The following is a 53662-nucleotide window of genomic DNA, read 5'->3' as shown; positions in this document are numbered from 1 at the left end:
GGATGGATGGATGGATGGATGGATGGATGGATGGATGGATGGATGGATGGATGGATGGATGGATGGATGGATGGATGGGCGGGCCCAGGTAGACTTCTGATTTGAATTTGATGGAGACTGGGAGGAGGGAGCTCAAGGAGCTGCTGGTCATAATCAAAGTTAAATTGACGCAATACGGATGGAAGCATATAAAATGTGGCTCAGCAAGGGTTTATTCTGGGATAGTAATAAAGATTTCTCCAAGGATTCTTGTTAAGGGTATATTCATTATATCCTAATAATAAAAAAGTAAAAGTAAAAATGGATAAACTCTTTTTTTCTCATGAAGATTCACTTTACACTTCTTTACTATATAGTATACATGTTTAAGTAAATTTGCACCTTAACTCTCCTTTCTTGTTCTTATCTATGATTTTACCATTATTTTTTCACCTTATCATTGTAATTATTCTTTTTTTTCTCTTTAATTACTTGTGGTCATTAATTATTTAATGAATTAAACTTTTTGCCACTGTAATGTACTTTTCCTTTGAATTGTCTTGCTACTGAAATGGGCCATATAAATAAACTGCCTTACCTTGTCTTTCTCATTTCTTGGCTGAACGAAAATAAAATTTAAATCTCACTTCTTTTTTTTTTTTTTAGCAATGAACCTTCTATTGATAAACCACATGGTTTATAATCACTATGCTCTACAGTCTAAAAAGCTTTGTCCAGGTCAAATTAATCTCGAGAACATTTCAATGATTTGCTTGTCTCCGTGCGCACATCCCATAAACCGGTCTATACTTTTCAAAAACACTTACCACCAGACTGTACTGATATCTATTTTCAAAGGGCCAGCTGAGCAGTAATGTGTGTTTCTTTGAACAGCTGGCGACCATCTTATCTTTCAGAGTTCTCCACTAACATTTCTTCTCTTTTTTGCTGCATTTTGGGTGCACTGAATATCTTTGGAACAAATAGTACTTAAAATCGTGTTCAATATTGGTTTGGAGCTACTTTAACAGGAAATTCTTGTGTTCCAGTTCTCAAAATGAAAATATCACAGAAAATATGCAACCAGGCTGTAATCCAAATTCTTCGTACTGACTTGAAATATCAAAAAATCTTTTCTCACTCCATACCCCAGTTAACCAATCTCTCCTAATCTGAAGGAAAGAACAACTGTTGTCTGATGGTGGGCCAGATGAGCAGCACATCTGAAATATTCTGATAAAGCCCTTTTTGAAATGTTGCACCTAGTTTTGCTTTTTATCTGCTTTAGCTTTAGATTAAATAATCTAAATGTCAACATTCATCAAAAGGTAGATTTGCATTTGAAGAACACATGATCTTGAATATATTCAACAATTCAGTTTGGTTTAATATAAACACATAGAGGTACTGTATTCATGAACCAGTGTTTCAACCTGAGCCGTCTTTGCAATTATTATTCATCTAGAAGTGTGCTGTGTGGCTTTGTTTAGAAGCACTGACATTTGTTTTGTTGTTTTCTTATCATCCGGTAGAAATGATAAATCCTGTTTGTGATGTGTGTCTAACTTCAGTTTGCAGCGCTGCTCATAAATGACGATCAGGGATCAGAAGGAGGCTGAGGTATTAAAGATTCAAGCAGGCACACTGAGATAAAATTGACAACACAACAGAGGGAGGATCAAACATACTTTAAAAAAGATGTTCTTTATAATACTCTAACACCTTCATTTCTGGTTGTAGAAAAGTAAACTGATATTTTATTGAATCAGTAAGTCCTGGTGTTGCATTGAAATCGCTCCAGTGGAAACAAGAGTTTAGTTGTGTTTGAATTACATCCATTAATTACTTTTCTTTTACATTTAATTTTAGTTTAGAATAATTGAGTTTATTCCTAAATTAGCATTGGTCACATGTTAATTAGCCTTAATAATAGAAAAAATCTTTATGCAATCATAAAATATAGCTATACAGTACCAACTGATGAAGGATGATAATATTAGTTTGACCATAATATGATGCCCAAGAAAAAGCACAGTTTGCTATAGAGGGGTTAAACTGATGCATGGTGAACAGCAGGAATGGACTAAGTTATTGTTTTTTTCTGTTAATGCATAAACTCTAATCACCATAGTAAGAGAGCATTACTGGATCTCAATTTACTTAAAAATATAATTAGATGTGGTGTTTATCTCTACAATGTCATAATCGTAATTAACTAAAGCACTGTATCTGATTATAAATAGTTTTTACTTTTAACAGAACTGTGTTGCTGGGACTACATAATGAATGGTATATTGTCAACTGTTTGATTTTTTTAAGGAATGTTATTGTCCTTTTGATGATGCTAATAAATATATTAAATCTCTTTACTTTTTCCTTTTTCATTTGAATTGCTTGATTTTTTATGGTAATAAGCAGATATGGTGCTGCAGAAATGGTAAAAACAGAGCAATAAATGTGGTTTAATGCGTTTCCTCAGTCAGGGCAGCATGATAAGGTAAATCAAATACATCTAAGCAGTAAAAATTTGGTTTGGTTAGGCTCTTGTTCCCAAAAAGTCACATTCCCACAGCTGCGGTTAATGTGGAAGGACCAGTGAAGAAAATGAGCCAGCCAAAAGCCGTCAAAATAAAAGAAGATATTTGTATCATGGAAGAGTGGTAACACAAGTCCGCTCTCTGCTGTTTAGTCACGGGGCTTAATGATCGGCCTCTCGGTTTCCCTCGTGTCTGGCTGTGGGGTGAAACGGCGTAACCCTCTTCTCATCTCTCGGATTGAGTTGTCAGCTGTTTGGATGTTATGGTGTTAAAGAGAGCCTCTATGCGGGCCAGCACATGTTTCCCTGGTGGCATCATCAAATCCCCATGGCTGGACTCCCCACTTTGCTTAATATCCCTTGTCAACAACTGCTTTGGGTTCACTTCTCGCCACTGGTATTCTAATCAGTCACTATTATGAGCTAAACAGTTACACCGGCCCTGAGGCCAGCTGCTGGGCATGTTTATATGTGTTTGGATGGACGCCTGCATGGAAGGGACCAGCCAGCGTGGGGGCAGGGCAGTTTGTCAGAGCTTTTCAATGGACACAGATACCCATACAAACATGTGTAAATGTCTTTGAGTTAAGGGCCAGAAGTATAAATTTGACAATTTGGGTTTTATTATTCAGACTTTTATGCTTTCAAAATCAATCTGAATTTAATATTATTATCATTATTATTCATTCCTCATTGATATTGTGTTTGATATTTAGGATAATCTGTTGACAGAAATCAATTCTGATATTTGTTGCTGTATTTGCATCATCAGATGAGAGTGAAATAAGATTTAAAGTGCATTATTTAGCAGGAAAGGGCCATTGCTACACTGCTGGTGATGTTCTGAGAAGAAGAAAATACCATAAAGGTTCAAGTCTTGGTAGGATTAAAAAATGCAATCTGGAAACTATTTCTACACCCATATTTTTCTTTATGCTACTTTCTTATTCTGGTGGTGAGTTTTTTTTTTTTTTTTACTTTTTTTTTTTAATTTCAATTTATCTTTAGACATTTTTTTTCTGGTTTAATTCTTTGTTCTCACAACAGTCATATAATTAATGAAAAAAAAAAGCCTAAAACTTAAACTTAGTTAATGTTTTATAACAGAAGGATAAAAACCAAACAAAACATAACAACCCACTTTACCACCAAGGCAGGCCAAATATAACCATTGATAAACATATAATATAATGTAATGTAATAGAATTGAATAGCATAGAATAGAACTTTATTGCTCTCACAATGGAGAAATTCACTTGTGACACTGGCTCTTATAAAGTTTATGTTTATTAATAAAGATAATTAATAATAGACCTATAGCATGTCATTATCTTAAATATGCAATTAGAAAAACAAATATATGTCAAGGTTAATAATGTAATATTGGTTTCCCTTTAACTTATGAGACATTCCCAGTGAGCCGGGTAAAGGAGGACAGTTTGAAAACCTCAAAGTAAAAAACAGATTATCAACATGTTGATAATTAGCTACTTTGGCTACATGTTAGTAAATCACAAAATGCTCCTTATTTAGTTGAAACGAAGCTTCCCTGTTGCCTTAAATGTTCATTTTGCTGACGCCCCTCCCAATATGGCGGACATACTGATGCGTCGCTGCGGGGAGATTGCACAGGCGGGATCAACTTTTCATGTGTTTCATTGCACTTTGCATGAAAGCAAATGAAAAGTATTCTGTTGTTTTAATTAAATTGAAAAGCAGAGTACAGTGCATATTTATTTTATTGTAACAATTAAACATTTTTACAATACCTTTCGGGTTATCTTTGTCTAATAATTTAACTCTGTTTGTCAATCTGAGAAAATAGTGTGTTTAAAAAAAAGCAAACAGAAAAGAAAAATCCCTTTTCATGCCCCAGCAAAAAGATACTAAAATTTCCTGCATGCTAGTCTTTTCAGTCACTGTCATCCCTTCACAGTCGCATAAAAAAGTTAAATTGATCCATCAAAGCTATAAGATGTGCACGCATAGTTTTTTGCCACATTGAGAATCTGCACACTTGAGCTGTTTCTTCTCGCTGAATGAAAGACGGCGTGAAAGACAGAAAGTGATGGGCAGCAGGCAGTTTGCCAGCCTCAGTGATAAGTGGTCCACTGCAGGGCTATGAGTGTGGAGAAAGCAGATAGTGGGGCCGGCAGCACTCAGCATGTTAGAGGTGAGAGACTAAGGAAGCAAGGGCAAAACACTGACAACAGTATTACTTCTAAGTGGACAGCTTGAAGATATTAACACGAGACAGTGTTTGGCCGTGTGTGTAGCGTTAATGATACATGAAGCAGAAGTGGTGCTGAGAGAAAATTTAACCAGACGAGTAAGTCAAGGTGAAACTTCAGCACCGGGTCCCAGACTTCCGTTTGTTCTTTGGCCTCCTTTGTTTCTAACTGTCTCAGAGAACACAAACCATGTTTCCGACTATGGCAGCGTTTTTATCTCACTGCAAGTTTCTGTTACAAGTTTCAACTCATGCAACATCTTTGAAACCACACTCTGCTTTTATTGGTCGCCTTTAGAAACATCCTGTGGTGTTGCGTTAAGCTTTGTCTCTCGTTCTGAATGAACCCCACCAGAAATCTTCAAGATTTTCCAAACTCTCACAGATTTAACTAATTTCCACTGATTTGGCTTGAATTGTGAATATTTTCTCTAAATCTTCCAAAATGCATAACAATGTCTAAGAGGTTGCAGCAGGGATCAGTTATTGCTGACTGGATGTATCGAATTCTTGACTAACATGACCAATCAGTGAGTATTAGGAGTTCGTGTTTAAAGCTTAGTGCAAATCACTGCAATGAGGAAGTGATTTGATTGCATTCCAGATCCTTGAAGACTGCGATGTCCTGAATTTATTGCAGTGGGTGGAGTGAGGTAATTAGAGCTATCGATCTGGTTAAATGATAGCCTTCTTAGCGCTGAAGGGCATGGACTCAGCAAGCCTCGGTGTTATCTGATGACCCATAAAATCAATGGCGTGGCTACAGTCCCCCAGGTGATTTACCTCATTCCATTTAGCTCAGAACAGAGCGGGTTCACATGGACGAAAACAGCTCACAATGCCATGCACGGTGTTTTGCACAAACAATGAGAGCATGCACAACCTCTGCATGGTTCCTTCTGAGGTATACATGAGCAGAAAAGCCTCATCTTGTCCTCGGTCCTGCATGTAGGTGCTTGTTCCCTTGGAAACCACATTTTGCTCCGGTCCATAATGAACTCGGCTCTTTAGTTTCCTGCTGAGCAACTGATGAAAATAAGATCATTACATGGAGGAGACATTTAAAATGTCACTAAGATGTCAGGCTGCTCTCACCTACTTTGTAGATCCTTCTTTTCCTCTTTTTAATGGACAGTTTACATTGTAATAACAAGGCAGTAGTTCTGCACAAACCACAGATACTTAAAAACCTGCAATTTGCAAGATTGCACGCTAACCTTTGTTTTATGATTTTAAGAAGGCAGCTGGTTCCCTTGGTAAAGATGTGAAGTGGACTTAATATGAAAACACCTTTTATTGCAGTAATATAATCTCATACTGAGAAATTAAGAAAAACACTCTCTTTATGAAAACAAAATATATAATACTGACAAAATCACGCTTAAGAATCTCTTTAAAGAATAATTTTCTTTAAATTTTAATTTACTTGTTTTAAATCAAACCTCTTACTATAATTAAACCCTTTTTTTTATACCCTGGAGTATAAATAAAACATGACACCGAGAGCCATTTCTTTAAGCCACAGAGTTCTAAACTGATTCATGTGCTTTGAGCAGCCCACCTGAAGCGTGGCTACCGTCCCACTCGAAGATGGATTGAACGTTGTAATTTTATTGCCTGTAGTCTGCCAACAAGGTTTATGTACCCTATCCTCTTTTGGGGGTTAACTTTTGCCTTTTCATGCAGTGTGGTTAATCAGTCCGACATGTAGCGAGAAAAGATGAACAAAATTCATCTTGGATCATCAGAATTTAAAAATCGCAATCAAGAAACTTTCCAAAGAGCCTGTTGCAAATGCTAGTGATCAGGTGATGGTCTTGTTTGACTTCACAGCTTCAGTGGTTTGGAGCTAACCGTCTGTGATTACCTACAATAGACTAAATGGTCTTTATTACTTTATTACTGTACAGATGCATGGGACTTGTTCACAAAAGGACTCAAGGACTACAGAACGAGCTTCCCTATGTGATGCGGTTTGTTGTTCTGTGTCTTAAATTAGCCTAAGCAAGCAAAAAAAAAAAAAAAGATCTGTCAAACAAAAATAAGAAAGTGTTGTAGGAGAGATTTACATGAAGGCAATGGTTGTTTCTTTTAACTTACAGAGGGAGAAGAGTTAGTTTGCCTTTTTATGCTCAGTAGGTACGATCAGCCTTTGGCTGAACAAACCCAATTCTGCTTCAGAAATAAACAGCAGTGGAAATGTTTGAAGATTAGTGGGGTGGAGTTAAGCCAAACGGTTGGAGCTGGTGAAAAATAGGTAGTTTTTATCCCCTGTATTTTCCTATTTGCTCATTTTCTAGCAATAAAAGATTAGCACACCTCTGTTTATTTATCAAGAATAAATTTAAGTATCTCATCAGTTAAATATTTGAGCAATTAAAGAAATAAGTATTGATTAAAATGTGGAAATGTGTTGGTTAGTGGGATTTGAGCTGCATATTATTTTCTGAAGACTTTATATAACACTGTGGTTCTTTTCCCCAGTCGACTTTCATTTAGTTGAAATAGCTCAGCCACCCAACGACCCCTTTCTGTGGTAGACGTGATTTGTTGGACCTTCACTTTAAACCATCAGTTGACAAGGTGTTTGCAAAATGTCTCAAACAGGAATATGAACTGAAGTATGATTATGGGGGAAAGGGCCCAACAATAACAGGCTCATAAATTCAGAGGGGTATTTGCTACGTGCTGACTCACTTTTTTCCTATCATGAATGGTTATGTGGAACCTACAGCTTAAATACTGATCAGTACTGCTTATGGTTCCAACCATTCTAAGTCACAGTGATAACGCAAATGACTGTAGGTCACAGATTGGATAGAAGTTGACAACGCCCACAGCAGATTTAACATCTACCCTCAACTGTTATATTGTTTTACTTTCCAGTGTAGTCCTGTTTCTCTGACTGTGACTGACTGGATGTGCTCTCTTCATCCTCTGACATGGGAGCTGGCTCAGAGCTCGTCTGCCTGGCTGTGTGTCTCCTGGACAGGGCCGCCTTTCACAGTTGCCTTTTGTATCTGTGCTTCTTTTGTTTTAAGTCTCCTTTGGTCTCCTTTAACCCCAGTCGGCCTCGGCAGATGGCCGCTCACACTGAGTCTGGTTCTGGTGGAGGTTTCTTCCTGTTAAAAGGGAGTTTTTCTTTTCCACTGTCGCTACAAGCATCCTTAGTGTGAGGGATTGCATTCGACTCAATGTGTTGATGCAATCAACTGATTTTCCTTAGATAGAAACTTTGAATCAATTTGACTTTATGATCTGGTGAACTGTAAGGTGCCTTGAGATGACGTGTTGTGAATTGGCGCTATAGAAATAAACTGAATTTAATTTAATTTTACGTTGAGCTTACTGAGGATTACAATAGGAGGCCAACATTAGGCAGCTACACTAATCCTAAAGCAAATTCACCGGACATGTCCTCCTGCTCATATGGCTTCTCTTGCATTTTTGTCACTGGAAAAAAAAAAAAAAAAAACAAGGACTGTAAGGCTTTTCTGCTATTAAGAAACCCCCTATTGTGAAAGTAATCTAATTTAATGGAAAATGAATCATACCATGTTCTACTGACCCGACCCGCCTCAAACTGATTAGATTAGGCCCTAGTGGAAAAGGGAAAAAACTACAAGAGCACGAGGAAGGAAGAGGATCAACATCACTTATTGTTTCAACAGCAAAGCACAGTTACAGAACAACAGTAAGAACACCACCAAAAAACCAGAGGCAATTACCGGATTGTTCCACTTACTCCTGAGACCACCGCCAAATGGCAGATACATGCGATTCCATGTATGATTGCGTTTGCAGAGCACCACCACAAAACATGTTTAAGCTTGAGTTATTCCCCATGAAACCACCTTCAACCCTGGATGTAAGCAGCTCATTTCTCTGGGTATTGAAAAAGCTGGTGTGGCGCTGAGCCAGGGTTGCTCTGGTCAAAACAGAAAGATCTGATTCTCAGTTACACACTGGCTCTAAACCAGTGCCTGAACCACAGCTGTGGAAAAGGCTCCTGTGTTAGACGTATGTGTGTGTTAAACACTCATTCACTTGTTAAAAGCAGAGAAGGTCTCTCCGTCGTCATGAGCTCCTATTTCACCCTCTGATGGACAGGATGAGGTCACTTTGTTGACCTTCTTTTCCAACAGCAGCCACTTTGATGGTAATCACAAAAAATAACACCAGCCCCCTAAAGAGCGTTAGACTGAGCCGGCCTGTAGACCTGGTCACGAGTGCTCACTAAATGAGCTTATTAATCACAAACAGGACACGAAGCATCGCTGTTCTGAATTCATTATGGCTCTGCAGAGCGTACTTGATCATTAGGTATCAACAGGGGTGGACACAGTGCAGCAAACATGGATGCCTGATGAGCTCCCATAGTCACATCCCAGCGCCATGAAGCACCTTAACACGTTATCCATGCATCATTTTTTTTTTTTTTTTTATCTCTGCTGGTTATGTTGTGAAAACAGCAAATCATCTGCTTGCATTTAAGAATGACATGATTACTGGAATGAATCATGAAACCTGTTACTAAAATCCTTCATAGCAAATGAGATGCCTCGAAGCTTAAAAAAATTTCCACATAGCTATTTAGCACATTGTGTTCCAACCATGTGGTTAAATTAGAGAGTGAAAGATCACTTTAAACTGAATAGAAAAGAAAGTGAATTAGCATTCAGCTGTCTTCCTATTGGCCAGTCTAAACCAAACTGACTGGCTGAGTGGTGATATTAGGTGCGTTCCAGTCGAACAGCGACTCGCCTGGAACGTGGATGAGTTCTTACGTCTGTGTTGATGGGCGAGGTTAAAAGTCTGTTGTGAAGCTGGACAGAGCTGTCTGCAACTGAGCCAGATGGCTGGCATCACATTTGTGTTTTGCAACTTACTGGTGGAAAATACACATTAAAACACTAATAAACACGAGAAGCTGTAAACTCTGGTCCACATTCCAGGTCAACTCGAACGCACCTGCTGGTGGAGTAAGGCAGTGTGGGCAAACAAGTGTTGCCTCATCAAAATAAACGAGGCGGGTGTAACCACCTTTGCACCGAATATCACCCATCAGGTCTGTGTAGACTGGCCAATCGGACACAGGCTAGTCCGTGACAGGTTTTTGACATCGAGAGAAAGAAAAAAAAAGTTTTGAGAGAGAAATTTATTTTTGAGAGAAAAGGTTTCACTCTGACTGCAAAAAAAGAACAATATTTGAGAGTAATATATTTTGAAAAGAGATTTTTTTTTTACCTCAGAAATCATTTTCCAAATGTCAGCTTATCTTTTATTTCTTCTATGTAATTTCTCCCAAAACTTTTTTTCTGCCAAACAAAACATCAGTTTTTACTATCAGTATCATATCAATATATTTAACTTTCAAAATCATTTTCCCATTTTAGATTGTGTTTTTCTTGAATTTAATAAAAGTAACTCCATACTTTATATTTAGACTTAGACACAACTGTATTGTGATTACTCCTTCAGTTTCCAGTAGCTTAAAAGAGTACAGAGTTAAAGCAAGATGCCATTATAGATAAAATACGACATAAAAAGGGTGAATATAGTACATAAAAGTATAAAAAAAGAATAAAGTTTTATTATCCTGGTGTATATTTCCGTTAGATATAAAAATACCTGCACTGTAGAGAGCTAATAGAAGACTACATAGTAGTCATATGAGTTTCTGCTTGAATTATGCCAGTACCTACAGACCAGTCAACAGCACATGCTAACGCAGAGATTACACAAAAAAAGGCCTTCACCTTTTTTGATCAGGCGCTGCTCATGTCTGTGTTTGTCTCTTTTGATAAGCCCCTTTCATCTTGTTTGCATTGATTAGAGGCTGACGAGTCACTGTGATACTTAAGGGCTCTATTCATGTCTGCTGCCCCCGCGACACACACTGGGTCCATTGTGGCGAGGAATGTCTCTTTTCAAGGCCTGAACTCGCCTGTGAAAGCATGTCAATAATCCTGTGTCAGTGGGCGCTTTAGAATGCTGCAGCGACCATCCCACTGAACACTCTGTGGTGGAAAACAGCCCCCAGTGCTGCACTCTAATTCAAAGCGACTGGGATGGCTGGAAATGGCGGCAGTTGAATGGATGAAGTAATTAATCTCATGGATACTGGAATTCAAACAGCTCTACAATGGTGATGTCACCTTTGAAGGAAGCGAATCAAGTATTAATCAGTTCCACTGGATTATAACTCATAATGTCAAGAAATCTTAAAAGCAGACTTTTGCTGTGTAGACAGAGACCCCTCATTTTCACACTTCAGTCCCCCATCGGGATTGGTTTTCTCAAAGGGTTCGTACAGAATAGAATCCATCCATCCATCCATCCATCCATCCATCCATCCATCCATCCATGAAATATTGGATCCTTATTTGTTATACAAGAGGAGCAGAAGAAAGTAATAACAATTAGAACTGTGGTTTGGAGAATTTGTTTAAGTAGAGAACTTGATATGGCAAATTAATAAATATGATTTTCTCTTTAGAAGCCACTAATAATAAAAATATACATCAGTCGTATGTATTTAATAGCTCGCTGCTTCAGGTTGGCATTAGGGTGTGGGGGGGTTAAAGCAAAGAGGACTGAAGGAATCCACTGACAAAGCTTCTGCAGGGATGAGAGTGCAAAGGGCCAATCATTGCTCTGTAAAGAATTAAAACCACCTCTGCAAATAGCCTCAATATTTGTGCAGTGCCTCAGAGTGGGAGTTTCACAGCGTCTGGGTTTCCAGTGCAAATAAACAGTGCAGAGGTCTAGAAGGGCGGGCCAGTCCCACTTCTCCCACCGGTGAAACCCACTTCTTTGTTGTTGCTTAATCTAGGCCACTCTCAATTGAGTGGGATGAAAAGTGAATCTTTGTGTGCGAATGTGTGTGTGTGTGTGTGTGTGTCTGTGGAGGGGGGGGGGCGTGTTTGATGCATCCAGGACCGACTACGTGTCAGATGAAGCCATACGAAAATGCCTGTTTGTATTCAGTTATTCAATCAGAGGCTAGGCCCTGTGGAGACCACCGCTGTGTTTGCCAGTTCCCAGATAACCCACATCCTTACACTGGGCCTACACATACCAATCCCAGGAAGCTCAGCGCAGAGCAAACTGTCAAATATCTGCACCACTGACCAACAGCTCCACTTAAATCAACACTACATACCCACTTGACTACAGATATGATGAATGGATGATGGTGGAAATATCACAGCTCTCCTTCCTCTGCCCACCGAGGCCCCAGTCCTTTAAATATTTGTCAGATATTTGTATGTTAATGCTCTTTTCGAGCTCCCAATGTCATAAAGTATTTCAGATTGATTTTGTTGGATTAAACCATGGGGTGGTTAAAAGAGAAACGATAAACTCCACACTGAATCCTGGATTCTATCCCTACGAACTTCTGTTTGGACTTAATTTGACTCCTTTTGGGTTCTTTTGCATGGTTTATCTTATATAAACATACTTGTGAAGATTTATGTGCATACCTCCACTGAACATCCCTTTTGGACCTAGCTGCATGAACTTAAAAGAATGATAACAGATTTATTTTACTCTAACGCTGAATTAAAAGCATTCTTCTGCACCAAAGTAATACATTATTGAAGTTAAACACTCAACTTAAACGTGCAGCATATGGTTTATGACACAAACGGTTAATGTGAGAAGTGGTTTCTATACAGACTTCCTCAAAACATCTTACCGTCATTTTGCAAGAGAAGTGAACACTGAAAAGTTTAAACTGTGCAAAGTTTTGGGAAAATGTGCTGCAATTTGCTTTTATTTAATTTGTAGCATTGCTTCTCTTACTTTTCAGGAAATGTACCGTAAACAAAAAGCTGCGGTCTAACACTATTAATTCATTTAACAGTCCCACTTCTGTGATAATACACTTTAAGGCCTGAGGTGGCAGGTGGAGATATTTGTATCTATAAAGAATGTGAAGCAACTTTAAGTGCTAAATCATTTTAGAAAATGTAGTAATCTGGTTAACAAACAGGAAGCTGAATCTCAAAGTAGTGCCTGCAGTAACAATGGTTGTAGGTTGATGCATGAATGGTCTTACCTTTAGCTCTGTTTGATCTGCTGCATGTGTTTGACTGGTTATGTTATACATATGTTATAGCATATGTTTTACCTCAAAATATTTTTTTTTCTGTCTGTCATTTTGCAAACTGCCTGAATAAAAAGTTGAGGATGAAGACGTGTTATCTGGCGTTAATGTTTGCAATCTGGAATTTTAGGACTGATGACAGTAAGTGTCATAATAAAGAGAAAGCTGAACAAAAAATTAAAATATAGTCTCTGGAAAAACTTGGATTTTAAAAAGCAGATGGCGTTTATACCGTTTTATGTCTGCTGCTTCTGAGATTCTGTAATTACGATCGCTACTGGAACAATTAATCATTTGCAGAAGTTTTATGTGAAACCCTTCTTTAAAGTCTCCCAGCCAGTGTGTCACTCTGCGACATGCCCTCAGTACATGAGTTATTATCCCAACTGATGTCGCCACATCTGCAGGAGGGATCCATTTGTTGCTAAGCAGCAGCTGAAGCATGCAGCGTGCTAGCTTCAGCTCAAATTTAGTACTCTGAGCACTTCATTGTGCTTCAGAAAATGAAATGATGAAATATTACAAAGCAGTGTTTCGGTCTGAGGGGAACAAAATGTTCCCCCAAATGGAACCATTTACATTTATATATTAGCATATCGATCTAAACGACTAAGTAATAATTTCCATTGTATGATATGGGATTCATTTAGCATGACTCTCTTAGCTGTAGTTTAAGTCTGCATGTGCTGATTACATTGCTTTCAGTTATCTTCATATGAGGTGTACTTTTTCTATGAAATTATAAAAAGAATATTCATTACATTACACCTGATTAAAATAGCTGAAAAACCACACGTCATGAAGGCTAACCAAACAAAACTGGTGCTTATAGATCAAAACATGATGGGCCTAAATGGACTCCTATATAAACAAATAAATGAAGTTTTAAATGAAATTGAGGACAGAAACAGATGAGTGAAAGGAGCCAATGTTTGAGTGAGGTAAAAGCTTTGTTTTCCAGCAAATGTTTTCATGGGGAGGGGGGGATCAAACTGATATTTAAGCCCCTACTAGCTTTTTTTTTTCTCCTGCTTTTGTTTTATGCAGGGTTCTTTTTACCACATGGTAGTGACAGATTGTTTGAGCTGAAAGGAAAAGCCATTCGAAGCTAATTAAGCAGCCATTCCAGGCACTGTTCGCAGGCAGGAGGGAGAGTAGCACAGGCATTTGTCAGCGCGGTACCCAACGTGGGTTTAATTGACAAGCAGGACTCCTGACTGACAGCTCTGCCAGCCAACAACCAATTGTGAGCGGCGCAGCAAGAGAGCCGCGACATCATTGGACAGAGAGCAGTGAGGCGGAGGGAGGAGGGGAGGCCCCACGTGGGGTGTGCAGCGTGAGCAACACATGATAGGCGGAGGCACAGAGGTGTTGTAGTCTTCCTATTGATGCTGATAGGGAAGCTTGTACACGCTTTTAGGGTCTTGTTAGAAATAGGTCGATCAATTCAAGTCACTAAAAGGACGCTCTACTGTAGATAAAATATATTCTGTGCGCTATGAGGCGTTAATGAATTTCTGTTTATTCATGTTCCTTGTTTGATATCCAGATTAGACTATTTTGCTTAGAATATCTGCATCTTATGAATTGAAAGTATGGCCTCCATGCTCTGCTATCTACACATATTTCAAGGAAACGCTGCCTTTATTGTATGTTTCTATATAGATTCGTATTTTAAATAAAATGTTTCCATCGGGTGACGTTCATACCACAGACACGTGCTTGGGCAAGCAAAGTTTAACAGATGTCGATGGCATTTGCTTTGCCTGGCTGAAATGGACGGACACATAAATTATTACCTTTGTTTTGAACAAGTTGTTTGGACGTTCAGAATGTCACTTCGCATCCAAAATGGCGTCCGTGTGAGGTCACATTGTTTGTCCAATCATAACCACTGTTTTGCTGAAACCCCACGTGGGGGTTAGCGCTCGGTGATTGGTCACCCGTTCTACGCTCCGCCGAAGACTCTGATTGGTTGGTCGTCGGCCCTCTCTCAGCAGTGAGGTCCTCGTGTCAGTGCACAGTCTGTGTGTGGTACAGCGCGCGGCGGAGGAACTGGGTACCCAACGGCAGGCTGGCGGTGAATTTCACAGCGCTCGATATTTTAACACAAAAATAACTGCTCCAGCCGACAGTCCATTCTACCCGGAGTTACTGGAGAACTGGCGCACCGCTGCAGGATCTAACTGCCTGGTTTTTGAAGTTGTCTGCGGTCGAGGACACGTCCTAACCGAGGGGTTTCCAGCGTCCGAACGGACGGACGGAGCGACGCTCTCCGCCTCTGAATCGCGGGCTTTAAAGGACCCTGAAGGGTGGGCGAACAAAAAGAAAAAAAAAAAAACAAGAAACGAGGAAAGACTATTTTTCTACTTTTCAGTGACGGAGGGAGGTCGATAACATTCCGTTGTGTGTGGATTTTATTTCTTACCTGTGCAGAGGAGGGAGGAATCATTCGAGACAAAGGTAAAAAAAAAACGGCTACATGAAGGGAGCCGCTAACAAGGCGAGATGTGGCTTTTATGGGAGCAGACTTCTTGCTTTCTTTCACAACGCACTAGATATATACATATTTTCCTCATTATGGAGCCTTTTCAGTACATTTACAGGAAAAGCGAAGTGAGTATATTCAAAACTAATACTTAAGGATTCATCTGTTGTTCTTTGAAAATGTAACGCATTGTTTTTTTCCCCCCGTTTTACCTCCTGTGATTATACTAAGATGATTAGTAAAGGGAATATCACGATTTAGAGTAAATATTTTCAATAATCCCGAGAAGAAGAAATAAACACTTTATTTGGATGTTTTTTTACGTAACAGTGTGCTCAGTTAGGTCAGTCAGGTTAAATTCTTGTGGCTTTGTTTATTTGATCCTCAGCTGTGCTTCGTTTTCTGTTTGTTTAGGTACAAAGCAAGGCCGGGAAGGTGACACATCCACAGACTGGAGTCTGAAAGTGCGCCTCTTAGCTGAGAAAGGCTTTGTCCACCGCCATCCTGCATATACAGGGGAGGGGGTGGCGGTGATTTTTCTATTTTACTGCACCTTCTCTGAGACTTACGGCAAAAAAAGAGAATAAAAAACATCGATTTGTGTAAAAAAAACTCGACATGTATCCACAAGGCCGGCATCCGGTAAGTAGCTTCTCTTTGCCACTGCTTGTACATTGATGCAAATCAATCACCTCTTTAAGAAAATATATCTAAATTACCTGGGAATTGAGCTGTAGATCCACACCTTCCTATTCAGGGCCTTGTTTGAGCAGAGATGCTCATCAGCATCATTTAAAATGTTCAATTTGGAGGCTATTTGTGACTACTGTAATCATGTAATACCACTGTGGATGGGTTTAAGTGGCTTACCTGAGTAAAAGCAGCCCTTTCTTCTGCTTATTGAGGCACAGGCATGAGGACAAAACAGGAAAAAGTGGGTTTGCCATCATCAGAGATCCACTGATGATGTTTATACCTTCCATTCTTCACTTTTTTTCAGGCACCTCACCAACCAGGGCAGCCTGGCTTCAAGTTCACCGTAGCAGAGTCCTGCGATAGGATCAAAGACGAATTTCAATTCCTGCAGGCGCAGTACCACAGGTAATGGCTAACTGACTGTAAACAGCTCTGGCTTCCTGGAAACAATAGGAAGAGGAAGCTGCTACTGGTTGCTCCATTATTGTAGCCCCATGCAGCAAAACTGACACTTATGGCAAAATAACATTGACACTGCTTTCTCACATTTGCTGTAGTTCTGTTTGATGATTGTGATGGTTGTCTTTCAGAGCCCTTGTCACTTAGTTGCATATAGTTGAAATGTTTTTTTTTTTTTTTTTGTGTTCTTTAGTCTTAAAGTTGAGTACGACAAACTGGCCAATGAAAAGACAGAAATGCAGCGCCACTATGTCATGGTAAGTGTACTAATTGTATGCTCTGATTCAGATTTAATACCGTACCCTCCCATTTGCCTCAGGTGAAAAGTCACAGGTGGTGCAGCCTAGTTGTTTTTCCCGAGATCTCCTTTGGTTGTTGACTCACAGTTGTTTTCATTGGACGAGGAGGTGTGGGGTGGGGGTTAACAGAGGGGCAGCTGAAATTCTAGACGGGGTCAAATGTCCAGCTATTGATTGTAGGGTGTGACGACCCCCTCCCTTCCCATCTGTGTCCCTGTGGGCTCCCCGCTTTGTGCCCATCCAAAACCACCATCCACTCTAAAACACCTAACATGATCCAAAGGAAGTGAAGGGCTCCTCTGCTGGCTTGGGGCATGAATCAGTGGGTTTCCTGTGTGTGTTCGTCTTATAGTTTTATTATAGTAACCTCTTCAAAGTGAAACAAGTGTCACAACCACAGCTTTCTCACACTGGGGAAGAGTCTGAAGCTGTTCAGACTCGCTGGTAACATGTTTTCCATTTGATCTGATGTCAAGTGGACAGCTCTAAGTACATATGTTACAACCACATGTGTCCCTGTGGACCACTTTGGACTTGTTTTCATTATTTCCCCTATGGTTTAAACTTCTAACCCAAGATTTACAATTTTTTCTTTGTCAGCCAAAACCTGAACCTATCATTTGGTTTAATCCGTCTATAATTACAGCATAATTTTAATCAGAGATGATCGCCCTGCTAAATAGGTGAAAATGAATTTAAAAGAAAATAGAAATATATATTTGATGCATTCTCTTTTTGGTATTTTATAGTGCATTTTACATTTTTATCTTATCTTATGGTAAATGCTAAACTTTGCTAATTTCAATAGGTCATTTGTCCCAGAAGTTCAGAATTTGCAAAAGGGGGACAAAAACAGAGTTTTGTAAACATGACTCGACTCAAATGTTCTGCCAACACAAGCATCTGTCTCCCTACAGATAGATTTTCACCTTTTTTTTTAATGAATAACTGTAAAGGTTTCACTTTGAGTTATTCATAGACCCGTGTCTTTGATAAATAAGACTGACATGATTATGCTATAGCTTGGATATGGTTAGTTTGGTGATTTGCAGTCGCATCATTTTTTATTTTTTTGGGCCTTTGAAGTCATAGGTGGTGGTTGTGTGTCAAGACAGCTCACTCAAATGAAACCAGCCCACTGCTGCTGTGGCAGTGAAAAATACACCAAAGTTGTCAGTTTTTTCTTTTTTTTTGTCAAAGTCAGTCTGCTTATTTCTGCTCACTTCCTCTCATCTGCTTACATGTTAGTATGTGCAGAGGTCTGGTTAACATTCTTCTATTTATTTTTTTCCTCACCAAAGTTAAACATGTTAAATATGCCATTATATGTACAGATGAATATAGTATCTGCTCTTTAGTAAGAGTTTTTCTTCAATGCTGTTTTTGATGTTATCTCTGTTCATTTTACAGTACTATGAGATGTCCTATGGACTCAACATTGAGATGCACAAACAGGTATGTAGCCACATCAGATATGCTTTATTTACATCCAAAACAATTTTGTTTTTTTCTCCCCTAGTGTTTGAGGAGCATAAACACAGGCATACAAGCATGTCTGACCTTAGTTCCTGCCCTTATCTCTAAATGCTTTTCAGAGGCGCACACATACAGGCTTCCTGTTGTAAAAATGCTGACAGGTTAAACAACACTAAAGGCGCACCGTGCGATTGGGCGGTTGATAAGATTAAAGTGAAGTATTTGGCAGACAAACCAACAGTGCATGCTTTTAAGTGGCTCGTCCTAAGTTAGTGTTTTTGCGCAAATGCATATCTGCATTCCCATTGCACAGGAATTTGAAATTTAATGAGCAGGCACCTCCCAAACCACTCCACAGAAGAACTGGTATAACATCCAACTTGTTTTCTACCAGTAGATTGAGAATAAATAGAAATAATTGGAGAACATTTTCAGTGTCACAACCTGAGCATTTGATCTCTCATGTTCCTGACTTTGAAGACAGCAACACAGAGTTTTTAGCTTTTGAGGAGCCTTAGAGAATTACACAAACAATGGTATATATCACTGACTCATTTTGATGGCTCACTGGAATTCATAACGTACAACCCTGTACCTGAAACTGCCCTGGAGCTCCCAGGAGTTGAGAAACCACACTCAATAACTTTGGTTTGCAGCTCTGTGGTATCACGCAAGAAATGTGCTCAGGGTTTAACTGCCACAAACCGCTGCCCTAAGTGGATAAGAGTTTTAATGTATCTACTTTGATCAAAGTAAAGATTTTCTTTTTTTTATGGAAGAGAAAGGAATACATTTTTTTTTCCCCCGAAAACTGATACAGTGGCATGTGATTGGAAAGATGGGAGTCCATAATGGAGAAAACAGTACTGCAGTGTTTTTGGTTGAACCATGAAACCAAGAAGCTGTTAGAACAAGAGGCCACTGAACAGACTTGTACTTTCTATAGGGAACACCTAAGAGAAATGGCAAACTTAAGAGATGATAAATTGGTTTTACTTTTAGGCTTTATTTGAAACTCATCAACTTTCTTGTTCTTACATATGTTAAGTTGCTCTTCCTGGCTTTGGTCGTTTTTTATTTATGTGCGTGTTTACGAAGATGAGATAACTCTGATTCAGCATTAACTTAACAGTGGAGGTTGCAGGCGTGTGGACACTGGACAAATGTAAGTCAGTGAAGTTGCATCAGAAAATATGTTTACCTTTCCAGCACTTGGTCCATTCATATAAAATGCACGCACACACACATTAGTATGTTAATACAGATGAATAGTTTATTGCAGTGGTTGCTCTTATTAAAGTGGCCTTTATTTTAACTCTTTTTAGGGGAGGGAGAACGACGTGTGTTCTCCAGTGCTTTATGAGCTAACTGTTCAGTTTTAGCCTTATCCATCTTGTCTCAAAGGCAAATTTATTCACCTCAGTCTCACTTCAGATCATCTAGTAGATACAACTATAATGTGAAATTGTCTGGCTAGTTTGTGTAAAGGCTAATTTATGCTTCTGATGCATAGCCTCTGCAACGGTCAAATCTGTCTCTGTGCGCGACCACGCCCTCTGCTCAGAGGTTCTGCAATGGCCATTGTGAACCTAAAAAAAATCCTGACTACGCGTCGGACGGTCTAAATCCGTGCGGACCTCAAGTGGAAGTGGGCAGACAAAAAGCAGCTGTGATTGGCCCTTGGTATGCCTTTCCAGCTGTCTGTGTGGTCGTCCTTCTCAATTCTGTGCCGGGGCCCGCCATTTTTAAAAATCGAGCAACAACTACACTGGACAACTACGACGAAAGGTTAATCGAGGAGGTTCACTCAGAACCTGTTCCCCTTCAATGTCTAGCAACTCTAGATCCATCTCCGTGACCGTGATACCTTGCAGATGCGCCATTGTTGTTTTGGAAGATAAACACTCACGCCAGCGCCGCCAAAGTTCTCGTGACTATCTGCCGAAGTTCTTGTGAGTACTTGAATAGGCTCCCCCTTGTGCTTTGGCGGGAAACTGCTGTGTGTCCCTAGAAATTCCAGACAGACTGTGCAGAAGCATAGCAGCAAACCTGGTTTGCGACCAGACCCAAGCGACATTTGATGTGTGCAGTTACAGAAGTCTAATCTTCCCTTAAAGCTTAGACCAAACTTCTAAAGTTTTTTACTTGTCTACAACATACTGTGGTTTTGTCGTGCATCTCTAAATGGAGCCCAGGAGTCAAACGGATGGAAGTGAATCACCTAAGGCAGTAGATTGTGTGTTATGGTGATGGAGGATGCAGGCAGGCGTTTTTAAAGCGAGGTGTCTTTGAGCTGGAGATCAAAAGTATAAACATTGCTATGTTTGCTGTGGTGTAATAGATAACCTTTATGTGTGTTAGGACTACTGATCGCATATCTCCTTTTGGAACCGCAAATCTGAAATAAAAGTTCTTCTTTGAAGTGTGATATACTTCATGTAAATAAATATATTTTTTCTTGACCTATTTAAAGGGGTCATTTTATTTTTAAATTGTTTCAGACCTCATCTCTTTAATTTGCACTTTTTTTTTTGCTTCCCCAGATTTTTCTCTTTTTTTTTTTTTTTGTCTCTTCTTTGTGCCCTCATGTTTTATCATTGCTTCCTCCTCCGCCCAAGTGAAGGGATATGAATGATGGCTCTTGTGTCATTAGCTGTATAATATGATGTATGAGAGTGGCAAAAGGAGAGATGAAGAATGGTGGGGTGGAGGCTTCATGGCCATGAGATCCAGAAGGTTAATGTCATCAGTGGAAGGGTAGCCCGGTTGGAGGAGCAGCACACTTCTCAATTCATCTGCCGTTGAAGTTTGATTTGGCACTGGGTGTGCTAACTAGATGTATTTCTTTATTATTAAGAAGCTAAACTTTGCCAGACCCCCATCCTTTTTTGGGACTGTTTCCGTGAGGCACTTATCAGCAGGTAGAAGTGATATGTGGTTGGAGTTAAGCCTAGCCGTGGACAAAATGAGTGGGAAGAATAATCTGCAGAATAGGCGTTCCGGGGTAAATGGGTTAATCGACTTCTCCCGTGCATCTCTTTTGTTTGTCAATAAGCCCAGTGGAGAGCTCTCTGAATAATTTATGGCTCCTTCCACCCTCCTTCCTTTCTTTTCCCTTCTCCCATCCCTGCTGAACAAGTGTTTGTGATGACATCAGCGAGAGGTAAACAAACGGCCCCTAGCTGTCCCTGTTATTCATATGAAAGACTGCAGGCTGGATTATTAGAAACAGCTACTTCGCTTTTGTTGAAAATTTATATTGGTGTGAAGAAAAAAAGAAATTATAAATTCCCTTTGTTACTCAATAAATCTGGATCAAAACAAGGGACTTGTGCATAAACACACAAATGTAGAAAAATCCCACCATGGAAACACCGTGTCTACTTACACAAACATACAGTAATTGAGGTTCCTGCACACAGTTTCCTCTATGCTGCTGCTGCTGCTGCTGCTGCTGAGCTGAGCGGTTGTCATGAAAGGGATGTGTGTGTGTTGCTGCCAGGAGGTAATTTGTTTTGACAGTGTCTCTTATGATGGCAAAAAAGTGCAGGGTGGAGGTAATCACCCCTGCTTGCTGTCAATAAGTGATTTTAATTAGCGGAGCTCATTAGGCTGCCTCAGCTACATGCCCTGCTGACTGTGGTGTAGGTGAGGAGGGGGGTTGCTTTGTTTCCGACTGCCTCTGCTCCCTGTCCGTCTGATTGTTTATCCCAATCAATCTTTCTTTTATTTTAATCTCAGCTTCTTCTTTGCTTTTCCCAAGCAGCGCAAAAAAAAAATTTATGCGATTCAAAGAGAAGTGATCCAATAGGTCCATATTAGATGTATACATGTTGCCACTCAACTTTTGTTTGACTTTAGCGAGCTGTTTCTATGAATGTGCCGTGTTTATCCTGCTCCTCACTTGTTGAATGAGTGAAGGAAAGGGGAGAGAGCGTTATCTAGAAGGATCATGTCTGTTTCCTGAAGGAAGAGGGCGGGGGGAGGCGAAACAGAGGGAAGGAGAAACAGAGCTTGTGCAAATGAATAATTTATGGTGGATTCCTGGAATTGTTTGCCAAGGTGATGATGGTCGATCCGTCTCAAAGCCAAAACAAACGAAGTAGGAGAACACACACCCACCCACACTCGGGGGAGTTTGATGAGGTTACTCAGGGTTGTGAGGCGTGCTTTATTTTGATAGCCAGGCTGGAGAAGTTGGTAAAGTTACACCATTATTGTTTGGGTTTATGTTTCCTAATTGGCTGCTGTTAGGATTCAACACGTTTAGCTCACAGAATTCAAACAGAAGATTTGTCAAAATGAAGACTTTAGCTTTCATGAAGAATGTTGTAATCTGTCACAAACGCTTCCCTACAGAAAGGAACCTTGTTTCTTTTTTTCTTTTCTTTGTATAGTTTCCAACTAAACTGACATGCACATGCAAGATGTTCCTCATGCATTTGTAATGAACTAGGTACCTCTAAGTGGCTCTTTCTTCCCCTTGGCCTGGCTGTAAAGATAATTCCCAAACAGCCATCTCTGCCTCCTCATCTTATGCCACTTGTTTTCCTCGCCAATTGAATCCTCGTCAGAGACTCTGCTCTCCACTCGGGGGCTAATGCCTGGAGCGACAAACAGCCAAACGGCTTTCAACGCACCATTGACAGAGGGATGTGATGGAGAGAGGGCGAGCCTCTCCAAGCTCTGCTGCTTGGAGACAACTCTGAGTACCTGTAATTGTGGAGCTGCAGAGAAAAGCTTCTGGTGGCTCAGAGGCCTGTTTCCCGCGGCTTTAAGTGACTATAAACTGCTGCTGAAAGCTCTGTAAAATATGGTTATTTAAAAAAAAAAAAAAGATGTCCTGTTTTGAGTTCTGTAAGCCAAAGCGGGTGTTACCTGCCTTTTCATGTTTGACGGTCAGCAATTTGTCCTGACACATTTATCCTCATTGAGTGAACAGTGAGGATAAACCCCAGGGCTTGAAGCACTTTTACAGCTGACATGTTAAACACTTTCTATTTTTTTTTCTTCCTCAGATTAACTTTGGATTAAAATTCACTGGAGGTCAAATGTTTTTATAATCTTTAGCTTTTAAAAAGGAGTCCAGTTTGATTAGTTTCTTTTTTTTTTTTTACTTGTTGGTACTCTAGGTCAGCTGAACATTTTCTATGTAGCTTGATGTTGTGATAAATTCAACAAAAGACAAAAGTGCACCTGAATTCCACGAATGTTTTTTGGCCTCCAATAGTGGTCCTGAAGTGGCGATTTGCTACAAAGCAAATGGATGCCTTTCTCTGTGACTGAGTGCTTGCAAAGCAGTTGCTCTAATAGGAGAGTGTATCAGCATACAGCTGTTTCTACAAGCCCTGTGCTGCTTCCCCCTGCAGCCATTTCCACTGCAACGCACTCACCCTGCCTGTGTCATTGTATACAGCCCCCACTAATGATGATTCTTTATGAGTCCCCGAAGAGCCCCCCTCCCACCCCTTCTCCATGTCAGCTCACCCCCAGTGTAGCCCCCACCCTCCCTCCCCGCCTCCACATTCCCAGTTATCCCTCATTAATTTCCCGTGCCGATCAGATCGACAGGCCGAAAATTCAATTTAATGACCTGCCTCTGTGCTGCTCCTAATATGATTTTACAGGCTGTTCTGGTCAGAGCCCCAGCCCAATTTACATAACGATAAGCCCTGCCAGATAGCGTTGCCCCAGCAACTGAAGAGGGGAAGATGAGAGGAAGAGAAAGGAGGGAGGGAGAGAGGAGAGATTAGCATGAAGGGGTGTGAAGAAGCTTTTGGAGGATGTGGGAGAAGAGAAAGCACAGTCCGTTTGAGGTCAAACAGGGGTTGTGAGATAAATCCTGACAGGACAGCAGAGGTCTGCCCCCCCCTCCCTCCCTCTTTTCTCCCCTTCTTTCCCTGCCCCCTGAAACTGAAGGGGGTGACAGAGGTTTTCCAGAAAGCTCCTGGCACCTCCCGTCTCCCCCCCTCCACTTTTCACATTCAAACAAGGTTAAGGAGTAAATGAGAGGAATGCGGCAGCGAACAAAATGGCGGGAAGGACCTCTCCAACCCACACACACCTGCTGGGCCTCCACCCCTAATCTCTCAGAATCAATTAGTTCACCTCCCCTGGTCCAGTCAAACCACATTACCTTAGTGTCAAATCAGGGGATTTCTCTCCTCCATTCATCACCACTTTGCATGCCCTTCTCTGCGCTTTCATTCCGCTTCCCACTTTTGTCTTCCTCCTCTGCTCCTCACCCTCCTCGACTCGACGGAAAGTGCAGAATTTAAAAGGGGAAATTGGCTTGGGCAAAATGTCATGGGACCTCCGAGTGCAGCAGACAGGCAGCGCAGCATATCCATTTGCCCAAATGCAGCACTGTAAAGTGCATTATGTACATTGAGCCCCACAGTATCATCTTACTCTGCCGGCTAATATTATGTGGTCGATACCAGAGATGCCTCTGATAGATTGGGCTGGAGAGTTAACCTGTCTGCTTCAGCGTGCCCTCCCCCTCCTCTTTATGGACCGTAATTATGAAGTATGGACCTCATTAGGCTCGCTCCAGCCAGATGGTATTAGCATATTTCAGCCTCCTAATGAAATAAAGGCTTGAGCTTAATGGAAGCATTGGAGAGGGGGAAGTAAATTTGTTCTTGGGCGGTCCCAATTTAGTTAGAAATGCAATTTGGTTAGAAAATGCATGTTTTACCCTGATGGACGATGCAAACAGTTTAGTTTTATAGGTAATTAAACCGCCCAGTTCTTTGGTGCATGCAGTCCATTTTAAGCCTTTTCTCCTAATGTTTCCTTTTCTACTCTCCTGCAGACGGAAATTGCCAAACGTCTCAATGCAATTCTGGCTCAGATCATGCCGTTCTTGTCACAAGAGGTGAGTCTCTACCCTGCAGGATGCATGTTAAAGAAAACAATCCAAATACTCTTCTCACAAGCTGTGCATCAAGAAGTCAAAACACTAAATTGAAGCTGTTGATCAAAAGCTTAGATGAATGAGGGGGAAAGATTTATAATGTGAGATTCAACAACAGATTTAATATATCAGACTGGTCCAGTCAGATCTGTTCAGTTTTATATCTAAGGAAAACCAGCTGATTGCATCAACTTGTTCGACTCACACTGAACAGATCAAGTTATTGGTTACATTGTTGTTGTTTTTTTAACTGAATATTGCAGCAATAACTTTAGGACTAAATCACACATTGTTTCTCTTCTGTTATGATTAAAAATTATAAATCGGTGCACATGTATGATCTGCTTGAATTGCCTCTGTAAAGTGCCTTGAGAGGACATGTGTTGTTAACTGACGCAATATAAACAAACAGAATTGAAATGAATTTGGAAGTTGTTTGGCTAACGTTTTGTAATTAGGACCAAGCCTCAATAAAATAATTAAAAAGAACCAAAGTGATGATTTTTCTCTACTTTTTAATGTTTTTGTTTGTTTAAACTGATGCTTCTACAGATTCAGTAATACTGACATTGATGTGTTTTCTCATATCTCCATATGTTTGGTAAAATTGTGGTAAAACAAACCAAATGTAATATATGAATAAAGACAACCTCTGTTGTGTATGGATATCAGAAAAAATCTGCTCCTAGTAAATAGAAAATTCATAACTTCTCTGGGTTTAGTTTTCAAAAACAATCATCCAGATAAAAAGTCTGAACAAAAGTCTTTTTGACCTGACTGTTCTGCAAGATTTCCCCTTTATTCTTTGGACCGTACCAAACACCCTGTATGAATGTCTATTACTGGTTTTAAGGACCCAATTAAGGACCTATTGTCCACCTTGAGAGGCAGCTGAATGTGTTGTTTTTAACAGACCTTTTCTCCATCATGTTTCTAATCCTCTCTTGTTTGTGTCCTGCAGCATCAACAGCAGGTGGCTCAAGCTGTTGAAAGAGCTAAGCAGGTGACAATGACTGAGCTGAATGCTATCATCGGGGTACGTGGACTTCCCAATCTGCCTCTGACTGTGTGTATACCCTCTTCTTCTTCTTTTATTTAACCAAAAAGCAGAGACAAAAAGCTGCATTCACAGAGGAGGACCAGCCCTCATATACTTATAGACCACTGAAATGTTGTCGATTAGATAAAGAAATCCTAAAAAGAAAAGACATCGGAGCAATACCTGCAGCCATGTTGCCACTAGTCCTTAGATATTTTCAAGTGTTTAACATTAGTTGTGCCATGGTCCCTTCTCCTGTGCAGACTTGTCTCTGTCTTCCGTGGTTTATTAGTTTTAGAATACACAATGTTTGCCATGATCTTCCAGTATGCTGTTCACAGCTGTAATTTCCCTGAATGCTGCTATGTTGACCTTTCCTCACACAGTGAGTCGTTCCAAAGTGAGCCTCTGCTCTGAAGCAGTGTTCCAGCTGGGATCAGATTATAGGGTTTCTCACATTTCACTTTACTCGCTCTTTAATTACTTTAAGGTTTCAGCCAAAAGGCCTACCTTCACCTCTGGACCAGAGAATCAGTGTGTTCAGGTCAGGACAAGCTTTAGGATCGCAGCAGAGAAAACAGCAGTGGGAACATTGCAGTTACTGAAAATAAAATGCTTGGGATTAAAGTTGAGGCTGTGAAGTATGGCCTAGTCTGTAGAACAACTGTTCACACTTGTTGAAACAGTCTCACAGCTGTAGGTCAAGTTTCATTTTTTTCTTTTTTTCCCCAAATGCAGGTTCATGATATTCCTCTAAATGAAACCCATGTAATATATCTAGTGTTATCATATTGGTTGCTAGCACTTAAGATGTGAACCTTTGTATTTAAAGTAAACACCTGTTTGCTAGAGCCTCAGTTCATCCTAAAAACATTCAAATAATACAGGAATGCATCTAAATGCATTTTCAATATTTTATTTTCAAGTACTTTGCAGCCATGAGAATAAATGGAGAAAATCTCCTCCAAAGCTGGTAAAGACAGTTTCCACACAGGATTAATCAGCATCAGTTTAGTAGACTTGGAGGTTCTTTCTATGGTTTAAGTCATTTAAATAGTCTCACTAAGGTTGCGTTCGGGTTAAAATCTGGTTTGCTATCAAATAAAAACGAGCAGCCTGGCCTGTGTACTCCAAAGAAGAGACAGAGACGCTGTTGTGCGCTCCTCTCCACTGTTTTGCATAGTTTTTTAGCCCAAGGCAACACATGATTGAGTCTTATTTGACAAGTGTCAGAGGTGCTGGATGTTTTGCATGCTCCTGCCTTTATTTCCATGAGTCCAGCATTTAATTAGATCGTAGTTGGATGCTGGTTGACCTGCCAGCTACAGGTGGTGCGCTGCTTACAGTGTATCATGTAAATACTAATCTGTGGAGGACAGCACAAACCTTTACACCTGGCTGATTTTCATACCACTACAGCTCATTTGCCTACCGCAGTGTCCTTCTTTGCATGTTTTGTTTGGATATGTATATTCAGCGTTACTTAAGTTTATTTTACTTGCTTATTTATAGATTTTTAGAAAGTAGTAAAGAGTGTGTTATAAATTGAATGAGTCTGGATATTTAACTAAATGAAACACGAATAAAATAATTTTTTACTTTATTTGTTAAAAAACATCAGATAGTCTGATAATGCAAATGACCAACAGGTTTATTACTGGTTTGGCTGAATCCCTTTAATCTATCACCAGCCGCTAACTTCTAGTTTCTGTTTAGTTGCCATGGCCTTTGTCTTTCCTCCCTCTGTCCCATTTGTTGTTTTTAGAATATTTTGTGGTCTAATTGTTTTCGTTAGATAAGTGGAGAAATTCTGATGAGCTGCAGAACTGTTGTAAGCCACAGTTGGTAATGCAGCGACTATTGCCAGACTTATCAAGCCAGTCTGCTGCCAGCTGGTTTGTGCTGGTTCTGTTGATGCTTGTTCCACCTGACAGTACCGTTCTGCGGGGAGCCAGTTTCGCCTAGTTAACTTTAATTGCCTGTTTCCAGTGGAAGTTGCCAAAGTTGCTGCAGCATTTCCACAAAATGGAAAAAAGATACGTGTGAAAGAGAGCGAGCTCTTTATCCATGAATATTGAATTGGAAGCAATTTATTTTCTGAAAATTTCCCCCCCCCTGCTCTTCTCTCTCTCTCTGCCCCTCATGACTTCCCTCCCTCGTCTCTCTTCTCCTCAGTCATAGCACGCTAATGAGGCTTCTTGATAATGATCCCTGCACGCTTTTCCTCATTAGGCACACTCAATAGGGACGTCCCTGCCTCAATCCCTCGCCCACTCTCTTTTATTCTCTTGTTATTTTTGTGATTCTGCCTCTCCTTCCTCGTCTCGTTCTGGCTGCCCTTTCCTTTTCCGTTTTTTCCCAAGAAACGGGCAGCTCAGCTCAACAGTGTAGAATCGATTATCAATGTTGGCCCTCATTTGCTTGCATCCATCTGACGATCCCAGGTCTAGCTTGACATAATAGGCCGGCTGAATAATGGCCAGCTGTTAAATAAACTTTAAATGTGGTAAGCCACCCTATATACATTGGTCTGCTTTCTCCATTTTGTATAATGAATGTATGGATCGGGTTATTGAAGTTCTATCTTGCAAGCAGAAAGGCAATCTTTTTTTCATCTCTCGCCATTTGAAGAGGCAGTTGATGGATGTGCTAAGTGTTATTTAACCTTGTTTTAAAGCACTTGCTTCCCTCTTGCCTGAGTGGCTATTTAACTCCTGTCTATCTACTCTCTTGGCTCTGACTGCCTCTCACAGACATTCATGGCCTCTTGGGAGATATGTGTGTGTTCTCCACCGTCTTCTCCTTAGTGGTATTTTGCTGAGGCGGGGCATGCTGGCTTGGTTTTCCGGAGTGTTGAAAGGATTCGAGGCTTTCAAGAGCAGACCTATTGATTTTTTTTTTCTTTTTTCTTTATTCTCATTCTATCCTTCTGATTGAAGCATTTTGGGACCGAGCATAACTGTTTGCTAGCCAAAGGGCATGAGATCTTCCATGAAAACAACCTGATGGAAGGTCATGCACCATAAGAAAAAACAATTAACAGTAGAAGAAGTCTGTGTTATGTGAGAACAAGACTTGAGGAAAAACCAGTCCTTTAGAATAAACAGAGTTGGTCACAATCCAAGTCCAGAAGGAGTCATTGCTCATCTGGATTTAAAAAAGAAAAAAAAACAAATCTGAACTTGTCAGATTAGTTATCAAGCCGTAGTCCCGTTTCTTATCCATTCATTATGTGCAATTCTACATGCATTGTTTATGTTTTCTCTTTGCAGTGAAGATTTTAAAAAGCTTTTATATTGTGCCCCTTTCCTCAGACTGCGGTGTTTGGTGACCTTTCCACAGAAAAATATTCTGCAGATAAATATTTTTTCATCTTAGTTGCACAGCCACATTTCTTTATTTTAGATCATTGTAGGTTATGGGAAGTAACTATAGATCATTTTTATTGGTCAAAGCTATGAAATGTCTCTCAGCAGAGAAGTGTGTTTTTTTTTGTTTTATTTTTTTTATTATTGAATTGGTGGTTCGGGAAGTAAAATAACCGAAAGCATAAAATGAACAGATCATATATACAGAATTGGGTACAGAAAAATTCCTTCATCTCAGATGTTGGACAAGGTGTAATTATTCCTGATGTTTAAATGTTTACAGATATCTCTCAAGTCCAAAAATGAAATATAGTTTCTGTTTGGTTATTTTAGATTTAGTTAGAGATCAGTGTGTTAGTAATTTATTCTGCAGGTTTAAAGTCTTATAAAAGGCATCAGTTTGTTTTCTGTTTATAGTCATATAAATATTCTGTTATGATGTTTTGATATGTATTTATGTTTCTCTTAACTATCGACTGAACATTAAATACGGACCGTATGTGTTTGTTTTTTCTGTTTGGGGAAAATGTATCACACTGCTTCCTCATGCATAATTGAAGTTATGTTGTATAACTGCACAGCTGAGAACTAGAGGCAAAAAAAAGGAAAATATCACATGTAGAGGTTTTAAAGTGCTCTATCAAACCCCCCCTCCCTCTGAGCGGAACAACTTTCTCTGAACACAGAGGGATCTGAAAACAGTCGTCCTATTGTTCATCAGGCAGCAGGTTCCACAGAGTGTCTCCAAAGGCAGCTTGGAGGCTCTGGGAGAGCGTGGTCACTCATGGAGGAGTCATTTCCCAGCTGACCCACTTGTCCTTTGTCTTGTCCGCTGTCTCTCTGCGTTTGTTTACAGCAGCAGCAGCTTCAGGCTCAGCACCTCTCTCACGCTGCCCATGGCCCCCCAGTTCAGCTGCCCCCTCACCCCTCAGGCCTGCAGCCGCCCGGCCTCCCCCCAGTGACAGGTGCTGGATCCGGTTTACTGGCTCTGGGCGCTCTTGGCAGCCAGGCCCACCTGCCTGTGAAGGATGAGAAGAACCACCACGACCTGGAGCACCGAGGTGAGGAGCACAGCCTGCCACACAAAACACCTGCAGCACTTTAGTGGTGCTGACTAGAGCAGTTTATACCGGCTGAATATACTTTATCCAAGACACATAAGCTCTTGTTTTTCAACGCTGAATTATGCACAGAAATACTGAGAGGGAAAATCTTTACTTTTAGTGGATTTCCTTTACCTTATGTTCTGTTTTAATATGAAACTAGAGTCTACTTGTCATTTCTTCCTTTTATAAGCAATGAAACACTGTTTCATATGAGTGTTATAATGAATTGCTTTTGTTCTCCATAGTTTCAAAAAGTTGATTTAAAAGTAACTCTATATTTTTTATGATTAAATCCTCTTTAAAACAATTTTTCATTAGTAGATTTTAACTACCTTGATCCCACAGAGCTGCATATATCAGTTCTCTGTGTGAATAAAGGAGCTGTATTGCTCTTTGATTGCAGTCTTCGTTAACCCCCCCGTACTAATTTGTACTTTGCTTTCCTCCCTCCTGGCCCCTCATCTTTTCACTCGCCACTGGCCATTCCTCTGAAAGAACGCGAGTCCAGCACGGTATGTTGACTCTACAACTCTCCATCTCCTGTGTGTGTGTCCTGACTTGGTCTGTGCCTAGCTCACTGTGTTTGGTCATTAGGTGTACTTTACATAGACCTAAGCTCACTGTTCAATAGACATTCAGGCTCTCTGTGTAAGAGCACACACATTTTTAGACTGGGGGATATGCACCGAATTTAAATGACTTCTGGCTAAATAAGCAGGTACCTTCTAATCCAGGTGGAAAATGACTCTAATCACTGGACAAGGATTAGTACCCTGCTACCTTCTTTAACTTCAGCACAAATAAAGGTGACTTTGAATACCCTTTTCCTCCTTTATCACTATAGAGTACTGAGTGAGGAGTCAGTCATAGCCTATTGTTATTCCATATTCAATAAACATCATACTTCTTTGTTTATGTTGTGTTTTCTCCTGGTGTTTTGTATCTTCCCATCCCCTTTTTCTCCCTTCCTCTGTCTTGTGTTGTCGCCATCTCTCCATCTCTTCTCATGTTAAAATCCTTGTTTATTGGACAGGCTTAAAGCTCTCAGTTAGCTGAAGTGTAACGCTCCGTTGGATCTGCTCAAACAGATTAAGTTCCCATTGACTGGCCATCCTGAATGGGCTCACTCATGTCAAAAGGGAACCCTAACTCTTCCCCCGTCTCGTTTGGTGACAAGCGGCTGCAATACCACCTTACCTGATCCCTCAGCCAACCTCTCCTCCCTCTTTTTGTTCAGTGCACAGCGACACACAAAGTCTTCCTGTTCTGTTGTCTCAGGTCATCTGATACCACAGTTGAAGGGAAGTGCAGGGCTAAGCAATCTTAAGATTGTTAGATCCCTAAGGCTCAGATAGAGACAGGCTGTAATGGTGTAGGAGATGGTGTTGCAGTGAACCAGAATGGTGGCCTTGTTTTGGCTGCGGCAGCTGAACATATTTCCCAAAAAAGAAGGCAGAAAAACCTACTGTAAGAAACCTTTAACAGCAATACATTATTTCTATCTCAGATAAAAATGTCTGCAGCTCAGGACTTCTTTTAATCAGAATCCTGACCTCAATATGAGCTTATGCCTACCCCACCTAAGCACTTGTTGCCTTTCAGTCTGATTGGCATTGCCACTCTACAAATGTGGACTACAAAAACCCAGTTTGCAGCTTTTGAGAAAAAACCAACCTGTCTGAGCGTTCCCACTAGTGGGGGAGAACTCATGGCTACTATGCTATGCTGTTATTCTCTGCCAAATTCCTTTTCTGCTTTAGTCTCTCGTCTCTTCCTCCCTTCTTTTCATCACTAATTTTCTCGCTCTGGCTGTCAGGACCCTTCTCTGTAGGCAGCACACTTTGTCTCGCCACGTTGCTCTTGTCCTGAATTTCTCAATGGTCGTCTGTCCATCTGTCTTAATCTGATTTTTTTTTTTTTATTTTTTTTTTTTTACGTCTGTTGGTTTTCTAGTTAGGACCTGCCTCAACACTTGTAATTTAAGATCTACAATATTGAGTCAGTGGTGTTTGTATATGTGTGTTAAGAAAGCAGCATAAGTTTGATTTAATATGATGTTATACACTTGGCTTTGGCCTGGTTGCTGCTGTAGTCAACAGCATTGTCAGGTTTTATGTAAAGTTGACGTTTTCTCTCCAGTTTCACTGGTGACTATTCACCTTCCCAGTTAGTGTTTGAGTCCTTCAGTGTTTCTGTGGGTTTGTGGTTTTGCTCAGCTGCCTCGTCTGTTTCCTCCTTGCTCTGCTGCCTGGGCGGGAGCAACTGGGCTCAGCTTTCCAAGAATCCTCCCCCACCCCCCTCTTTAATTCCGAGTCAGTCCAAAAGTATTGTGCAGTTTTCTTTAGTGCTAATATTAAAGCTGGCCTGCAAATAAAAAAAAAGCTACACAAAATGACTGGATGTAAAAGTAAAGTTTTGTTGGTTTTCTGATGGTTATAATATTACAAATTCAATAATTCATCAAATTACCAACTTGAAATAAATCTGTCTGTGTAAATCATAATAAATGCTACGTTAACTCCATGGGAACTGTAGTCTGATGTGGGCCTTGTGTGTTTGTGGCAGAATAACTCGGTGTCGCCTTCAGACAGCCTGCGGGTAGCGAGTGAGAAGCACCGCAGCTCTTCAGACTACAGCGTGGACTCAAAGAAACGAAAAGTGGATGACAAAGACAGCAACAGAGGATATGTGAGTGTTGGTTTGTTCATTGTTTGCTCTGAGGATTTTGTCCTTGTAAAAGCTATCCGTGAATTCAGACTCGTTCATAAAAGATAAAGCCTTTTTTACATTAGAAGCCAAATACTTTCTATGTTATTGTTTTCTATGTTTCCACTCATCTAGTTAATAATACATTCCTTGCCACTAATGTTTCTCTTTTATTTCAGGACAGTGACGGAGAGAAAAGTGACGACTTGGTGGTGGACGTGTCCAATGAGGTAAGCCGACGGTTTAGCTACTCCGTCACATTCTTCAGCAGGAAGGCTGCAAAGAAACCAAACACAGCTCTCCTTTGTCTGTTGAAGCCTCGACACCTTTCACTGTGTTGCCAGAACGTCTGTCATAATATTGGTTGTGTGCTTTGAGAGTGTTTACTCTGTGCAGTTCCTTTTGCCATTCATGCAGAATATAAGACAAAGAATACAAAGAGAAAAGGGTGTGACAGGTGAATGAAAAGTGCATACATGTGTGTGAGGGTGGGTATGAGCATACATGAGTATATTTATCTGTGTTTGCACATGAGGCCCCAGCTTGTTTGACCTGCATGTAAATGCCAGTGGCTTTCCTCCAGCCTATTTGCTCAGTCTTGCACTCTGTCTGGTTTAACTCCGTAGGATCCAGCCACCCCTCGAGTGAGCCCCGCCCACTCTCCTCCAGAAAACGGCCTGGATAAGCCACGAGGACTGAAGAAAGACGCTGCCCCCAACAGCCCTGCCTCTGTGGCCTCTTCGGGCAGCACGCCGTCATCTAAGGCGAAGGACCACACCCATGTGAGTTTACCAAGTTGATGAAATAGGGGGATGGGGCGGGGGGTTATGTTGGAGGTGATGAAGCCTGTACTGACAGTTTAAAGAGCATTTGTCAAATGAAGTGGGTGTGTTTCTGAAAGACTAATATGGAGGCTTAGGAGTTGGCTGCTGTGGAGGATTTAAAGGGAGCAAAGGGGTGGATGTCTTTTCAGGAAATCAAACCCTATGGCTCAGTTCTATCAATCTCCTTTATGGCTTAGCCAGTAAAGAGTCATTTCTCCACTGCTCCGAGGCTGTAAATAACCCAGAGTCTCTGCAGAGGGACACATGCTGTCGCTTGCTTTATCGCGTTATCTAATCTGCTTCTCTTCCATCCCTGAAATGCCTGTTGAGTTTATTTATATTTCATATGTAACAGCAAATGTAAACAAAGCAGCTCACAATTACCCTAATAAAAGTATAATAGACACAAATTTTGAGATTTTAAGAATAATTTAGTAAAATTTACATTAAAGTTAGCTTGAAATTTTACTGGTGATTATTATTAATGATCAACACAGCGAACATGTTACTGCCTCCTTCCTTCATTAGCATGTCAGCAGCTAAAGCTGCTCTTTTCTTTCTTAACTAGTTTGGGATTAATCGATGATTGTTTGGGCCTCTGCCTTGCATAAGGGTTTCCCAGGAAGTCCTCTCAAGCTTGGCTTCCAAGCAAAGGCTTATGCCCTTGCCCTGAAACACTGTCACAACCTCATAACCAAGCATGTGACAAAGTGCCCATGTTAGATTGGATCCTACATATGCCCATGTTAGATGTCAAGCTGTCCGCTCAGATTGTCCCTCTGGCTGGATTTTCCTGCCTTTCGGTAGCGTTTCACTCGCACAGGGGTTTTGAACGTTGGCAGTGGATCCAGTTTCATTAATATATCAGTCTTTGAGAGAGATTTTTTTTTTTCTTAAGGGGTTATACTAGATATTTGAGGCTGAAGAATTTCTCTGTTACAGAACGACAAGTCGTCAACGCCGAGCCTGAAGTCCAACACACCTACACCGAGGAACGAGGCCCCCACACCAGGAACCAGCACCACACCGGGACTGAGGCCTTTATCTATGGGAAAACCTCCTGGCATGGAAGCATTAGGTGATTACAAAAAGACGAGTTTCATTAATTATTATGTTAGATTTAACAGAGCAGCAATTCTGTTCTGTTTTTCCTGTACCTTCTAAACGGGGTTTCCTTCTCACCGCCAGCTGCCCCGGCTCTCCGTACCCCCCTGTCTATTGCTGGTTCTTATGCCTCTCCGTTTGCCATGATGGGTCATCATGAAATGAACGGATCCCTGACCAGCCCCGGCGTGTATCCGGGTCTCATTTCACCACAGATGAGTGCTGCTGCCGCCGCCGCTGCCTATGGACGCTCGCCAATTGTGAGTGCAATACTTTTAAAATGTATATTAGTTTTAGTTCAGACATTTGTATACTGAATGCAATAGAGTTCAGAGTCATCACACTAGTCGTCCTCCACATCTGTAATTTTTTAATAAAATATGTTTAGTTTCTGCAGAATTTGTTTTTTTGTTTCCTTGACTAATTACTCTTTTGACAGTGTTGGTGTTTTACTTTTTCGTCAGGCTTCTCTCTACAAAACAAAGCCAAATCTGCTTATTTCAAGGAATTTCCCTGAAAATTTTAGTCCAAACATTCAAGGTGTCTGTATCAAAATGTACTTGTTTGCTACTAGTTGAAATTAAAGTGCGGCTTTTGTTTGTGTCATCCAGGCGGGGTTTGACCCCCATCCTCACATGCGAGCTCCAGGCCTGCCAGCGAGCCTTACTTCCATTTCAGGAGGAAAACCGTGCGTGTTTGCATATTTTATTTCTGCTTTTTAGTATTTCTCCAGATTTTATCTTCTAACTTTACATCCATCGATCTTTTTTTTTTTTTCTTCCCAGGGCGTACTCTTTTCATGTAAGTGCAGATGGACAGATGCAACCTGTGCCCTTCCCTCCAGACGCACTGATAGGACCCGGCATCCCACGCCACGCTCGTCAAATCAACACGCTGAGCCACGGGGAAGTTGTATGTGCCGTCACTATCAGCAACCCCACACGCCACGTCTACACCGGTGGAAAGGGGTGTGTGAAGATCTGGGACATCAGTCAACCAGGCAGCAAGAGCCCCGTGTCCCAACTTGACTGCCTGGTAATTGGATGTTTTTACATCTTAAGAATGAGGAGAGTTAGCCCTATGCTGAATTTATTTCAATGTGTTCAGCCATGAAGGAATCCCAACGTGCTAATGAGGTCTCAGAGTAATACATTAGGAGTTTTATTAAGTATTAAATGTAGCCTGACTCCCCATCCCACTACAGCTGTCCACAGATCCCAACAGATAAAGATGTGAATAATTCAGTAAAATGTCTCACTGCTGTGCTGAAATTATCCTTGGTGGAGGAGGGAAAAAAAAACCCTGCTGAGTAATGACGTTCTGATTGGCCAACCCTGTCTGCCATTACGCAGCTCATTACTTTCTCCAAACTGCCTCCCGTTTCTCATTTCCACTCTGTGTCTTCATGCTGTTCGGCTCGTATGGCCTCCTACACCCTAAAGGTGTGTCCAGGGTGCCGTTTGGTTTTATAAAGCCATCAGGGGGCCATTTTAATTTGACCAATAGCTTCTACAATGCTGTTGATTTGTCTTTCTGCTCTCGTGGAGCTTGCAGCCCAAATGTCTTTTTGTCTCATTCAAGCCGACGTTTACATTTTCGCTAGTGTGAGTCAGCAGTTTCACCTGCTAAAGAAAATGTCAATGCAGAGAATTATCGGGTTTGTCTCGGTGGTTTAAGATGATTGACTTTGCTCATTTAATGCCTTTTACAAATTTATATTTAATATATTCTTTTTTTTTTTTCATTTCTCCAGAACAGAGATAATTACATCCGCTCCTGCAAGCTGTTGCCCGATGGCCGCACCTTAATCGTTGGTGGCGAGGCCAGCACGTTGACCATCTGGGACCTGGCCTCACAGACACCCCGCATAAAAGCTGAGCTCACTTCCTCTGCTCCGGCCTGTTACGCTCTGGCCATCAGCCCTGATGCCAAGGTCTGCTTCTCCTGCTGCTCTGATGGAAACATCGCCGTGTGGGACCTCCATAACCAGACTCTTGTCAGGTCTGTCCTTCACTCCAGTAGCTCTGTTTTGGACACAAACCTGAAGCAAAACCAAACATTGCACACTGTTTTATTGTAAAGGTGCCAGGAAATTTTCATCAAATGTTTTTACAACTGATAAATCTTTTTTTATTTATTTTTTTATTTTCAAAATTAATTAAACATTTTTTATGATTTATTAATATTCCACTCGTCTAGCTTTTATCCTTTATCCATTAATAATCAGTTCTTGCTTTCATGCAATGTCTGTATTTAACAGGGAAAAAAAGCCTTTACCTTCACTTAACATTTATTGACTGACTGAACTGAAAGTGTTTTGTCGAAAATGATACACTGAACAAAATCAAAATCTAGATAAGTAGTTTTTTTCTTAAAATAAGTGCATTTGTTCTTGGATTGAGGGGGTAAAAGAGACACTTTGCCAATGGAACAAGACAATTTAAACTTAAAATAAGAAAACACAATTGCGTTGTCTTATTTTAAGTGCATAATAATCTAATTATCTTATTTTAAGAGTAAAAATACTCATATTTTCATTGGCAAACCATCTCATTTACCTACTCAAATTAAGGGTAAATACACTTAATATAAGACATTTTTACTTATTTGTAGATCATTTTTCCAGTGTAGTTCTGCTGTCCCCCAGATGCCCTGATTTGTTTCCATTCTTTATTCCAGGCAGTTCCAGGGCCACACCGACGGAGCCAGCTGTATCGATATTTCTCATGACGGGACCAAGCTGTGGACCGGAGGGCTCGACAACACAGTCCGCTCCTGGGATTTGAGGGAGGGCCGGCAGCTTCAGCAACATGACTTTACCTCACAGGTAACACTAAATATAGAGCATTTGGAGCAGCTGTTGCTGTGGTGATGGTGATGCTCACTAGTTGTAAAACAAACTTGCTCTAAGGTTGGTTTGTTGTTTTAGATCTTCTCTCTGGGCTACTGTCCCACTGGGGAGTGGCTGGCTGTGGGAATGGAGAGCAGTAATGTGGAAGTACTTCACCACACCAAGCCAGACAAGTACCAGCTGCATCTACACGAAAGCTGTGTCCTTTCACTAAAGTTTGCCTACTGTGGTGAGTAACTTACAGAGGGCTTCCTTAAGCTCTGATCCATATTTGATTGATCCGAAGCAAACTGCTAGGCCTTCAAATAATTCACGGTTAAGAATTTAAGAAACTTTACACAGATCCTATACTGGTCTCTGTTTTTTTTAACCCTTGCCTTAAATGCAGAATTTAAAGTCATGAAATGATTTCTAATAATTAGTTGTTCATAATAGATCACCAATGAACAGGTAATCTGTTATGTTCACCAGTTTCTATATCACAAACGGCTTCAACTATAAGCAAGAAAGTTGTATATGTTTTGTCAGATTTCAGAGGGTAAATCTCATTTTTTAAAGATCCGTTACAGATAATGAAAAAAACAAAACAAATTCAGTATCTGAGGAAGTTTGAATATTTTCAAAATGTTTCAGCATATTCAGATATAGTTAAGTTTAAGCAAGGAAAAAAAACACTGCTTTTCAGGTAAATTTCTTTCACAATGGAGTGAACTGACGGGTACAAAGGCTGTGTTAGGGTCAGGTGTTGTGAAGATTCTCAGTCATGCAGGTCATGGTCAAGCTTGAGAAGTTCAGTTTAGGTGACTGGATGCAAAGTTTTCCGGAAGACGTCTCGCCTTTCATCCAAGAGGCTTCTTCAGTTCAGTTAGTTAGGAGTAAGGGTCACGATTAGGCTGTAGAACTCGCCTACAAATGAATGGAAGTCAATGGAAAGGGTGTGTTTGTGCACATCTAAAACTCTATAAGAGTTTATTCTTTCCAACCTACATTCACAAATACTAAAAGACCATTGTCAATAGTGTTTGCATAACAGTTTGCCTCTATTTTAACCTAAAAAGTTGGACTATCTGGAAAATAATTTTTTTTTAGTTTACTTTTGTACTTTTATATACTACCTAGAGTCAAAGTGGATGAATCTTTAATATTCAAACCAAAGCTACTCAAAGTGCATATTTGCTACCTTAGAATCTCATTTTTCACCATCTAATACCCTCCAAGTGCCTTCTGATAATTCAATGATCCAACCTGTCACGTGTTGCAGCATCATTGCGTCTCATTGCATTTACCTTTAAGCAGAATTAAAACGGACGCAAAAGATTTTGTAATTCTCTATTATCCTGAAGCTCTTAATCTCTTTATTTTACCCTTAATGAGCTGTAGATGCACCATTTTTCAGATACCAGTGGGCTGTTAGTGGTTTAAGTGCTCGTCACTCCCACTCATGTATGTAGGGCTATTGTTAAAAACAAATCTGATGATTGAGCAGCAAATTCAGCACTTTAGAAATGTTCTTTCATATTAATTCATTCCCAGAAATCAAGGAGCTGGTCCTCTTCTCCTTCACCGCAGAACTGATTCATTCAAATCAGTTCAGAGCTCTTGGTGTGGCTGATTAAATCAGCAGCCAGCCAGTGAGCTGGTTAATGAATCAGAGGGTTATTTGAATAATTAACCGGGTTAGAGCTGTGAGTCTCCTTCATTATGTTTTATGACTGTTGATGAGGTAATTCAAGGAGCAATGTTAGAACTGCTTACAGTTGCTTTGCTATGTGTGTGAGGACCCTTCAGTTAAAGGTGTCTCATCTTTGCCTGTAGGGAAATGGTTTGTGAGCACAGGGAAGGACAACCTGCTGAATGCATGGAGGACTCCTTATGGTGCCAGCATATTCCAGGTAATACAATACAAAGTGGGAAACCACATCATCAAACATATATGGGTTATTTCAAAATGAATTTAAAAATGGATTGTTTTTAATGATAATAACACTAATATCTGTATATAACTACATGAAAAATGTTAGATTATTTGCTTGTTTTAAGTCTGAAACAAACGGTACTAGAAGTATTTGAGACCAATGGTTGTGTTTGTCCCTCTTATTGACATGGTTAAAGGTAAAGTTTGTGTCAATAAAGGACGTTTTAAGGAAGTAGAATGGCTTAGAGGCTGTTTTTCTACTCAACTGGTTTGCTAAGTATTAGTTTAGCATTAGCATTAGCTGGCCTGACAACTGGCCACAGTGAGTTACATTTGCAGCCATCATTTTATTTTAATAAATTATAACAAAAACATAAAAGATGTTGTAACATAATTTAAAAAATGGCACTAACTTAGTTTATATTATCAGTATTTGAGACCAATGTGTTTGTCCCTCTTATTTACATGGTTAGAGGTAAAGTTTGTGTCAATAAACTAGCAATATGTGACATTTCAGTGACTGCTTGAAATGACCTTTAGGTTATAGTGATAATGTGTGAATTGACATAAATAAGACATTTAGTAGACGCGTAGAGATGATGGAGCACAGCTGCGCATCAGAATCTTAGTGAAAAGTCGCAGTTGTTTTGACTTACGCAGAACGATAGACTGCACTCATCTAACTAGAAAGGGAAAAAAGGCATGTTTTGACTGTTGATCATGTTTCCCTGCAGTCAAAGGAGTCGTCCTCCGTCCTGAGCTGTGACATTTCTGCTGATGACAAATACATCGTGACAGGATCCGGGGACAAGAAGGCCACAGTCTACGAGGTCATCTACTGAAGAGATGAAGTTCCCATTCTGCTTCAGCACTTCTACTGAGATTATTTTCCTGGTTTATAACACGGGCTACGACAGACTGAAGCAAGCTACATTTGTCCCAAACGGTTTTGGAAACCAGCTGCGCTGTTTGGCCTGTGGATATCTATACTGGAAGATTGTTTTTTTTTTTTTTTTTTTTTAAATCCCATGTTTTTAGGGTTGTGCATTTTTGCAAGATCTGAAGTTTGTCTCCAAGGATTTTTCAGATTTGACCAAGGTGGAGCAGAGCTTCATTTCCGACAAACTGATTCCTCAAACATGTACATTGTGTAAATATTGGATTAAATAAAAGACATTTTATATATTATAAAAGTATATATATTTTCATGTACTGGGTGAACTTGTGACCATTATTTTGGTCGCTCTCATCTGTATGAGCAAGCAGAACACAGACTGGAGCTTTTTAATTATTGCACCCTGACCGTTTCCTAAAAGCACACTGTAGGTGGATCTTTCCAGAAATCAAAACAGAAGAGCTTAAATCTCACAATGCTGAACATTACGTGGAGATTTAAAAAGAAAAGGCCTTACATCACATTGCTCTTAATGGACAAACTACGATCGGATTTCCGATTTGGGTGGAACCTCTACAGTACTGAGTGGAACGCTGATTCAGGAAAAAGAGCCGGATGTAAATTTAGTTTCTGTGTAAAAAGTGTACACGTGTCCCAATGTTCTGGTCTGTGTGTGCTTTCCCTGTTTGTGTTCGCCTGTGGCAGATGGAGGATGTTAAAGCTCAGTCTAACCCTTGGACCTCAGTTGGCAGCAGAAGCATTGCAACAGGCACAAACTGAATGACTCTGCGCTTTTTCTGACTCAATGTTATCCCCATTCTTTAGCTGCTCCACTGATTTCTATTGAAACTAAAACCCAGCAGTCCAGCCTGCTGCTGAAATCCCTGTGCCCTTTGTATCTTACCAATATTCCTGTTTGTTGGGCTGTGATGGAGAGGAAGGCAGATCGTACATGTTGGTCTGTCTTCACAGAAATGTTCAGTGCCTGTAAATGCTTTGGAGGATGAAGGGAAGCACACATGAAAACAGATACTGTAGTTGTCAAATGAAGCTGAGGGTAAATTCTTCTGGTTCGTTTTACTGTGCTTCTCATCCTGCCAGCATTTACAACTAAAGGGGCAAACCGCACCTCTGATTCACACCAAAGTATGTAGCAATTGCTGTCAGCACTGAAAACAAATGTACAGTTGTTAATGAATCAATAAAATGTTTTTTCTATAATGGTTGCTTTTGATTTTTCATCAGTTTAAGTTTGATTTCTTTAAGGAAACTAGCAGTTTAATGATAGATTTATATTTCTGCCCATTTGTTTGGAGGCCAATTAAAGTTAGGTTTGACTGTTCTTAAGTAAAAGGAAACAGTTTTCAATCCTATTTCTCACACTACTAGGCAGGATAATAAAATATCAGGCTGCTCAAATAGTACTATAGGCACCTCCGCCCCCAAACTACTGTATAAACTGTTGAGGTTTACCTGCCTGGGAATCACTGAGCTAATATTTAGTTACCGTAGGAAGCTTATCTAAAATTACCCCATTGTTCTCAAACCAATATGCTGCAAACTTAAGACTGTGTTTGGGGTTTCTGTCAGGTTAAAACATTATTTCAAGCCTCCATAGTACAGCAACGCAACCTAAGCTGCAAAAGAGTTCAAATATGGGAAGTAAATGTTCTTTATAAAAGTATTTTTACTTGGACAAAATGTATCTACCAATGGAATAAGATTTTTGCACTGAAGAAAAACTTTGATTTCAAGTGCATGGTATATATAAATATATTTTAACTATAAGGGCCTAAATAGTCGTTAGACTGGAAATAAAAACACTACTAACCTGTTTAAATGAAGGTCAATTTTTAAAACTTCTAGATATTTTTTTGCAGTTGGATATTTTAACTGGTTTGTGGAACAGACGTGTCAAGTAACGAAGTACAAATACTTATCTTCCTACTTCTGACTTCTACTAATTACATTTTCACGCAAGAATCTGTACTTTCTATTCCTTATATTTTTAAAACAAAGTTACTCGTTTCTCTTGGCTTTGGTTGAATGTTTATACATATTTATTTCTTGTCATGTGAGCCATCCAATGCAGATCATTGGCTCCATCCACATCTAGTGAAAACTAGTGTAATTGGATGAGTCATATAACGCAAACACTCATTGGTTAGCTAAAGGAAATCATCAGAAGCAAGCAGGTGTTCTTCAAACTGCTAACGTGAATTATCTATGCCATGCTGCAATGTTGGATTCAGAATAATATGTTGAAATGTCTGAAAGGTCGGACAGGCGGGAGCGTATCAGGAGATGGAGACCAACAAGACCTCCCTCATCCTTGGCCCTATCTCAAAGAATTTTTCAAAATAGTCGAAAAATTGAGCTTTTAATTCATATAGTGGCAGCTGGCTGTTTTATTAAATGTTTCTTTATACTTTTATACTTTCAGAAGTTTTTGGAGCACATTTTTTTTCACTTTTACTTGACTAAAGAGGTCAAGTTGAGTGTTTTTAAACTGCAGGATCTATACTTCTGCTTAAGTAACAAATGTGTGTTCTTTTGAAACCTCTGCTGTGGAATGTGATAAACAAGCCCAACATCCGTATGCAGTGATGGAGTCGAGGGGGGATGGCATCTCCCTTCTTAAAAAAAAAAACTCTTAAAAATCATCCACCTCCTTAAATGACCATCCTCCCATACCATCCCCTGTGACATTTTATTACTGAATGTGTAAAACTTCTACTATATATTAACAGTAATGGCAAAAATATTGCCCTTTCAGCATTTGGGGGGGCTGTGGGCTTACGAGCAGCCTGAGCAAAATAAATAAACTCAAAGGAGTGTCCTACCATGATTATGAAGCTGATCCCAGTGGGAAATTTGTCCCTAACTATTTAGGGGCAGTGATAGCCATGCCAGTCCAGGACTGACTGCAGTTCTACTGTAAGGAGCCTTGGTAAAGCTCAATGACCGACGTACATGACATGTAACAACCATACCATGCATAGTGCTTTAGATTAATAGACTATATAAATTATGTATGCTTCCAAAAAAATAATGAATAAATCCCCCATCTCCAATTATTTTTTCTATACAACTAGATTACTGCCCATATGTGCCTTATGGTATACTTTGTCTAATAAACTGACCTGAACAAATTAAAAATAATCTTCTTTACTTCACTCTGCTCCAAAAAATGTTGACATGTTTCTCTTTAGGCCAATCAGCATCATGTCAAGTTTACAGCTTTTTGTTGATAGCTTGACTTCAGTACTCAAATCACCTTTGATCACTATGCGTCCATCTATCCCACTGGTCTGCAACCTTAACAATCCAAAGAGCCATTTTTGATTTCAGTGCAACTAATAAAACTTGTTCAGGGCTGCAAGAAAATACTTACCTTTTTTTTTTTTTAAAAGAACTTATATTTAATAAACATCTACCATAGATGTTTCCTATAAAAAAAAACTACTATGTCATTTCAGTTTTAGGTTTTAAAATGAATGGTTTAATAGTTATAGTCAATTCATTTTGGAAATGTTTTACAATTAAATGAAATGATTCTAAAGAATTTTCTGGCTCTTTATTATTTTTAGCCAAACTGATGAAGACCTATTGTCCAGTGTCTAGAGAGCCACAGTTTGCAGATCACTGCTCTGTTCAATCAAATGAGGACATTTCTTTTTTTTTCCTCCAATCTTTCTTTGCTTTCTGTTGTAAAGCAGTTAGATCATTTTATTTGAGCTTTCTCTAACAGTTTTTCCTCTAAAACTTTTTCTTAAAGCATCCTGTTCTGAACAGCTGATACACTGCAATCATTTACTGCCTTGTCCTTTCATAATGCCCATTCGTTTCATTTAATCATTCAGCTACACAGAATCAGTTGCATGCATGTCATGACTGCAGGGTCTGTTGGGTTTCTATTACTCAACTACACCTACAAGTAGATTATTTTCAGTAAACAAACACGACTGCTGCCAAAAGAAAAAGACTGAATAATTTGATTTCTTATGTTGGACTGTGAGCTGCTCAGTGGAGCAGTGCAGCACGGCTGCCTTGCAGCAAGAAGGTTCTGGGTTTGATTCCCAGCCAAGGTTCTTTCTGCCTGGAGTTTGCATATTCTCCTTGAGCATGCGTGGGTTTTCTCCGGGTACTCCGGCTTCCTCCCACAGTCCAAAAACATGACTGTTAGGTTAATTGGCTTCTCTAAATTCTCTTTAGGTGTGTGTGAATGGTTGTTTGTCTTGTTTGTCTTTGTGTTGCCCTGCGAGGGACTGGTGACCTGTCCTCTCACCCACTGACAGCTGGAGATAGGCACCAGCACCCCTCATGACCCCACTTGGGATAAGCATGACGGAAATTGAATGTTGGACTGCTATTATCTTACACACAGCTGTCGAGACAAGTTTCAGTTTCTTTCAGATTTATTGCCAAGTAGGTTTGCACTTACAAGGAATTTGACTTGGTGTTGATGCTGCAGACAATATAGATACAGTGGGTAAGTATTCAGACCCTTTTACATTTTTCACTCCTTGTTTCATTGCAGCCAAAGTGTATTTTATTTCTCATTACGGTAATATAAAGTCAGTGCCCCATCTTTACATAAAAAAAGCAAAAATGTATACACTTTTGCTAATTCATTAAAAACGAAAACTGAAACATCACATCATATTTAGACCCTTTTGAGCTTGTACAGCCATGAGTCTTCTTGCAAGTGATACAACAAGTTTTTTTTTTCCCATCTGGATTTGGGAATCCTTTTTGGGAAGCCTCTGCCATTCTTCCTTGCAGATCCTCTCCAGCTCTGTCAGGTTGGATGGTGAGCGTTGCTGGACAGCCATTTTCAGGTCTCTCCAGATATCCTCTATTGGGTTTAGCTCAGGGCCCTGGTTGGGTCAGTCAAGAATGGTTACAGAGTTGTTCCCAAGCCACTCCTTTGTTATTTTAACTGTGTGTTTAGGTTCATTGTCTTATTGGAAGTTGAACCTTCGACCCAGTCTGAAATCCTAAGCCCTCTGGAAGAGGTTTACTTCCAGGATATTTCTGTATTTGGTTGCATTCATCTTTCCTTCAATTGCAACCAGTCGTCCTGTCCCTGCAGCTGAAAAACATCCCCATAGCATGATGCTGCCACCACCATGTTTCACTGTTGGGATTGTATTGGGCAGGTGATGAGCAGGGTGTGTAAAATCTTTGATTACTCTGTAAGTAGCAGACCATTTCAGTTTTGCAGAAAATGATTGTTGTTACATTTATTTTCTGAGACACCTAAAACCTGAAGTTCAAGGTAATGTATAGTAAAAAAAAAAGTATACATCGTCAGTGGAAGTAGTTTACCATATTCTATCATACATGCTCTATATACTTTAAGAAATATGGTAATTGTCAAAGTTAAAGTTCCTCTTCTCACTGAATTCTTTTTCCATTTATTTTTTTCACTTTTTATTCATAATTTTAGTATTTAAAATAAAAGAAACTTGCAAATAACTATATATTATGGTCTGTCCGATTTATGTCATTTTAATAATGAAACTCACTATTCCAGTAGCTTTCTTTGGAGTACTTTTTTACTCTTACACTCTAACTTTGCTCTAGTAGAAATACTATGTTGAAGTAGCGCTACTTTTACTTTATTACAATTTTTTTTTAGTACTCTACCTCTGAGAAAAACCAAGACTTTAAACTGGTTCAGTGAAATAAAGAACAAAATATTTTACTGTAGCAAGACTATTTTCTAAAATAGACATTGTGTTTCACAGTTTTTAGTATCTGTTTAAAAACATCTCCTCAACCATGACTGAAATGTTCTCATCATGATTCGGTGGGCTGAGAAGAAACAGCTGATATTTTGTAATGGAAACTCTCTTCAAGGTTGAAATAAACCACTTCAAGGGAATCTGTGTAAAACTGAACTCACCTGATTTATAGCAGTTCAGAGATTGAAATAAGAGATAAAGTATTCCTTCTCCTGTTTTTTTGAAGATTGATACAATAATATGGTAATTATTCTAAGACATTATTGTCGATCTGAATCTTTAAGGTGAGCTTTAAGTTTTAAGACGTATCTATTTCCATAGTGTTCACACACAAATCAAGTTTGTTTTTGTTTTCTCCTACAGCACAGCAAATAAGAAAGAAGAACAAACCCATAAAGCATTTTAACTAGTCTTCCTAAACCACTGCAGGCTTATGATTTAAAAAAAAAAATATTGGGGATATGAATAATATTACTTTAGGAAATCACTGAGGCTCAAATGAGTTTGTTTTTCAGCTGAAAAGGAAACAGAAGGTGAGTTACTTCAACTTAGAGACTTCCACTTGAGCTGTTTGTTTGTTTGATTCTTTATTTGGACCTCGTAAAACACAGTACAAATACACATTGTGGATTAACTGATCTATCTTTAAGCATCACATGAAAACCATTACCAAGACTTATTAACACGGACGTGACAGTGACTTCTGCTGCGTAACGTCCACACTCACCCCATCAGCAGGGTTGCCAGATGTCACTGGCTCACGTTTTCCAGTCCAAAAAATTTTCATAAACCGCCTGGATATACGAAATCTCACCATTTTGATCCAAAGTCTATCGATCTCTTAGGTCATAAATCTAAAGAAAAATATTTTTTACCCATAGACGGCCATCCTAAACTGCCAGATTGGGAAACATCCCAACCTGGCAACAATGCAAGACGGGAAACGTTAGCCTTTAGATGCAAAACCCCATAATGCACAGCAACGTATCTTTGCAAAATTTTCAAACATAAATTCGCCAAATATAAGAGGAACATCATAGTTTGGTTTAAAGAAAGCATTTTAGTTTTATTATAATTTAGTTTTTTGTAAGGATTTTACAGTTTAAAGAAATATGATTTTACAGAAAATTACACTATATGCCAACCGTCACAAGGATGTGCATGACAAGGAAGGGCTATATATACTGCATGCATCATTTAAGTAGTTATCATTGTATTACTTTTTGAGATCCTTGAGTTATTTACTGTTACAGGTAGGTGCTTCGGCCGGAGTGTTAGTGTTTGGGCGGGTATGATTTAAGGAGGGCCGGCCCTCGCAAACTAAAATTAGGACTGGCCCACCGATAACACAGATTACCAGTCCAAGCCTGCCTACATCCCATAAACTGTCTTTTTCCAAAGAATGTAAATATTAAAACTGACAAGCATCAAACAGAGCTGTCAAAATGCTGACAATGTTTTTCTCAGTGACCTACACCATGCTAGTTTTAAGGAGGTTAACCATTACTGCTCAGTACGGAAGCCGAGAGCGGTCTTGTCCCTTAGATACTTTTTCGAGGTGGTTTTCTTGAGAGAACGATTAATTTTCGAATTATCTAAATAAAACGAAAGCCATTTTCTTGTGATAACGAGATGATTGGTGTGTATGTTAAAACTGATTACATCCTTAAATACCACAATAGTGGGAGAGGATCTATAAGTATAAGTCATGGCAGCCTATGTGTAATTCTGTAAATAACCATGTGTTAAACTTTTAGGTAACTAGACACCATTGTTGATTTGATGATTTGCTTCCACTTCTGATTCATAAGCAATTAGACCTATGCCTCCGGCACCTTAGCGCCGGGTGTTATGCCTGTAACAGGTATAAGATGCATTAACCCCCAAAATGTGTGATGATCCTGGCACTGGAGCTGACTCTGGTTCAGTCTCCACCGTTGCAATCATCTTTACTGGTTTCACCTGTCTCCATCTGCATATAAGCTCCGTCCTCATGAGTCTCCAGTGCCAGATCATTTCAAGCCAATTCCGGTGAGAACCTTCCAGCCTTGTTTTTGAAAACCTGCCTGCCTGCCTGCCTGTTTTTGATCCTATTCTGTCCTCTGATTTTTGAGCCTGCCTGTCCCCTTCTTGGATTTGTCCGCCTGCCTGAGACCAGCTCTGTCTGTCTCTGGATTCCGGAATGATTACCTGTGCCTAAGACCCATTTCTGTCTGAAAGTTCATGAGCCTGTCTGCCCCCTCTACGTCCTGTGATACTGGAGATCATATCTGGATCAGAAACTGAACAAACCCGCTTAAATCCCCTCTGCTTATCAGCTGGATGTCTGAATCTACAACTGGACATACTACCTGTTCCTGTCTGGTCCTCAGAGCCCGAACCTCCTGTGAAATCAGGTTAGTCCATCAGACAGTTTCTCCTCTAACCTGCCAGAGCCGCCTCTAACCTGCCCTTCTGTCTCCAGGTCATATCAGTAAGCACACGGAAGCTGAACGTCCGAGAGTCGGGGGCCCAATCACCTGTTTTCTTAATAAACTTCTTAAATTGTCACTGACCTGTTGTGGTGAATCTTGGTTCCGCATCCTGTTCATTACAAAATGAGTCCAGATTAAAGATTTTAAATAAAAAAAAAACATTGAAATCTGTATTCCATGCAATCCAATCATCTCCTACGACCTGGAAATGAGTGAAAAGAAAAAGGAAACTAAAAAACTGATTATTTGTGCACATGCGGTACCACGACTGCATAACTACGTTCACCGCAGGCATGGATGGACTGGGAATCCAGGGCTGTTGGCCAACCCTTATAAAGATTATTCCTCTTGTTATCTTGAGAAATCAATAACTGTTTTGTGGTTATCTCATTATCTTGAGAAAACAATTAATTGTTTAACTATCATAATATTTAGATATAGTTATAGTAATGTTATATTAGATATAGTTATGTCATTATCTTGAGAAAGCAAAGTCGAGGACGAGCGCTCTCGGCTTCCGTAGCGCAGACTTGTTTTTTAGTCTGAAACATTCTTCCATATTGACATATTTACTTCAGATTTTTCAGTTGTAAACCCATCATGTTGATTTCATATTGCACGATCTCCCAAAATTGGCTACATTGGACGGAGACCACTCTGGTGACATTGACTCATTACCAAGTTCAGTAAACCAGTTTATGGTGATATAAGAATTTTTGTAAAAATGAGCGCTACCGCAGGTCATTAATCCCCTCTGCAACCAGACTCTACATTGCAACACTACGACAATGACTTCAGCAATGTATAATGTGCAATTACTATTTAATACCCTGTGCAATAACCTGCTTCTCTATATTTAACACCCAGTGCAATAAATATATATAAATATAAATATCCATCTATATAAACACTCTGTGCAATAACCCTGTATAATGATCTTAATTATAATAATATATATATAATGATATTTGAGTTCATGGTATGAGTAAATTTCTTCAATATGAGATCAGTGAAGTAAATCAATCAATCAATCAATCAATCAATCAATCAATCAATCAATCAATCAATCAATCAATCAATCAATCAATCGATTATGGCTTAATTTATTATCTGAGTGGAAAGAGCCGTCAAAAGACAGATCCACAGTGGTCTTTAAGAGTTTTAAGGATGTCCGGTACTAAAAAGACCTAAACTTCCACAACCATTGATACAAGCCTCGAAGGACCCGTCATTTTATATTTTTTTCAACCCAAACTATCGAAACAGTAACAGGGACAACCAGGACTCCTAGAAACAGGGAATCCCTTTTCCAATGTCACCTCTTGTCTAATTTGACCAGGCATCACAAACTGTAATCTCAATTGCCAATGTGGTCTTCTGCTGTAACCCACGTTCTTCAATGTTTGCTGTATTTTGCATAGAGATGGTACTTTGCTCGCTCCAACATCCAGCGTTATTCAGTTGCTATTTGTGTATCTTAAAGTATGTACTCCCCTGGCTGAAGTGTATACAAATAAATCCTTTTTTCTTTAGTTTCCTTTCTGATTTCATCACAATTCTTCAATTTTTTTGGTCTATTTACTGACAAAAAAAATAAATAAACAAAAAAGAAAGTGTTATTGTGAATAGCCCCCATAGCTGCAGAGTGAGGATAGCTGCTACACCATCAATTTTTAAAATTGATTGTTGAGACAAGATTGCCCCCTCAAAATACTGCTTTCCTACTAAAAGATTAGTAAAATAATGCTAGAAAAAACACTGTGGCTTGTCTTGGTTTTTATCTCTGACCCTGCAGAAAATTCTATCAAACAGGCTAAATCTTTTTTGCCTTAATGATAGTGTTTACTATTTATTTTTTCTTGCTTAAAATTGTCTTTTTTTCATTTCCTTTAACCTTTTATTTTGTGTTGTGCTGAAGCGTTACTGGAAAACACAGAAGGGCGAGTCTGTGGTTTCAGGCTTGCAAACAGGAGTCCCAGTGGAAGGGATGAGACACGGCTATAGATCAGTGTGGCTAGCCAAACCACAGTCACAAAGAGACACGTTGACTGATTACTCTTGCTTCGCTTGAATCACACGAGCAGCAGAAACACATTCGGTCACACTCCCATTTCACACACTCCCACAGGCCTCGGGAAAACGCACCACTTTGGGAATTCATGCCCATGTGATGATTTCAGAGGTGATCCTGAAACATAATTGTGTGGATAAAAATTTTCCTAAATCAGAACATGCAAATATCAGCCAAACCAGGAATAGCAGAGTTAGATTTCTTTCTGGTATTCATTCTATCAAGTGTTCATAGCTTCTGCCGATATGGTCTGTGAATCGTGTTGTACTCAACGCACTGAACAGTTGCCATGTCTTTCCCTCCTCTCCCACACTCTCGCTCTGCTGCCGCCACAGGAGGTGAGTACATTCATTTTCCCTTTTGTGGGGGTGCTGGCTGCAAGGCTGTGATTTCTGACTGTGCCTGTGAGAGAAAGGGGGAGCGAGGTGGGGTTGGAGTGCAATATGGGGTGATTTTAGCTGAGTGTGTGGGCTGAAGGTGCTGTACATATGGCTGGCCTATGATTGCAGGGAGGGACATATTTTGTTCAAGTACCTTCAACATATTCCAGCTAAAAAAAAAAAGGCTAATTATACTTACCTGAAATTTTTTTTATTGATTGATTCATAAATATATTTCAACAAGACCTGTGTTCTCCAAAGATTTCAGTGTTTAATGAAAGGTTCAGTGAAAGGTACTGGGTACCAGTTATACCACATTATTTCTTGAAAGTAGGAGCAGATCTAAAAGAGACATTTTCCTCAGTGAACAAGATCTTTCAGAAATGTTCTTATTTCAGCATAATACCTTCCATCAATCTGGATTATTTATCGGTTCATACAACATCAGCCATACATTAATATTTGTAGAGAGACATCTCCCTACTTATTATTTTGATACCAAATTGAGAGAATAATGGACCAACAGAACATGACCAAGAAAGAGAATCTTCAATTCAATAGGAATTAAAGCAGTTCTTATTCTCTATTAATAAAGACATGGTGCAATAATTGAATCCCTTTTTTATTCAGAAAGAAAAACCCCAAAATATCTAACTTCCCATTTCATTCATCTTTCTTTGCAACAATACCAGTAAGTTAGTGCTAAAAATATTACATTTATCACAAGGATGAGTTGATAAACCCTAACTTGAAAAGAAAACTATATAACTTGGATTTTGAGCCATATTTTTTCCAACAATTCCACACCAAAAATGTAGATTTAATGTTTGTCAGGAATCGACTACAAAAGCATAAATAACACAGGTCTTAAAATGTCTTTTATTTGCCTCCAAATTATAGGAACTGATTAACAAACATAAAAAAAAACATGACAGACAGGCTGCTAAATGAGGCTAAAGTAATAGAAATAGAAGTAGAAATATATCATAATTAACCCAATTGCAAACAAAAATAAGACAAACAGAACAACTGAACTGACACATTATAGAAGGTGATTTTAGTTTATGCTTTAAAGTGGAAATTTCCAACTTCCAAGTCATAGATTGCAACTGAAACCCCACCTCAAAATTTTGAGTCATGACTCAGAAAACCAGAGCAACAGGAGAGTGCCTGACCTCTGCATTGAAGATGGAAGCTGCTTGCATTGACGGAAGTTAAAGTCTCCTACTTTGACTGTATGTAGCATTTCTCTATGAAGCAAGTATTAAGTAAGTTGTTCGGTTACTACCTCTGTTTAGAGGACGACATGTATTTGTGCTGTCAATATCCACAGAGTATGACTTAGAGCAGTGTTTTTGTCAATGTTATGGTTGTTGCAGCGGCTCTAGAGGAAGTAATATGACGGTTCACAAGCGTTTTCAGCTTGTGAACCTTCATATTACTTCCTGAGACTACAGGAATGTCATATTACTTGAACACCTTTACTTCAGAGATTCCTCACATTGTCAAATATGAAGATGATGAAACACACAATCAAATGTATACCTCAAATTTTTAAGGACACAAGTTATGGTGGAGGTGTATCCATGCTTGCTGTTATAAGTGCTATCCAAAAAGTGTTGGCTGTTAGAAATGAGCCATGACCAGGAAACAGTAGGCTTCTGAGCGCCAATGCAGTTAGGATAGGAACCTCTTAATGTTCCTAGCTGCTGCTGGGAGCTATGTGGTAGCACAAAATCCTCTGTATGATAGACTGTATAGACAAAGGCCACCTCATGAAGTTTAACAAAACTACATCATTTTTTTATATGTACTCTGAGTGACACACACATTTATTTAACCTATGTTTTAGTTTTTATGATGGAGAGAATCAGCCATTTGCTGCATTTGTGTAATGTTTCTTTTTTGAAAGGCTGTAGTCTTTATATAGTGCCAATTCACAACACGTCATCTCAAGGCACTTTACAATTCAACCAGATCATAC

The 53662-nt window shown here is 39.7% G+C and overlaps 1 protein-coding gene across 6 annotated transcripts; it reads left to right on the top strand.

Annotated features, from left to right (window-relative positions):
* Window positions 1-14879: 14879 nt before the first annotated feature.
* LOC107101744 (transducin-like enhancer protein 3) lies at window positions 14880-42205 on the top strand. Of its 6 annotated transcripts, none has more exons than XM_015400772.1 (21): window positions 14880-15321; window positions 15761-15988; window positions 16347-16447; window positions 16695-16758; window positions 18211-18255; window positions 25094-25156; window positions 26157-26231; window positions 30462-30663; window positions 31162-31220; window positions 33274-33396; window positions 33594-33644; window positions 34041-34196; window positions 35181-35316; window positions 35427-35602; window positions 35954-36030; window positions 36128-36377; window positions 37096-37343; window positions 38022-38169; window positions 38272-38422; window positions 40009-40085; window positions 40843-42205. In XM_015400772.1, the coding sequence occupies exons 2-21, from the start codon at window positions 15965-15967 to the stop codon at window positions 40948-40950; spliced, it is 2334 nt and encodes a 777-aa protein (XP_015256258.1). In that variant the 5' UTR covers window positions 14880-15321; window positions 15761-15964; the 3' UTR covers window positions 40951-42205. The 6 variants fall into 6 exon arrangements, with proteins under 6 accessions (XP_015256258.1, XP_015256260.1, XP_015256257.1 ...); XM_015400774.1 differs by having other exon boundaries at window positions 30459-30663; window positions 31204-31220; XM_015400771.1 differs by having other exon boundaries at window positions 30459-30663.
* Window positions 42206-53662: the final 11457 nt, after the last annotated feature.

The sequence above is a fragment of the Cyprinodon variegatus genome, unplaced genomic scaffold (assembly GCF_000732505.1).
Source record: "Cyprinodon variegatus isolate N-32 unplaced genomic scaffold, C_variegatus-1.0 Scaffold1145, whole genome shotgun sequence".
Taxonomy (NCBI): Eukaryota; Metazoa; Chordata; class Actinopteri; order Cyprinodontiformes; family Cyprinodontidae; genus Cyprinodon; species Cyprinodon variegatus.
The sequence above is the reverse complement of the archived record's forward strand: the minus strand, read 5'-3'. Positions and strand labels throughout refer to the sequence as shown.

Bases quoted from the DNA above. Each gene is read 5' to 3' on its own strand.
- LOC107101744 (XM_015400769.1), top strand. From the start codon at position 15,965: ATGTATCCACAAGGCCGGCATCCG. The intron at 15,989-16,346 runs GTAAGTAGCTTC...ACTTTTTTTCAG, and splicing joins ATCCACAAGGCCGGCATCCG to GCACCTCACCAACCAGGGCA. The intron at 31,221-33,273 runs GTATGTTGACTC...TGTTTGTGGCAG, and splicing joins AAGAACGCGAGTCCAGCACG to AATAACTCGGTGTCGCCTTC.